The following is a 71120-nucleotide window of genomic DNA, read 5'->3' on the forward strand; positions in this document are numbered from 1 at the left end:
TATTTTCCTGCCCAAATATAAGAAAAATAATGTAGGGAAACGCTACCCAGGGTAAAAGAGAAAAATTACACGTCTTATATTGCATTTGTGAAAGTTCAGTAGGCGTCTTCCTTCAAAACCAAAAGCAAAAGACAAAAGCGCCATCTCAGAAAGCCCCACTTTTCTGACGACATTAAGTCTTTGCAATTTTAACCCATCCTCAAACAGAGAACCAGGCAGTGGAGGTAACAGCTGCCCGAGAGGCTTCCGTACAAAATGGCGCGGCCCATAGGTACACGCCATGGGGAGGAGGGGTTTACATCCTCCTGGCCGGCTACCGGGCCGGAAGTGGCTACGGCATTTATGCATCCGGGTGGGTGCGGCCAGACCGCCCCGGGGGTTCCAGCCTGCCAGCGTGGGGTGCCGCAGGTGTTCGGGCGAGGCTGGAGGCCGCAGGTAAGTGAAACTCGGGTTGGCAAAGTCTTCCTCTGGGGGTGTGTGCCGGGCAGAGGGCTTGCCAGTGGGGCTCGAGAGGGTCGGGATGCTGGAGGTACCACTCTGCGCGTGGGCGACTGTTGGGCTCCAGCGGTCCCAAGGCGTTGTTGGTCCTGCCCCTCTCCCCGCCCTGAGGCGCGGCCTCCTGGTCCTTAACTCGGTGTGGGCGGTTGAGCCCTCAAGGTTCGGGGAGGACTCACCCCGCCATTGGTCCCCAAGCCTTCCCGGGCCGCCCCTTTCCATCCGCCCGTCTTCTCGTCAGGAGCATCCACCAACCCTTCGAGGCTTCCTGACCCAGTCAGTTAAAAAGCAGCCCTTACCGCCCTTCCTCCCGGCTCAGGGGGACCCGCCCCACCTGGGTACCTGCAGGCGCACACAGTGGCCCCGGCCATTTGCAGGGAACCACCGCTGGCTTTGGCTTTTCACATCCACGGGGCAGATCAAACTAGAACTTTAAACCTTATTTATTCAAATTTGACATCTGTTCATTAAAATTCAGACAGCCCAAGCTTTTATAAGCTTTTGATATACGATTGGACGCAAGTTCCCTTATATAACATCTCCTTGGAAACACAAAACTGGTTTTATTTTTATTAACTTTTTTGGGTGTGGTGGGGGTGGTGACAGGGTTTTACTGTGTAGTCCTGGCTAGCCTGGAGCTCATATCTGTTTTCCTCTACCTTCCAAGTGCTGGGATTAAAAACTTGTTCCACCACAGCCGTCAAGATTTATTTTTGTTTGTATCTGTGTGTGTATGTGTATCTCTGTGAGGGTGTGCTGTCAAAAAGAGTGTTGATCTTCTGGAGCTGAAGTTTCAGATGGTTTGAGCTGCCTGATGGGAGTGATAGCCAAATTTGGGTCCCCTGGAAAAGCAGCTAGTGCTACTTACTTATTTATTTAATTAATTGAAAATAGATTTTTTTCCCCCTCACATAATATATCCTGCTTACAGTTTCTACTCTCTCTATCCCTCCCAATTCCTCCCCACCTCCCTTCCCATCCTGATACACTCCCTTTCTGTTGCTCATTGGAAAACAAACAGGCTTCTGAGGGATGATAATAATAAAATGTAACAAAATAAAATATAATAAGATAAAACCAGCAAATCAAAGTTGGACAAGACAAACAGAAGAAAGAGACCAAGAGAAAACCCAAGAGTCAGCGACCTATTTGTTTGAATACTCAGGAATCCCATAAAAACACTAAACTGGAAGCCGTAATATATTTGCAAAGGACCTGGTGTACACCCACCGCAGGCCCTGTGCTTGCTGCCTCAGTCTCTTGTGAGTTCATATGAGCTTTGATCAAGTTGATTTAGAGGACCTTGTTTCCCTGGTGTCCTTTTTCCCCTCTGGCTCTTACACTCTTTCCACCTCCTCTTCCTCGGGGTTCCCTGAGCCCTGTGGGGGGATTTGATGGAAATATCCCATTTAGAGCTGAGTGTTCCAAGGTCTCATTCTCTAAGTAATGTCTGGCTGTGGGTCTCTGTATTTGTTCCCATCTACTTCAGGAGGAAGTTTCTTTGATGATGGCTGAGCAGGGCACTGATCTATGAGTATAGCAGAATGCCATTAGGAGTCATTTTATTGCTTTTTTTTTTTTTTTTTTTTTTTTTTTAAAGAACAGTAGGATTTGGTTTTACTCAGGTCCTTGAACTATCTAGTATATGGCTTTTGGTCATCCCAAGCAATGTTAGGTATAGGTTTCATTTCATGGAGTGGACCTTACACCAAATCAGATAATGGTTGGTTACTCCCACAAGCAAGCTTTGTGCCACTGTCTTAGGGTCTCTATTGCTGTAAAGAGACAGCATGACCATGGCAACTCTTATAAAGAAAACATTTCATTGGGTGGCTTACAGTTCTGAGGTTCAGTCCATTATCGTCATAGTGGGAACCATAGCAGTGTGTAGGCAGATGTGTTGGCTACATCTTGATATGCAGGCCATGGGAAGTTGACTGTGACACTTGGTGGTATCCTGAGCATAGGAAACCTCAAAGCCCACCCCCACAATGACACACCTCCTCCAACCAGGCCATACCTATCCCAACAAAGCCTCGCCTCCTAATAGTGCCACTCTCTATGAAATTATGGGGGCCAGTTACATTCAAACTACCACAGTCGCCATTGCATTAGCATATCTTGCAGGCAGAGCACCATGGTAGATCCAAGGGTTTGAGGCTGACTTGGTGTTTACTTTCTCTTTTGGTAGCATGCAGTGTACCTTCCTGTACCAAAGACACTAGAATTAGGGGTGAAGGCTCTATGTAGGCACCAGCTCAACATCTCCATGTTCAATGAGTTGTGTAGGTGTTGTCTTCAGCAATGGGGCCTTGCTGTCAGTTTGTGAAGAGCAACCTGTAGTCTTGTCAACAGCCTCAGTTGTTTGGGGTTTCCCATGGATCCCCTTTGGCCAACAACTCAATGAGATGTAACCCAATTCTAGTACTGGAAGCTTCATTGGGTGATGAGATGTCCAGTTGGGACTCTGTCTCCCCCATTATTTGGCCATTTCATTTAGATTGCCTTCATATATATATATATATATATATATATATATATATATATACACACACACGTGTGTGTGTGTGTGTGTGTGTGTGTGTGTGTGTGTGTGTGTGTGTGTGTTTTAGGAAGCTTCTACTATATTAGGTTTCCATACTACCCCTCAAATGGCCCTTAATTTTAGCTGTCTCTCCCCATATTCCCTCCCTCTTCCCACTTGACCCTTCTGTCCAGCCCTCACCCATCCATCTACAACTATTCTATTTCCTTTTCCTAATGAGATCTATCTGTCCCATCTAGTCCCTTACTTTATAGCTAATCTTAGTGGTTCTGTGGATTGTAGCTTGGTTATCATTGACTTAACAGCTAATATCCACATAAAAGTGGATGCAGACATATGCAGCAGCAAGTGCTAACTGATGAACCATCTCTCCATTCCATACAGTTATTAACTATACACTATGGATTTTATTTTCATATGTGTATAGTACATATTATGTGTATTACAATGTTAGAAGAGATAGCAACTGAAAGGCGTTATTATCTAGATTAGAAAGTGTGGTAGAAAAGAAGTTTAATATAAAGAAGAAATTATTAAATTTGGTCAAGTTTGTTTTCAAAACACTTTAAAAATATTTATTTGCAGTTCATATATGTGTAAATATTTAAACAAAACATTCTTTTTGAACACCTTTCCCTCATTTGTATCTTTACTTTAAAAAGAATTGTTTATTGGTTTGTTTTTTGAGACAAGGTCCCACTGTGTAGTCCTGGATGGCCTGGAACTCACAGAGATGCCTCTGCCTCCCCGGGATTAAAGGCCAGAACCATCGTGTGTGTGTGTGTGTGTGTGTGTGTGTGTGTGTGTGTGTGTGTGTGTGTGTGTTGTGCACATGCCTGCAAGTACCAGAAGAGAATATTAGATTCCCCTGGAGTTGGATTTACAGGCAGTTGCGAAGACCTGATAATGGCTGCTGGAAATCAAACCCAGGTCCTCTGAAAGAGCAACAGGTACGCTTAACAACCGAGCATCTCTCCATCCCTAAGGCTGCGGTCACGAAGACCACAAACTGGATGGCTTAAAATAATGGAAACTGGCCGGGTGGTGGTGGCGCATGCCTTTAATCCCAGCACTGAGGAGGCAGAGCCAGGCGGATCTCTCTGAATTCGAGGCCAGCCTGGTCTATAGAACGAGGTCCAGGACAGGCATCCAAACTACACAGAGAAATCCTGTCTTGAAAAACGAAAACAAAACAAAACAACAACAAAAGAAAATTGGTTCTACAGTTCGGGAGTCTAGAGGCTCATAATTAAAGATTAAAGTCTCTGGGGGACTATTCTGTCTCCTTGGTGGGGAGTTGGGGATGGGAGGATTCTTCCTTGCCTTTTAGCTTCTAGGAATAAAGATCCTTGGCTTTCTTTGGTTTGCTTGACTTTAGTATCCACCTCCATCTTCTCCTGACTTCTTCCCCGTGTGCCTGTCACATTTGGGTCTCCCTTTGTCTTTTTTTTTTTTTTTTTTTTTTTCCTTTTCTTTTCTGTAGGATACCAGTCACACTGGATTAAGGCTGAGTCTACATCAGTATGACCTCATTTTATCTTTTTCTCTTTTTAAGACAGGGTTTCTCTAGCTTTTGCTGTCCTGGAACTCACTGTGTAGATTAGGCTGTCTTTGAACTCAAGAGATGCACCTGCCTCTGCCTCCCAAGCACTGGGATTAAAGGTGTGCGCCACCACCTGCCTCGACTTTATCTTGATAATATATGGAAGGCCCTAATTCCTAAGAAGGGCACAGGCCCGGGTTCTGAGAGTAGAACTTCACCTTACCTTTTTGGAAGACCCAGCTCAACTCATAACCTGTAGCTAGGCTGTTTTATGTGTCTCTCAGTTAATAGGCTTTGGGATGATTTCCACTTTGGGCTTGTTACAGATAGTAATGCTCGGCACTCTCTGTGGATGTGTTTTTATTTCCCTTCCATGTGGTTGTAATAGAACTGTGAGGCCTGTGGTGTCTTTATGCTTAGCTGTTGAAGACCTGCCGGGCTGATCTCCAAAGCAGCTGCACCATTTGGCATTCCCACTGACAGTGTGTGAGAGTTTCTCATTTCTCCACAGTATTGCCAGTTCTTCTTAGCTGCCTTTTTGAGAGCCACAGTAGTGGTTTTGAAGCATTATGTCATTGTGGTTTTGATTTGCATTTTCCCTAATAGCTAATGATGTTAAGGAGCTTTTCATGTGCTGTTTGGCCATTGCTCAATTGTCTTTCAGATCTCTATGCATAGTCTTAATCATGTTTTTTAATTAGTTCATTTGTCTTTTATTATTGAGTTGTAAGAGTTTATATTTTAAACACATGCCTTTAACAGATACGTGACTTGCAAGTATTTTCTCCAGTTCTTCAGGCTCTGTTTGGGATGTCTTGGTAGCCAATTTATTGTTTAAAAAGTTTTTTAAAAATTAGGTTCACATTGAATTGATGTTTGAGTATTTTTAGAAAAACAGTTACTGCAGTTTGGATGTGGCTTCTCCCAAAGGTCCTGTGGTAAAGGATTGGGCCCCAGTGTGGCACTGTTGGGAGATGGTGTGAGCTGTGGAAGATGGGGTCTTATGGGAGTCCTTAGATCATTTGAGATATGGGAAGATAATCTGGGGGCCCCAGCCCCTTTATGTAGTTGGTATTTTTACTCTTTGCACTTTTGGGGGACTACTACCCAGTTCACAAATAAATATATGGAGGATTATTCTTTCTTGTGAATGCCCGGCCTTAGCTTGGCTTATTTCTAGCCAGCTTTTCTTAACTTAAATTATTCCATCTATCTTTTGCCTCTGGGTGTTTCTCTTTCTCTATTCTATATACCTTTTTTACTCTTACTCTGTGGCTTGCTGTGTAGCTGGGTAGATGGCCCCTGATGTCCTTCTCTCCTTCTTTTTCTTGCTCCTCACCAATCTTCTTCCCAGATTTCTCCTCCTATTTATTCTCTCTGCCTGCCACCTATCCTTTCTCCTGCCCACCTATTGGCCGTTCAGCTCTTTATTAGACCAGTTGGATATTTAGACAGGCACAGTAACAAACACAGCTTTACAGAGTTAAACAAATGCAATATAAAAGAATACAACACATCTTTGCATCATTAAACAAATATTCCACAGCATAAACAAATGTAACACATCTTAAAATAATATTCCACAGTACCTTTACCATCTATCATCCATCTGTCTGTCTGTCTGTCTATCTATCTATCTGTCTGTCTGTCTATATATTTATTGAGACAGGATCTTTCTTTCTAGACCAAACTGGTCTGGAATTTGGTAGGTAACTCAAGCTAGCTTCAAACTTGCTGTGCTCTCTCAGTCTTAATATTTGTGGGGTAACAGGTCTGTACTATCATGCCCAGCCTTTGTGAACTATTTTTATTGGCTTTCAAGTTTTGTTTTGGTTCTAGGCCCTGTCTTCCCCAGAAGCTCTATATGTTTGCTGTGTTAGAAACACATGGACTCTGTATATCACTTCCATGGTGACACTACCTTAACAGAGTTCCCCAGTTCTGAATCAGTCTTAATTTAGATCCTTGGCTCTGGATTTTCCTTTTAATGAGAATGATATGAGCTTGGTCCCTACATCTTCATAAGTACAAATTTGAGTATCTGTCCTCTCCTTAGGGATTTTTAATAACCTCAGCCCGGCATGAACTACTGTATGGACACTTTTAGGTCTCTGTTTATAGTCAAGGGCACCCCTCATCGGGTTCCATTGTGTCCATGGCCTGTGGCTTAGACTTCCCTTCTCAAGCCTGGTTCTGGACCTGGTATGAGTTCTGGTCACTGACTGAGTATGACTCTCATTCTAGTGGGTTTTGCATGTTTCTAATACCTGATGATCCCTCCTCTCTTTCCGTTTAACTGTGAATTAAATTTTCTTAAATTGTTTACAGTGCTGGGGCCACATGACTATTGGGTAACCACCTACTGAGTACCCATCTTAAAATTTTTGGTTTTTCATTACTTTTTTCTACCAGTAGTGGGGATTGAACCTAGAGCTTTGCAGATTTGAGGCAAGTGTTATATTACTGATCTGTAGCTCAGCCCTTTTGTATTTTAAATGTTTGTTTGCTTGCTTGCTTGCTTGCTTGCTTTTTCAATCAAAACTTTTTTAGGTTTACTTATGTTCTGTGTATGTGTTGCCTGCATGTATGTATGTGCACCACATAGCATACTTGGTGCCTATAGATGTAAGAGAGAGTGTCAGATTTCATAGAACTGTTGTTACGGGGTTTTGAGCCACCATGTGGGTACTGGGAATCGGACCTTGGTTCTCTTGTAAGATGGCTAGAAGAGCTTTTTTTTGAAAATAAAAAGTTATAAAAGGCTGGAGTGACGTTCAGTCAACAAAGTGCTTGTAAGGAAGACCCGAGTTTGTCCCCCAGCACCCCTGTAAGAGCTGAGGGAGGTGGTGCACGTCTGCAGGCCCAAGGCTGGGAAAATGGAGACAACATCCCCAGGACGTGCTCCCGACTAGACGAGTAGAACGGGTGAGCTTCAGAGAGACTATTGTCTCAAAAAAAGTTGAAGAATGATTGAGGAAAACACCCATGTTGGCCTGTGTCCCAGCTCATGAATATATGCACACAACTCTGCATACCCTTCAAAGATGATAAAAACAATACGCATTTAGTGGGAATTCCTGAGCCATAAGGCAAAGGATTGCTTTGTCTTTGGTCATTTAAGCTGTAGGACAGAGCCCACAGATGGGTAGCTCAGCACCTTTAGTGTTTTAATTGGGCTGGCATGGTCTTGTAAGAAACTGTAAATTGATTGTTAATATTTAATAGTGGTTGAGATGTTTCATGTAAAACTGATCCCAAGTGCTCTTGAGTAAGCACAGTATTTGACCATAGGCCTTCTTTCTATACAAGACTTGTCAGCATGGACTGAGTGGCCGCAGCTGCTTTCCCACCACCGGCCAAGGGACATTTACCAATTATTATTACACTTTACTATTGCTGCTGTTGCTTTATTTGGTTCGCTGGTTGATTTTTTTTTTTTTTTTTGAGACAGGGTCTCACTTTGTAGCCCTGGCTGTCCTACAACTCACTCTGTAGACCAGGCTGGCTTTGAACTCACAGAGCTCCACCTGCCTCTGCCTCCCAAGTGTTGGGATTTAAAGTATGTGCCACCACACCCAGGGTTGCTATTGCTTTTAATAGTATGTAGATACTACTTACTCATTTCTCTCTCAAAAATCCAGAAAAGGAAAGGTGCCTGTGTACCTTTCTCTGTCCAGCTTTCTGCAGGTCAGAGAGACTGGGAACGAGGTACAGAGTTGGTAAGAAAAAACACACAGACTTCTTCTCTGAGGGATAAAATCTCCTTTATTTTATTCTTTCTGTCCTTGTTCTACTCTGTCCTTTTCCATTCTCTCTTCTACCCTGATGTTTCCTTCTTGTGCTTTCCCGATGACGTCCTTCTCCACTACTTCCCGATATCTTCCTTTTACGTCCTTCCTTCTAAGTCTTTCTTTCCTGGTATTGTCCTTCTCTTCTACTTTATTCTTTCCCTTACAGCTTATATACCCCAGCAAATCTTTCAAGCAATATAAAAATTGCAGTGCAGTTACATTCTATTTTTCAAGTGAATGATTACAGTTGTGGTTTGAAAGAAAATGGTCCCCAGAGGGAGTGGCACTACTAGGAGGTGTGGCCTTGTGGCAGCGGGCTTTGAGGTCTCTTTTTCTCAAGCTTCCCTCAGAGTGAAAGCCAGTTGACTTCCTGTTGCCTGAAAGATGTAGCACTCTCAGCTCCAGCATCATGTCTGCCTGCACACTGCCATGCTCCCTGTCATGATGATAATGGGCTGAACCTCTGAAACTGTAAGCCAGCTCCCAGTTAAATGTTTTCTTTATAAGAGTTGTCATGGTCATGGTGTCTCTTCACAGCAATAAAAACCCTAACTAAGACAACAATGAATACAAGTAAAAAACAACATGTTTTTTATATCCCTTACATGAGTAAACATTTTACCTCACAGGTGAAAAACAAGACTTCTCATAGATCAGGAGCCTTTCAGCCATAACCATTTACATAGATAGTAGTTTTTATAATTGCCAGAAAAACAGGTTACTTGTTTCACTTTTCATGTTTTAGAGTCCAGTCCAATTATCTTAACTAACCATCCAGTTCTTTGTTTTCTAGTCACATGACGTTAATTGTTTAAAGCTTGGTTTGGCTATGATGCGCACTGAAACCTGTGAGCACATGTCCCAATATCAGAAAGAACTTGATCTAACTCATTCACCTAAACCATAGTCTGTATGGCTTCTCAATAGAAACTCATAAGTCCTAGCTATGCAACACTTCTTGGTCCCATTTTCTATCCTCTTTAGCTCCTGCTTTATCAGGGGCTGGGGCAACACTTTAAATGGTACTGCTTAAGAGGAAATCATCTTCATAATAATCCACAAGTTAAAAATGCCCAGTAGAAGGGGATATTTCCATGAGATAATCACAGTACATTAAAGGCAGTGGGGATCCCCCCACATCCATTCACACTGTGCCAGACACCAGAGAAAAATGGCAGTGGCAAACATGTAAAGGGACAGCAATAGCAAGAGACATTCTGAAGCCAAAGCTCCAGAGAGAGACAGGGACAGAGAGGGACAGAGAGAAGGAGGGCTTTTGGAAGTCAGTTCTCCTTTTGTTGTGTAGGTCTGAGGAATTGAACTCAGGTCATCAGTCTTGCCAGCAAGTGCCTTTACCTGCTGAGCAGTCTTGCTATCCTTTATTCTTGATTCTATTTTGTATCATTAAGAGAGTCTTAGGGGCTGGGTGGCAGTGGTACACACCTTTAATCCCAGCACTCAGGAGACAGAGCCAGGCGGATCTGTGAGTTTGAGGCCAGCAACAGGTGCCAAAACTACACAGAGAAATGCTGGCTCGGAAACCACCACCACCACCACCACCACCAACAACAACAACAAAGAGAGTCCTAGGCAGTTGTCAGAGCACAGGTGAAATTGTGGAAGCAAGAATGGAAATAGAAATGGAATAACAAAGTATAAAGATGAGGTCATCCCTAGTTATGTAAGTTCAAGGTCAGCCTGGGCTACATGAGACCCTGTCTTAAAAAAATAAAAGCATAAAAATGGAAAAATCAAAATACTGTTTTGTGTCAAAATTTGTATCCGTTTTTTTAGTTTGTGGGTACAGAGATTTGGACTTTAGGGAAAATTTGTTTATATTTAAGTTTATATTTTATGTGTAAATGTATTTTTGACACTTATCTTGCAGGTTGTGGGATTAGTGAAATGCTACTTTAAGCAGTAAAAGGTTGAAGATGTCTAGACAAAATTCAGTGGCTTTGACAGTGACCACCCTTCTGGGTGTGGCTGTGGGGGGATTTGTCCTGTGGAAAGGCATCCAGAGCAGATGGAGTAAGACAAGCAGAGAGACACAGCAGCAGCAGCAGCAACAACAACCACAGCAGCAGCAGCAGCAGCAGCCACAGCAGCACCAGCAACCACAGCAGCAGCAGCACCAGCACCAAGTGCCTGGTAGGAGGGAGTGGCCCCCTCCAGAAGATGCCCTGAGAGCACCCAGGGCCTCGTGGGAGGAGAGGATACTCCAGGCAGAGGTGGTGACCGTGTCTCAGGAGGCAGAGTGGAATCATATCCAGCCCTTCCTTAGGAGAGAGCTGGAAGATTTCCCAGTACTTGGAATCGACTGTGAATGGGTAAGTTAAAAGGCAGTGACTGACAAAAAAATCTCATTAGTTTTCCCAGTTCGGGACGTGGGTGGTCAAGAATAGAATAAACTGAAAGGAGGCTTCCTCTATTCTTGATTTGCTTCTAAGTATACTTTAGCAGATGATGCTGATGTCCTCGGGATAGGGGTGACCTTACAATTGTTACTCTGGAGTTAGGTGGGCTTTTTAAAAAAAAGTCAGTTTCACTTTTACTGATTATTCTCCAAACTGGACAAGATAATTAGCTTCTCCAAGTCTGTTTACTTATTTGTAATAGCAATGTATGGGCACCTACTTCCAGTGACTTGTAAGTAATCAAGTAGATAATTCCTATAAAGGTTTCAGTACAGTTTTAATATGCAGCAAGTGCTCATCAAATACCAGCTACTAAGTAGGTGTGGTGGTGTGCACCTGTAACCTTAGCACCCTGGGAGGCCGAGGCAAGGGGATCACAGCAAGTTTGAGGCTATCCTGGGCTATATTGTGAATTTGAGGCCTTCCTGGGTTACAAAATAAGACCCTGTCTTCAAACAAACAAACAAAACCTAGCACCACAACTACCTACCTATTTAAGTTTTTGTCTTCTGTTTGTTTTTTGAGACAGGTTCTAGGCTAACCTTGAACTTGATATGTAACTGAGAATAACCTTGAGCTTTTGTTTCTCCTACCTTTACCTAAGTACTAGTATCAAAGGTGTACACCACCCCGCTGCTTTGCTAACACTTTTTTTAAAAAAAAGATTTTGTGTGTGTGTGTGTGTGTGTGTGCCCGCCCATGTGTGTGCCACCATATCCTCTGTATGCTGTACTGTGGGTTGGACCCAGGACTTGACATGCTAGGCAAGTGATCTACCAACTGAGCTGCAGTCCTAGGTCCTCGGACTTTTTTTTTGAGGCTTGCTTTTCTAATGTTTGTGTTTTTGTGGTTTGTGCATGCATATTTGTATGTGTGGGGATGCATGTGTGCCATGGGATACATGTGAAGGTCAGAGGACAACTCTGGAGATATGGAAGGCTTGATTCTGGCCTAAAGGATTTAGAACCTTTAATCTTAGCACTCAGGAGGCAGAGGCAGGGACCCGTCTGGATTTCTGTGAGTTCAAGGCCACAGTGGGCTACATGAGATCAATCTAGTCTAAAGGAGAAACTGAGCCAGGCAGTGGTAGCACACCTTTAATTCCAGCACTTGGGATCACATACTTTTAATCCCAGTACTAGGAAGATTTAGACAGGAAGTGTTACGGCTGGGCAGAGAAAGGAGTATAAAGTGGGAGGAGACAGGAATTCTTTCTCTTTCAGGCTGAGGAATTGGTGGTGGCTGTGGCTTGCACTACTCTGATCTTTCAGCTTTCATCCTGATGTCTGGCTCCGGGTTTTTATTATAAGACCATTTAGATTTCATGCAACAGATGACTTAATACTAACCTGTATTTCTTAATTATCCTAAATAGTTTATATTAATAGTTTTCAAGGACTAGAACTTTACATTTTCTAATTAGCTACATAGGTACAATACTTTACAGTATGTTCTAACAAAAATAACCTTAAATTTGTATCAATACAAAGATACCTTAAACAAGAATAGAAACATATATAGAGTATATTATAGCAAAAATAACCTTAAATTTTTATCAATATACAAAAATCCATACCAATATAAAATATTTGAGATTAATAGGTTTTTTTTAGTTTAAAAGTAAATTCAATAATCTACCCTTTTATGCTATCATTCCTATATCCCCTCTATTTTCTTTTCAGGAAGAGGTTTCTGAAACTAACCTCTTTTGCTTAGTTTTTTTCCCTGACCATGACCAGTAAGAACTTGCAACCAACCCCCGTAAATGATGACAAACATCCATGTAATTGGAGGTGGAGTTTCTCTGTCCCAACCTCCCCATCCCAAATAATCACACAAAAGATTATATTAATTATAAATTTTTGGCTGATGGCTCAGGCTTATTACTAACTAGCTCTTACATTTAAGTTAACCCATTTCTATTAAACTTTGTATCACAACGTGGTCTGTGGCTTACTGGTGCTCGGGCATCTTGCTCCTTCAGCGGCTGCTGGTGTCTGCCCCGACTCCACCCTTCTTCAGTTCCATTTTCAGTTTGATAGTACCACCTAACCTTATTCTGCCTCACCATTGCCCAAACAGCTTTATTTATCAACCAAGGAGAGCAACACATATTCACAGCGTATAGAGAGACTATCCTATAGTACATCCATAACCCACCAAATGACCAAAAACCACCCACCCCAACTCTTGAGAATGTGGTATTATGTTCTTTTTGTTGTTGTTTTGGTTTTTTGAGACAGGGTTTCTTTGTGTAGCCTTGGCTATCCTAGAACTAGACCAGGCTGGTGTCGAACTCACAGAGCTCTACCTGCTTCTGCCTCCCAAGTTGGCATCATGTTCTTAAAATTACTTCCTGCTATCTGGGGACTATGGCATCTTCAGGGACCCTGAGAAAATGAGATAATAGTCAAGTCCTGGGAGAGCAAGCTGTATTATTGTTTGTTTAGTCTCTGTGTGATGGGAAAGTGCAGAGCTTATCTGAAGTCCTGCCTAGAGTAGACTGTGAGGCTGAACCATCTCAGCTAGCTGCTTTGAAGATGTTCTGGATGCAGATTTTTGAGGAAACTGCAACAGAGGCATTCTGAGAGGCTGGATCACCTGGGCTACTTGTTTTCATTGGTGTCTGGTTCTTTTTTTCCCCCTGGAAACATACAATCTTTTAAAGGTTACATACATATCTGCATTAACACAAGTATGGGATGTGCAGTATGCACAAATCAGCTGAAGATGATTCTCTGTTCTGTGTTTGAGCAGGGAAAAGGCATCTGTCAACTTTAAAAGTCCATTTGGACAGAGTAACTAAACTGTAATATAAATCTCCATCCATGTTCCATGAAAGGATAGCATGTAATAATAAGTCATGGGGATTCTGTATCCTACAAGATTTATCATGTTTCATCCAGTCTCAGAGCTGCTCCCATGTAGAGGGATTAGCTTATATATGTCACCTGTCTTGTAATTTTTCTTGTTTTTTTTTTTTTCCTTCATGTCTGTAGCCAGGATTTTCAAGAGGTTTCCCAGGGTCAAATCTGATCTTTATTTATTTTGAAGGAATCCATAGCTTTTTGTTTCCTGTGGGAACAAAGGCATAACCTCTACCCTAACACAACACATTTTCTGACTTCCAATCTAAAGTTAAGACATCCTTGGTTGGAAAAAGCACAGGGACAAATATACAAATGAAAGGAAACATATGAACTATGAACCAATAGCTGAGAAGCCCCTAAGTGGATCAGGCCCTCCGGATAAATAAGACAGTTGATTAGCTTGATCTGCTTGGGAGGCATCCAGACAGTGGGACCGGGTCCTGTCCTCAGTGAATGAACTGGCAGTTTGGAACCTGGGGCTTATACAGGGACACTTGGCTCAGCCTGGGAGGAGGGGACTGAACCTGCCTGGACTGAATCTACCAGGTTGAACTCAATACTCAGGGGAGTCTTTGCCCTGGAGGAGATGGGAATGGGGGGTAGGTTGGAGGGGGGGCGAGGTGGGGTGGTGGTGGTGGGAGGGGGAAGAACAAGGGAATCCGTGGCTGATATGTAAAATTAAATTTAATAAATAATTTTAAAAAATGAAAAAAAAAAAGACATCCTTAAAATATATAGGCTGGTTTAATTCAGCAGTTTTTTTCCACAATCCAGTATCTCTCAGCAGCTGTTGGGTTTTGCTCATTAGCATTTAAAAAAATTCAAAGTCAACAAAGCACCATACATGATCCAGATGCCCTATGTATTTCCTATCCTTATGTAGCTTATTCTTTTTATATTACTTTATTATTTTCAAACTATTTATTTATTTTCTATAAATGTCTTGACCCATTTTCTTTTCTTTCTTCAGCACCTAAACACATTTTCAAATTTTCAAGCATATTGTACCTACTCAGAGGTTTTCTCAGTCTGGACCTGACTTTTCTTTTGTGCCTCTGCAGTATTTCTCTGATCACATGACCCAAACCTTAAATGGTTAGGCAGTAGGTAAGCTACCCACTGTGTGGCTCACTTAGCATTGCTGGGAGCTGGCTCCACCCACTTTGTGTTGATGAGAGCTGAGCCTCTTGCCTGTGCCCTTCCCCTGTATCTAGCCTCTCCAACTCTGGGGAGATTCTGGGCCTGTGCTGTGGCAGACTTTTCAAACTAGTCTCCTGCTGATAGGCTTCTGTTCAAATGCTCTGCTACGTAGTAGGGCCTCTTAAAGGAGCCTTGACTCTGTACACCATGAGCCGTGGGTCAAATCCAGGACTTTTCTCAGCTTTCTCAGACCCTGTGTTTGAATATATGGGCTGAGCCTCCACGTTGAATGCCAAATGCAGCTGGACTGTCTTTGGACTGCCAGCCCCCAAATAATGACACGGAGACTTATTAGTTATGAAAACTTGACCTTTAGCTTAGACTTCTTCCCAACTATTTCTTATATTAACTTAAATTATATAACTTAAATTAACCTGTTTCTGTTAATCTATGTTCTGCCACATGATTCTTTACCTCTCTTCCATTTTATGTCCAACTCCCTCTGTGTCTCGCTGGCATCTCCTCTGAGCCTAGATTCTCACTGATAATGAGATACCCATTGTTCTGAAAATATCTTTTTTTAAGTCTTGTAAAAATTTTTCCTCTGAGTGTAGGATTTTAGCTTTGCCATTTTTAAGACTGTATTTCATTGTCTTCTGTTTTCTATTGTTGCTATTGAAGGTAATCGTCACTATTTTATTGATTCTTTGTAGGTGATCTGATTTCTTCTATAACTCTGAAGATGTGCTGAGTCTAGATTCAGCTTGGGATTAGAAAGCAGTCAGATATGAGAACAATTTCTTTTTTTTTTTTTTTTTTTTTTTTTGGTTTTTTGAGACAGGGTTTCTCTGTGTAGCTTTGCGCCTTTCCTGGGACTCACTTGGTAGCCCAGGCTGGCCTCGAACTCACAGAGATCCGCCTGGCTCTGCCTCCCGAGTGCTGGGATTAAAGGCGTGCGCCACCACCGCCCGGCGAGAACAATTTCTTATCATTTAAAAATTTTCTTTTAATATATTTATAATATTTATTTCCTTCTTTATGTTGTGTGTGTGTGCTTGTGTGCACACATGTGCATGTGTGGGGTAGGAAGGGAGACACATAGATTTTCATTATGGAGCCCCAGTTGGTTTGGAACTTGCTGTGTACATCAGGTTGTCCTCACACTCCTAGAGATCCACCTGTCTGTACCTCCCAAGTGCTGGGATCAGAGGTGCGTTTCACCACACATGGCACCAATTTTCTTCTGAGGATGTGTAAATAGCTCCCATTGATAAAGCAGTGGCTAAGAAGAAAGTCTAAGGTTTTGGTGAGTTAAATCATGGCTGTGCTGAACAGTAAGGTAGACTTCAAGGGCAAAGACGTTTTGTTTTTAGTATCAATTCTTTGTGGGGTTGACTATTTTCTCTTGGTAATCTTGATTGCCTCAAGTATGAAATATTTCTTCTCCCAGTACTTGTGACTGTAGCCAGAAGTTTCTCCAGTCCTGCCTGGACCTGAAGTCCGGACGAATCTCTCCCACTCAAGTCCTGCAGGCACTTGGTCCCAAGGAAACACACATAGGCTTATATTATTTATAAACTGTATGGCCTGTGGGTCAGACTTCTTGTTAGCTAGCTCTTATAACTTAACTCAGCCCATATCTATTAATCTGTATGTGGCCATGTGGCCATGGTGTTAGTGATCTGCTGGCATCTTGTTCCCCCTTGGTCTATGGGCTGGTGTCTCTGCACTCTGCCTTTCTCCTCTCACTGTCTCCCTTGAATTTTCCCACCTGGCTCCATCCCGCCTTGCCATAGGCCAATGCAGCTTTATTTATTAGTCAGCTGGAGCAATACATATTCACGGCATACAGAAAGATATCCCACAATACAAAGGTATTAATAAATACCTTTGCTTTTACCATATCACATGTATAAGAGCTTGTCCTATATGTCTCTTCTTCCTCAAAGGTTCTAAGTTTTTTAGGCCAGGACCACGCCAGCCACAAATGTAGGCAGTGTGTGAGCCTCACACATAGTCATATTGTCCCCACTGCTGACATGATTGGCAGGTCATTCTGTGTTGTGAGCAGTGTTGTGGGATGTGTCCTGTTGGATGTCTTGTGCTGTTGGATGCCCAGCAGCATCTGCCTCCCGCCTGCTAGGTGCCTTCATTCTCCCTTCTTCCACTGTGATGACCCAAGAGTTCTCCAGACTTAAACTTCCCATCAGGGACAAAATCATCTCCCTTCAGAACTACTGTTGTAGACACTGGGGACTGTGAGTGATAATGTCGGCTTTGCCAGTATCCTGTCGTATTTGGTAAGCTGTTCCACCTATAGGCTGAAAGTTTCTTTTCCTGAAAAGTGAGAAGAAATTTATTGGGTAGTTCATCTGTTTTGTGGATTGCTTTTGGAATCCTTTTTAAACTCTTGAAAGTAGGAACAAATTTTGTAAGTATGTTTTTCTAGGGATACCATTAATTCAGCATTTTCTCAGACTTAACTCTGCGCTGTTTCTTTCTTTGGTAAACTCCGTTTGTGACTTTGTCCCACGAGGATCTGTTATACTGGCAGAGCTGTACTCTGCACTATTTGTTTTGTGTTTTTGAAAAAGGTTCCCAGTATACAGCTTTGGCTGTCTTGGTTCAATATGCAGATCAGGCTGGCCTCAAACTCATAGATTGCTCCATGCTGGGATTAAAAGCAAATGCTGCCGTGCTGGCCTCTACTTCCTTTTGAAACTAGCCTCTTGAGGCAGTGCTGACAAGGCAGGTGAGGACAGTTCCGAGCATGTGCAGTAGAGCATTCAGGTACAATGCCGTTAGCACTCTGCTCTTAGCCTCTGTTCCTCAGCCTTTAAACCCAGCATGCTTCCTCTGACTGCTGTCTCAGAGCTCCCGAGACTATCAGCTGGTGACTATTTGTGGACTGATCAGGTTTCAGGGACTGGAGTTGGCCCTGTGAAGCTTCTTCAGACTGCTGCTTTAGAAGGCCTCATATCTGTTCAAACAGGCTCTCCTTGCATTTAGCCTCAAATCCATTCTGCTGCTCCCTTTGGGAAGCTAAGGACATATCTCTTAGATTGGGTTTTTAGCCAGAGATTCCTTTTGTCCTGCTGCTGTGCAAAGATGTGAACTGTGCTCTGTCGTGTTCTTTTGCAGGTGAATTTGGAAGGCAAAGCCAGTCCTTTGTCACTCCTACAAATGGCTTCCCCGAGTGGCTTCTGTGCATTGATTCGCTTGCCCAGGCTGATCTATGGAGGCAAAACACTACCAAGAACACTTTTGGACATACTGGCAGATGGCACCATCTTGAAAGTAGGAGTGGGATGCTCAGAAGATGCCAACAAGCTTCTACAGGATTATGGACTCATTGTAAGGGGGTGTCTAGACCTCCGCTACCTAGCCGTGAAGCAGGGGTATGGTTTGTATGCATGCCAGGATGCCTGTAGCTGTGGGGCAAGCATTGTACATGAGCTGCAGTTGCTGGGGATCAAGAATGAAGCAGTTAGAAGTCGTTAGAAACCTAAAGGCTTTGAAAATGTGTACTGAACTTGTGGGGAGACACACTAAGGTCTGAGAAAAGCTTGGTTGGCTAAACTTTCTTTTTTGATAAACCTCTAATCCCTTGTAAAGGAGAGGTTTTGAACTGATGGTCCCTGGCTAAATTGGAGCTGTAGGGTTTGTTTACTTTTTCCCATGTGAAATGTGTTTTCAATCCAGAAGACTAAGTATAAGAGTCCGTATTTGTGGCTTCTCTTCAGAGACTAGATGACCTGACCTCAGGGTTCTGAGGGGGCGACAGTGGGCCAGGTCTGGGCTTTCCCTTTGTGATTCATGTACTCAGTTTAACCTCCCAGGTCTTCAGCACTCCTGTGGTAAACCCGACTTCTGGGCAGCATTTGTGTTTACAAATGAGCCTTAGGCACAAATAATGGTCAGCCTTGTCCTTGACTTGGAGAGAGAGGCCTCCTTTCTTAGCCCTTTCTTCTGTGGAAACTATTTCACTCCATCTTTCAGGGGTCACACTTAATTCCTCAGGTCCATGCACGGTCCTCATTTATCCATATTTATTTACTTACTTAAAATGTATTTATTTAGTTTATGTGTATGAGTGTTTTGCCTGCCTGTATGTTTACATCTGTGAAGGCCTGAAGAGAGCATCAGATCCCCTTGAACTGGAGTTACAGGGGGGTGTGAGCTGATGTGTGGGTGCTGGGAACTGGACCTGGGTCCTCTGCAAGAGCATCAAATGCTCTTAACTGTTGAGCCGTCTCTCCAGAAACCACAGTCCTCATTTACACTCTGTGTATTTGGAGACACTTAAATGAATGTATGTAAATTGAAAGTGCATTGAGTTCTCTGAGGCTGAGGCAGGAGAGTATGAGTTTGAGGCCAGCCTGGGCTAGATCATGAGCACCTGTCTCAAAACATCCTAAAAGAGAATTAGGCCAAAGATGAATTATCATGAAATGATAATATACAAGAAATAAGAATGAAATTGTGTGTGTGTGTGTGTGTGTGTGTGTGTGTGTGTGTGTGTGTGTGTGTGCGCGCGCGCATGGGTGCAGGAGGTCACTTTGGAGTGTCTTCTTCAATTGTTCTTCGTTAGATTTTGTTGTTGAGACAGGGTCTCACCACTCAAGACCGGGCTGGCCTTGAACTCACAGAGACCTACATGCCTAGCTTTGCCTCCTGAGTGCTGAGATTAAAGGCATGTACCACCATTGCCAGGCCTTCATTTTATTTTTTGAGACAGAGTCTCTCATTGATCTGGAGCTCACAGACGTGACTAGTCTGGCTGGCCAACAAGCCTGTCTCTGCCTCTTGGCACGGGGATATCAGGTACATTCTGCCACAGCCGGCCTTTTTACACGGGTCTGGGAGGTCAAACTCAGTCCATACCCTTGCGTGGTAAGCCCTTTACTGATTGAGTCTCATCTTCAGAACAAGGATGAAACTTTCTTCAGACTTTTCGTTTTATGTTTTTATGCTGAGACTTGAGCTTCAGGACTTGAATAAATTAGGCAAGTGCGCTATCATTAGTTGTATTTCTAGCCCACGACCCTTCATTTTCAATGAAATTTTCTTATAATTAATGAAATTTCTGGCATCCCCCAGCCCCAGTTTTATTTTATATTTTACTTCACTGTCCTGCTGGAGATTGACCCTAGGCCTTGTTCCTGCTGTGCGTGTACTTCCTACTGAACTACACTCCAGGCCCTGCTGCTGTGGTTCTAATAGAATTAAGAAAGTTAGTACCTCCTTCCCATTCTCAATTCCGTGAATTTAACCAAGAGCTGTTTATTTTATTCAAGTGTGCCTGGCCTTTCTGTGTTTTTGGTCTCGGGCGGTGAGACATGACTGGTTGACTGCTTGTTTGGGAAGGGAAGGCTTCCTCTTCTTCCTCATCGCAGGAGCCTTTGCCTGCCAGCTTGCTGCTCCGTGACTTGCAGATGTCACTCCGGACTAGTGTCATATGTTGTCTGTTTTCACTTTCCTTGTTGTTATTATTTTGGTATCAGGGATTGAATCCAGGGCCTTGTGCATGCTAGGCAGATACTCCATCACTTAGTTGTTATTGTTGTTTTTAGTGGTGCTGGAGCTTGATCCAGGGCTCCATGTGTGCTGGGCAAGTGCTGTATGACTAACCTGGATCTGTATCCCTTGCCTAGAACTCCACTAGAACTCTTTTTTTTTTTTTTTTTTTTTTTTTTGGGGGGCAGGGTCTCTCCATGTTCTCTTGCTAGCATAGAACTTATTATATAGAGCAGCCTGGCCTCAAACTCTCAGAGATACTCTCTGGTCCACTGATGTTTTCTTAATTCCACATGTATTTCTTGGTTAGTCTCTGATTTTCCAAGATCAACAATGAAATCCTTTTTGTTACCCAACAGTTTTTTAAATGACTTATTTATATTTATTTTATGTACACGAGTGTTCGTTTGTGCAGTGCCTGAGGAGGCCAGAGGTGTCAAATTCCCTGGGACTGGAGTTACAGATGGTTGCGAGCTGCCACGTGGGGGCTGGGAACCAACTCTGGGTCCTTTGCAAGACCAGCAGGTGCACTTAACCTCTGAGCCATCTCTCCAGCGCCCTGCAGCAGTTTTAATCGTGAGGTTTTGAAGAGCAGAAACAGTGACTGGTTTTTATAATACTCTTACCTCCTGACATAGCTTTGTCATTCTTACTCATATATTAAAAGTAAGGCGTGAGTACCATTGAAGGACATTTAGTCTGTTTACAGTTCTTCTTGCTCATATAGTGCTGCAGTGAATATCCACTTAAGTATCTTTGTCCATTGGGTAAACTCCCAGGAAAGGAAATGCTAGATCAGAGAATTTTTATATTTGAGTTTTTGATAGTTATTTATTATTAAACTGTTTTTCATAATGATTGTAAAGATGTTCAGTTCACAAATTTTATGAACCTAATTGATTTTCATGCTCCATTGATATTAGATGTACTTGTTTAAAAACACAAAACAAAACCATTGTAAGTCTGATAGGAAATCACCATTTCTTTGATTTCTTGTGCTTATTTGTCCTCTGTTTATTCGTCATTTAAACTTTTTTCCTATTCATGCCATTTGCCCAGTCTGATACATGCATTTGTTTATTTCTTGTAGAAACAGTATACTCTGTAACGGGCTCAGCCTGAAGTCCCTTGCTGAGACTGTTTTGAACTTTCCTCTGGACAAGTCCCTTCTACTTCGCTGCAGCAACTGGGATGCGGAGACTCTTACTGAAGACCAGGTACTTGTTACAGAGTAGTTGACTCGAATCTCCAGTGTGAGCACTGGGTAGAGAGACCTTCAAGTGGGCTTGACTGCCAGGTTCTTCTCAAGACAGTAATGTTCATGCTGCTTAAAGAAAACATTGAGAGGCCTATTGCATTTTAGTTTGGAATGTGCTGAACACTTGAGAAAATACAAATGCATAAACATTTTTAAAAGTGCCATAAATCTCAGCATAAGAAACAGTAAGCAGTTCTCTAGCTTTCTCACACCATTCCTTCTTTTTCTCTTCCTTCCCAGAGACGTCTACTTTAATTTCTTTCTGATAATTACCATTATACTTCTAGATTACATGCATGTATCATTCTTTCTTATTTGAGCATAGTATGTTTTGACTTTGTCTTAATTAAGGTTTCTATTGCTGTGAAGAGACACCATGACCATGACAACTCTTATAAAGGAAATATTTAATTGGGGTGGCTCACTTACAGTTTCAGAGGTTCAGTCCATTATTATCATGATGGGGAACATGGCGGCATGCAGGCTGATGTGCTGGAGTAGTAGCTGAGAATCCTACTTCTTGCAGGCAACAGGAAGTTGAGACACTGGGTGGTACACTGACCATAGGAAATCTCAAAGCCTGACCCCACAGTGACATTCACACTTCCTCCAACAAGGTCATATTTTCCCAACAAAGCCACACCTCCTAATAGTGCCACTCCCTATGAGATTATGAGGGTAAATTACATTCAAACTATCACAGACTTTTATTTTTCTTGGCTTTTCAAAACAGTGTTTCTCTGTGTAGTCTTGGCTGTCCTGGAACTCACTGTAGACTAGGCTGGCCTTGAACTCAGAGATCCACCTGCCCCTGCCTCCTGAGTGCAGATTAAAGACATGCACCACCACTGCCCAGCCATGTTTTGACTTCTCATACAGAAGTTATGACTTAGGGCTCTTCCAGTTCCTGGGTCCCAAGCAAAAATTTGTTTCCTAGCTCACTTCCCAATATAAATAGATAGTCCATTTTCATCAGGAACAACACTTTGTTCTCCCACAATATAATATTTGTATTTTTGTTTGCTTAGTATCCTGTACACTATTTACTTAACCCCAGCCTGTTTAGCAGAACTGTGGCTCTCTTGGCTGTCTCAGATCGAGTAACTAAACAGATTTCCTGTGGTTCTGTCCCTACAGTCCTCTGCTGCCCCCCTGTGGCTCAGCCCTCTGCTGCCCCCCTGTGGCTCAGGTCTCTGCTGCCCCCCCTGTGGCTCAGCCCTCTGCTGCCCCCCTGTGGCTCGGCCCTCTGCTGCCCCCCTGTGGCTCAGGTCTCTGCTGCCCCCCTGTGGCTCGGCCCTCTGCTGCCCCCCTGTGGCTCAGCCCTCTGCTGCCCCCCTGTGGCCCTCTGCTGTCCCCTTTGTCCCTTTGCTGTCCTCCTACAGTCTACTGCTGCCCTGTTGAGGTCAGGAATGTTGGCTCTCCAGACATGCTGCCCACCACATGCTGAGCATTGCTTCTATCCGCCTGTGGCTTGTGGCTCCGCCACCTCTCTCTTATAGATCCTGTGGTGTCTAAATCCCATGTCTTTTCCTTTTCTTACCCTGCATGTCTGGAAGGATAAGTGATTTCTCTCTTTTAGCCAGTGGTGTGGCTATTAGCAGTTTAGGGCAGAAGCCATTTTCTTTCAGAACTTTGAAGGCCCTGCTTTTTGTGTTCCCGCTTCTGACATTAGAGAGTGTGACTGTTCTTTCTGGAAGTTCTCTGTCCTTCCTTGTTTGAAATGTTGATGGCAAGCATGAGTAGAGGCCATGTCTGACTCACGGTGGTAGAATTTAGTGAACCCTTTCTGTCTGGATGCGCCTGTTTTCCATTTCAGGAAAGAATCCTCAGATCATTTTCTTTGAAAATTTCCTACTCTCCTTTCTTTCTTTCTTTCTTTCTTTCTTTCTTTCTTTCTTTCTTTCTTTCTTTCTTTCTTTTTTTTTTTTTTTAGATTTATTTATTTATTATGTATACAGTGTTCTGTCTGCATGTCTGCCTGCAGGCCAGAAGAGGGCACCAGATCTCATTACAGATGGTTGTGAGCCACCATGTGGGTGCTGGGAATTGAACTCAGGACCTTTGGAAGAGCAGTCATGCTCTTAACCTCTGAGCCATCTCTCTAGTCCTCCTTTCTTGTTTTTAGAACTTACTCTTTTTGGGTTATTGGATCCCCAAATCTATCCTCTAATTTTCTTTTTCTTGAGGCAGAGTCTCGTGTTGTCCTGTCTCTTCCATCTTGGGGTAGCTGTACTGGATTCATGCTCCTGCATCTGGCTTTTTACACAGGTTCTGAGGTTGGAGCTTAGGCAGTCAGGCTGGCACAGCTAATACTTTTACCTACAGCCCTTCTCTTGAGCCCTGAGTACACACAGTTAAAATAGCTTTTTGTTTCTAGTTAGTGGATGCAATGTCTTTGTATTGGGGCAAATGTATTGTGTCTTTCTTTGGAACCAGCTCCTGAATAATGACACTGAGAGTTCTTATTAATTATGACAGCTTGGCCTTAGCTTAGGCTTGTTCCCAACTAGCTCTTAAAACTTGAATTAACCCATTTATATTAATCTACATTTTGTCATGTAGCTTGTTACCTCTCCTCAGTACCATATGTCTGATGATTCTTTCCCAGAGTTCCTGTATCTCCCAGGAAGTCCCACCTGCCCTCTCCTGCCTAACTATTGGCCCTTCAGTTCATTATTAGACCAATCAGAAGATGCGTTAGGCAGGTGAGGTAAGACAAAGACATATCCTCACACAGTGCACAAAAAGACCATCCCAACATATCTTTACATAGAGTTGTAAGGATTTCCGGTTTCCTTCCATTTCCTGCATCACCTCTTTTTCCTCAGAATTCCTTCTCATAAATGCTTGTTTTGGTTTCTGGCTTTCATGTGTTTTCCAGATGTTTAGAACCTTGGTTGTCCATTCATATTTTAGAAGGAGACATAAGGATTAAGGGTGTAGATTTCATGATGTGCTCTGGGCCTAGACTCAGTTTCCAGTATCACACAAAAAACATACAAAAAGGAGACATAAAAGCTGATAAGAAAAGCTGGGTGTGGTGGCATACTCCTTTGATCCCAAGAGAGGTGGGCTGGTCCCTGAGTTCAAGACCAGCCTGGTCTGCAGAATGAGTTCTGGGACATCAAGGACTACACAGAGAAATCCTGTCTTCAAAAACAAAAACAAAACACAAAAAGTCTGATAAGATCCATCAGCTGGTGAGTAAATAAATGTAATATAAGTGCACAATGACATATTATTCAACAGATAAAAAGGATAAATGCTATAACTCATGATCCTCTTGCTTTGGTCTCCCAAGTGCTGGCATTTCAGACATGTACCAGCTTCCCAGCTTTAACATGGATAAATATTGATAGATCATATCACATAAAGCTGGGCATGGTGGCTCACAGCTGTAACTGTTGGAAATTTTTCTTTCCTGTCTGGTTCTTGTCTCCAGACCAAGATTGAGCTACACAGACAATTAGGAGTGAGCAAAAGATAGAGGATTTATTTAATGAAAGCAAAAGAAACTCTTGGTAGCCACGGGGTGGAGTGTACAGAAGGGAGTCACTGTTCTGAACTGAGAGCAAAGAAGGTAATTGCAGTTGGCTTGTTAATTGGGAGGAAAAGTGGGGACCAGTTAGGGAGAACTCGCTGAGGATGAGGACCTGACTTGCTGTGTGTCAGGGAACAAGTGGTTTTGGAGATCCGTCAGGGAAGTCTTGGCTCTTGGAGTTTGCACCCATGTTATGGTAACTGAGAGACTTTCTCAGCTGGGGGCTCCTTGTCTGTGTCTGACTCATTTAGGGGTTTGTCTGTCTCTTGTCTCTATATCAGGATGCTGAGGCAGGAGGCTCACTGCAGTTTGTGGCCAAGCTGGTCTTCAAAGAGACCCTGACTCAGGAAATAGAGAGAATGAATATGAATGAATATGAGACTATGAATTATGCTAAGTGAGAAAAGCCAGCCACAGAGATGATAGAGTGTGTGATTCCATTTCCATGAAACATCCAAAATAGGTTGCTTCAGTGGGGAAAAGAGAACTGCTAGAGGATATAAGCTTTCTTTGTGGATTGGTCAATGTCCTGAAATTGATTCTCTTTTGTAATTGCTTAGCTCTGCCAGGATGCTAAGATAATTTAACTAAATACCTGAGTGTATTGAATGGCACATGGCTTAGAGCTCAGTAAAGATAACATGTAAAAAATAGTTTATTGGCAGTGGTATCAGCATGTGTGATTCTTACTATAATTTTTTTCTGACAGAGGATTGAACCCAGGGTCTTGTGTGTACTAGGCAAGCAGTCTACTGAGCTTAGCACCATTTATGATACTTGATTAAATACTGAATCAGGAATCCTAATTTGTAAGACTAATATTATTAGGACCATTGGAGACAGTAGAGCTATGAATCTACTAATACTCTTGTGTTGTGCCAGCATTAAAGTTCTTAAGTGTTAGGATTATGCAGAATTCCCTGGTCTGAGGAAACACATGCTCACATATTTAGAGGTGAAGTATCTTTTTTATTACATTTGTGTTTATTGTGTGTGTTCCCAGATGGCACAGTGTGCTTGTGGAGGTCAGAGGACAACTTGAGGGAGTCAGTTCTCTCCTACCATGTGGGTCCTGGGGATTGAACTTGGGTAGTTAGGCTTGGCTGCAAGCACCTTTACCCATTGATACCCTCTCACTGGCCCAAGGTGAAGTGTCTTCATAAGTGTAATTTAACTTTAATATTCATCTAGCAAAAAAATGTGTGATATTTGTATTATAAAGAATTAAAGCCAGGTGTGGTGATATATAACTTTAATCCCAGCACTCAGGAAACAGATATGAATTGATCTTTGTGAGTTTGAGGCCATACTGGTCTACACAGCAAGTTCTAGGACAGCCAGGCCTACATAGTGAGACCTAGTCTCAAAATAAATAAAAATGAGCGTAAAGCAGTTACTGACAGTTATGAATGGCTGCTCTCTTGGCCTTTCTGTGGCTTGAAAACTTTCAAAATAAAAAGTTAATGGGGAAAGTTCATTGTTGCCACAGTTGAAGCTAAATTTATGATCCTCATTGCTATGGAAATTGAGACTTTTCAAAAGTTATTGTTAGTTAATAATTCTTCTTTATTTTTGAGAGTTAATAATTCTTAATTGGGGCCATCAAGATGGCTCAGTGGATAATAATACTTGCCACTAAACCTGAAAACCTTAATTCAGTCCCTAGGATCCACTTGTTAGAAGGAGAGAATTGACTCCAGCAAGTTGTCCTTTGATTTCTACACACACACACACACACACACACACACACACACACACACACACACACACACAGGCACATGCAGCTGTACATACACATAAATAAACAAATGTAACAAAATATTTAACAGTGCTGTGTTTTCTAACTATAAGCATAATGGTTAAGATTTCAGAGACTAGGGGGCCGGAGAGATGGCCCAGCAGCTGAGAGTACTGCTGCTCTTCCAGAGAACCCAGATTCGATTCGATTCTAACTCTGTGCTAGGAGATCCAGTACCCTCCTCTTGCCTCCGTGGGCACCAGTCACACATACATACATTTGGGCAAATACTCATAAGTAAAATAAAAATAAGTAAACAAAGCTGGGTAGTGGTGGCACATGCCTTTAATCCCAGCACTCGGGAGGCAGGAGCAGGTTGATCTCTGTGAGTTCGAGGCCAGCCTGGTCTAGAGAACAAGTTCCAGGACAGCCAGCACTACACAGAGAAACCCTATCTCGAAAATAAATGAATAAATAAATAAATGAAATACATATCAACTTGCCTGCACAAGAGGGCTGAGAAATTACTTCTTCCTGCCTCAGAATAGTAAAAATTTAAACCACAGGAGCTGGAGAGATAGCTCAGTGGTTAAGAACACTAGCTGCTCTTCCAGACAGGATCTTACTGTGTAGTCCTAGTTGACCTGGAATTGTATGTAGACCAGGCTAGTCTCAAACTGACAGAGATCTGCTTGTCTTTGCTGGTTTTAAAGGTATGTGCCACCAAACTTGGCTGTTTTTTTTTTTTGTTTGTTTGTTTGTTTTGTTTTATTTTGTTTTCCTTTTCAGTGGTGGTAAGTGAAATGGTTTTATTAAGATTAATTTCTATATAATAAAGTTTACCTATTTAAAATGCAAGGCATGGTAACACATATACCTCTGAAATTACCCTTGGGAACTAGAGTCAGGAATGTCTCTAGCTCAAGGCCATTCCAACTTATATAGCCAGATTCTGTCTCAAAAAGGACAAAGCTGGGCATATCACTAATCCTAGACAGTTTTAGGAGCCCCAGGAATTTGTCCGTCTCTGTTTTTCCAATTCTGGGATTACAGGCGAATGTCACCATACCAGCTTTTTTGCATGATTTCTGGGGATCAGACTTGTGTCTTCATGCTGACAAGGAAGTCCTTTACTGACTGAACTATCCATTCAGCTGCCATAGCAGACTTTTATTTCTGTTTGGTTTTGTATTAGAGATAGAGCCTCACACTGTAGCTCAATTGGGTCTTAACCTTGAGGCAGTCCTCCCGAATCAGTTTCCAAAGTGCTGGATTAAAAGCAAAATGCTGAGAGAGAGTAGGGGTTGTTTGAATCCAGGGTTTTATGCTGCTAAGCAAATGCTAGCCTGAGTGGTGTTCCAAGGCACTTGTAATTGACTTTGTACTCTCTGTGGCTTGTCTTCCGCATCCCACTGACCTCTGACTTTTCTCTTCAGGTGACTTATGCTGCCAGGGATGCGCAGATTTCAGTGGCTCTCTTTCTCCATCTTCTTGGATACCCTTTCTCTAGAAATTCCTGTGAGGAGGGAAACAGTGACCAAATCAGCTGTCGGAAAGTCTTGGAGAAATGCAGGGATATGGTAGACATCCCATTCCGAAGCAAGGGACTCAGCCGGCTGTGTGAAGAGATTAATGGGGATGTACTGGAACCTCACCAGAGGTCAAGATACAGGAAGACTAAGCCCAATGGAATGGTGCCAGGCAACAACACAGGGAGAGACCCCAGGAAGAATAAAAGAAAGCCCCTGGGGGTGGGCTATTCTGCCAGGTAACCCATATGATCCCTGCTGATGAAGAGCAGAGACTCTCCAGGGCTAATGAACCTTTCCCTGCTTTTGATGACAGTTGGACTATACTTCTCTTTATTTGTGTATTTTTCTTTTCCCCTTCTGTAACTTTTCTATTTGTCAGTTGGAATAGAAATGAAGAGAACTTTCCTTAGCTCTGTCACTGACCATGGTACCACCTTAAGCCTGTAACTACCTATAGAAGAGATCAAGGGCCATAGAGATGGCTTGCCAGGTAGAGGCATTTGCTGCCAAACCTAATGACCTGCCTTCAGTCTTCAGGACCCACATGGTAGGAGGAGAGAAGTGACTCCTAAAGTTGTCCTCTGACCTCTACAAGCACAATGTGTATGCCTCTCCCCCAAACACATACGTGATAATGACATATTTAAAGGGGATATAATTTTATCCCTTGATTGAGAATGCTATGAGCATGAATAACAGGAAGACCTCATACTTACCAGGAGAAGTGCTTCAGATTTCTTGTTCATTTAGAGTGTTTCCAGCCCCACGCTGACTCCACTGTGTACTACTGAGTCTCCTGTGTGACTGACACCTCCTGAGGAGGATAAGTAGTGAGTGCTTTTGAGCGGAAGTGTGATCCCTGGAGCATGGCACCTTAGGAATAAGAAGAGTCAGTTGAAGGAAGCATTGCATGTGAGCCAGAAATCAACCCACATGGCCCCCATTACTTCATCTTGAACTTTCACAATTTTATTTACTGTTTAATTCATTTGGCACTTCATTGGTGCTCTGTTCCTGTTTTCTTTTTGTTTGTTTGTTTTTGTTTTTTCGAGACAGGGTTTCTCTGTGTAGCTTTGCGCTTTTCCTGGAACTCGCTTTGGAGACCAGGCTGGCCTCAAACTCACAGAGATCCGCCTGCCTCTACCTCCCGAGTGCTGGGATTAAAGGCGTGCGCCACCACCGCCCGGCTCTGTTCCTCTTTTCATTCACAGCAGAGCTCTGTGAACAACTCCCAGATCACTCACCAGTGTCTCAGTCCAGAAGTGTAAAAACTAGAGACATTAAGAGTTCATTAGTAGCTGGGTGGTGGTGGTGCATGCCTTTAACCCCAGCACTTGGGAGGCAGAGGCAGGCGGATCTTTGTGAGTTCGAGGCCAGCCTGGTCTACAGAGTGAGATCCAGGAAAGGTGCAAAGCTACACAGAGAAACCCTGTCTCGAAAAAACCAAAAAAAAAAAGAAAAAAAAAAAAGAGTTCATTTGTAGCTCAGCTTCCTAGTGAGGACTGACTGGTTTCCTGCCTGTTTTTCCATATGTAGTGTGTTTGATTCTGGCGTTGAAAATAGTTTGAATCACTCAGAAGAGAGTGGGGGCGGGGGCGGTCTTGGGTAGCTTGACCAACAGCTTTCAGTATGAGATTTCTTTTCCCTGCAGGAAATCACCTCTCTATGATAACTGCTTTCTCCAAGCTCCTGATGGACAGCCCCTGTGCACCTGTGACCGGAGGAAAGCCCAGTGGTACCTGGACAAAGGCATTGGAGGTGTGAGACTCATCTGCCATATTCACCTATAATTAGGGTCTTGATGTGAGTGGGGTGTAGAAAAGAGTGAATGGAGGAAAGCAAAGAGACCTTGAGATGTGTGGGACTAGGTAGTCGTAACCCAGAGTTCTCTGTGAGCACACTACAATAATAACTAAAGAGTGCTTCCTGGGAGCGGAGGTGGGAGCAGCCCAGCACTCATGTCTCTTCTTTTTCCCAAGAGCTGGTGAGTCAAGACCCTTTTGTGGTCAGGCTACAGTTTGAACCTGCAGGAAGACCTGAATCCCCAGGAGATTATTACTTGATGGTCAAGGAGAACCTGTGTGTTGTATGTGGCAAGACAGATACCTACATCCGGTGAGTATAGTGTTAGACTAAGTAACCTTTCTCCTGTGGAAATTGCCTGTGTAGTCCCATGTTGAGCCCTAAGATGCCTTGGTTAAGTTTTCCCACATGGCAGTGTCTTAGGGTTTCTATTGCTGTGAAGAGACACTATGACCAAGGCAACTCTTATAAAGGAAACATTAAATTGGAGTGACTTACATTTTCAGAAGTTAGTACATTATTATCATGGTTGCTCTATGGTGCTGGAGAAGTAGCCGAATGTCCTAAATCTTGACTTGCAGGCAACAGGAAATGAACTGTCTCACTGGGTATAGCTTGAGTGTAGAATACCTCAAAGCCCGCCCCTATAGTGACCCACTTCCTCCAACAAGGTCACACCTATTCCAACAAGTCCACACCTCCCATTAGCGCCACTTCCTTTGGGTACCTTTTTTTTTTTTTTTTTTCAAGCCACCACCCAGAGAGACCTAGCTCTACAAACGTTCCAGCTTTCCTAACAGCTTCAGCATTCTGCCTGGCCATCTCTAATGGCCTCTGTCCCCCTTGAGGGGGACCGTGAAGCTATACCCCTGTATCCCTCCCTCAAGCCCTCGAGCTTTCTGAGTCTTAGTATTGTGTTCAGAGTTTCCCAAGGCTGTTCTTTCACATTAGGGTTCCCACAGTGAACATGAGGCTGACCACTGGGCTTGAGTACCTGTGCTTGGACTTTCTCCATGGCCCCTTGGCTATCCCAGAACTCCCTCTGTAGACCAGGCTGGCCTTGAACTCAGAGATCCACCTGCCTCTGCCTCCTGAGACAGAAGATTTCTGTGTATCCTTGAATGTGGCTATCCTCCTGACTTAGCCTTCCAAGTGCTGGAATTACAGGCATGTGCCACCATGCTACTCTTTAATAATTCCCTTTCCTCATTTCTCATTTCTCTGTGAAGTGGGACAACTGTTGCCACTGAGAGGTTTTCCTGAGAACTTAGTTCTACTTAGAGAATGGTGACAGCCTTGGTGAGCCGGGAGGTGGTGTCAGAGTGAGGGAGTCCTCGGATAAAGGTTGACTCAGCCTACCGGGCTTTTTGAGAGTTCCTGTGAGGGATGACAAGCCCTTACAATACCATTTCATTTCTCTGAGACTCTCCTTTCTAGGCACATGGTGGTTGTTACTAGCCTCTGCCATTGGAGCCTGACAGCAGGGAGGCTGTAGTTATTTTACGGAGAGAGGACCCTAGAAGCACAGGTAGATGAGGCAGGCAGACGGGCCGGAGAGTGACTCGGGTAGTGTTGCCTTCATGTGACCTCCATTGAGTGCTGCTGCCCAGGCCTTCCCAGTCATGTTCAGGTCCAGGTCAGACTCGGAGTAGCTCACCTGCAGGCTCCAGATGTGCTCTGTATCATAAGCTAATTAATGAGCACTGCTTTTGGGGTGGGCTCGTTCCAGGAAAAATATCATTCCACACGAGTACCGCAAGCATTTCCCCATCGAGATGAAGGACCACAACTCCCATGATGTGCTGTTGCTCTGCACCTCCTGCCATGCCATCTCCAACTACTATGACAACCATCTGAAGCAGCAGCTGGCCAAGGAGTTCCAGGCTCCCATTGGCTCAGAGGAGGGCTTACGCCTGCTGGAAGACCTAGAGCGTAGGCAAGTGCGTTCTGGAGCCAGAGCCCTGCTCAATGCAGAAAGCCTGCCTGCCCATCGGAGAGAAGAGCTGCTGCATGCACTCAGGGAGTTTTATAACACGGATATTGTTACAGAGGAGATGCTTCGAGAGGCCGCCAGCCTGGAGACCAGGTACAGCTTACTGTTCTAATCAGAGAAAGGATAGGGCATGGCCCAGTGACAGCAGCCTTCACTGCGTCATGACAATGCTTGTCACAATCCCAGTGCTTAGTAATCTAGTGTCTGTTTGTATAAGGTACCATGGGGTCGACTCAAACAGTCTGAGAATGTTGTTTCCATGAGAGATGGTGAGATGGCTCAGCTGGTTAAGGTGCTTGCTGCCATGTAGATGAATTTCTAAACAGTCTTAGTAAATAAGAAACACAGAGCCAAATGCAGAGTTAAAGCCCAAGAGATCAGAGCAAGAGCCAGGACTCCCTTTAGCTTACCACTCACTGCTGCCGTCCTTCCCGAGAGAGATCTTCTTCCTGTGTGACTTGTGTTTTTATTGCCTTTCTGTTCTGCCTTCTCATTGACTCTAAACACAACCATATGACTTCCTCATCCCTGCCTGTCTATACAGACCTCCAGGTCTCTATGGTTAGTACTGGGATTAAAGACGTGTGTCACCATGCTTGGCTGTGTCCTTGAACACACAGAGACTCTGCCTGCCATGTGATCAGATTAAGGGCGTGGGCTACCACTGTCAGACTTCTGTTTAATGGCTATGACCTCTGATCTCCAGGCAACTTTATTTACTAACATACAAATAAAATCACATTTCAGCACAATAAAATATCACCATACTGGCAAGCCTGACAGCTTTGCTCAGATCCCTAGGACCTGCGTGGTAGATTGAAAGAATGCAAAATAATTCTCAAAAGTTGTTCTCTGACCTTCACACATGTCCTATGGCACACTTGCGCGCGCGTGCACGTACACACACACACACACACACACATACACGCACACACACATACACACACCCCTAAATAAGATATGATTTTTTTTTTTTTAATGAGAGATTTGCCAATTGTGTTGGGTGTAGTTAGGTCTCATGCATTCTTTTTTTTTTGTTTTGTTTTGTTTTGTTTTTTCGAGACAGGGTTTCTCTGTGTAGCTTTGCGCCTTTCCTGAAACTCACTTGGTAGCCCAGGCTGGCCTTGAACTCACAGAGATCCGCCTGGCTCTGCCTCCCGAGTGCTGGGATTAAAGGCATGCGCCACCACCGCCCGGCTCATGCATTCTTTTATAGAGGTAAATCCTAAAATCAGCACATAAAATGAAAATAATAGCCAATTAATACCCTGAAATCTCTGAATTGCCACGAAGTAGAGTATGTGTGGTTTTGTGTCTCTCACTTCATACCTAGATTTGTGAGATTTTTGACCAGTGCATTCATTCATACTTCTTGTCTTACTGCACGTGGTGTCTGGACCCACTGGGTAGAATTTTGAGCATACTGCTGTCCTATTTAGTCTTTTTTCTTCTTTTCTTTCTCATTTCCCCTCCTTCCCTATGAGTACATAGTTAAATTAATACGACATACCTCAATGTTTCTAAACAAGAAGTTTATGATTTTGGTTTTACTCAATTACTGAGCAAGCCTCAATGAAACATTTCACTACTAGGATAAGAATTTATACTATATCAAGCTGATAATAGAAAAATAAATTAAAAAGAAAAGAAGTTTATGATCCTGAGGCATGAACGTGTACATGGCTCCAACAGTAAGCATTATGGGTTACTATGCAGCTATCAGTTTTCTATAGGATTAGAGTCCCATAAAACTCTGATAATGAGGCTGATTGCCTACAGTGTTTTGTTATCAATAATAAAAACGTAAAAACTTTATTTATGGCAGCAAATATTTATTTATTTATTCAAAAGGTGTTTATTTCACTCATACTACTGATCTACCACAGCTCAGAGATCCTGCAAATATATCCTGAACAAATACTTAAAGATACACTGAAGTATGCAGCTCATACTTCATAAACTCATAAACTACATAAATTGGCTTGTTATTTCTAATAGCAATTTAATGACTTTTTACTTATGTCTTACTTTTTTAATTGTTCAAAGGTTTGGGGTTTTTTTCCCCTCAGAACAGTTCTCTCTGACATCTCTGGCAGTCCTGATGTCCTAGAACTCACAGAGATTCTCCTGCCTTTGCCTCCCAAGTCCTGGGATTAAAGGTGTGCACTGCCATGTCTGGCTGACCATAGACCTTTTTAATAAGCAGGTCCCTGAGTTAGATGATAGATTGAGACTGAGAACAAGTTGTTTGGAGACAGATTGAAAGTGTATGGGGCTGGGCATGCTGGCACTCTGGAGTCAGAGGCAGGAAGATCTGTGTGAGTTCAAGGCCAGCCTGGTTTACATATCAAGCTCCAGGACAGGCAGGTCTGCATAGAGACACCCTGTCTCAAAACACAAACGAGATAGAAAAAAGAAGTGCAAAGCTGATGAGGCAAATAATAAAACCCCTGCAAATATTGGGCGAGCCCAAAGTTGCTCATCTGGCGGGGGCTTGGATGGAGGCCTGGGAATATAGATATTGAGGGGAAAGAAGCTTGGGAGCAAGGTGCCCTTTTGAGAAAGGTGGCCTTTACCCCTTGGAGGAGGTGGAGGGAAGCTCTGTTCACATAGTGTTAGCAGTTTTTATGCTTTCCTGTCTAGCTGCGGGCTAGGCAGGGGTTCATTTTCTGCAGTACACCATTTGCACAGCTGAGCAGCCATAGGAACATCTCACTGTGACTGAAACACTCCCTGCCAATGTGGCCTGACTTTTTTTTGGGGTGTGTGTGTGTGTGTGAGGAAGAAGGCACTAAAGATGTGGACCACCTCAAATTTCACACCCAGGGTTGGCAGTGTTCTGAGAAGCCAGACTATGTGGGCTGATTTAACAGCCTTGTTTTAATACTGGGTATGGTTTAGCATAAATAATTAATAGCTTACAGAGAAGTAAGCTACTTTCTGAGTAGCTTTGGTCCAGCAAATACAAGATCAACATTCCTCACCCATCACCAGCCAGGCAGTAGTTTCCCTCTAGGGCTGATGGTATGTGGTCTTCCTGTCAGTGAAACTCAAAACTCCAAAAGCCTTCAGTGTGAGCCTTATATATGCTAAATATTAAGATGTGAGGGAAAAGATAGTTTGAAAACATTAAAGCAGTGTGTCTTTGGGGGTCTGTCTCTTATCTGCCCGTGAGACTGCCCTGTGCTTTTTTAGCTCAGACCTTCTGCACCTTCATGTTTTGGCAGGATATACAATGAGAGCTATATTCCCCACGGGCTGAAGGTGGTACAGCGGCACAGCGAGGGTGGCCTGCGCTCCCTCATGCAGCTGGAGAGCCGCTGGCGCCAGCACTTCCTGGACTCCATGCAGCCTAAGCATCTGCCCCAACAGTGGTCAGTGGACCACAACCATCAGAAGCTGCTCCGGAAGTACGGCGACGACCTTCCCATCCAGCTGTCGTGACTGCTGCTCCCTGCAGGTCAGGACAGGCAGGAAGCTGGAGCCAAGGTCCAAATACCTCCTACTGTTTAATGTCATTGGTGGAAGGAAGCCCAGGTGACCGGCTCAGAATGCTAAGCTATCCCAACCCAGGGACTTCTGATGGAGCGAGGCTGTTTTAAGGGGAGCCTATGGTTTGGAATTTTAGTTGAGGAGTCTCTTCTTTCTCCTTTCTCTCCTGTCTTTGTGTGCAAGGAGAGCTTGGTCTTGATTCTCTCGCTCTCTGCTTTTCCTGTTAAGAGGGAAAGTGAAGACTTCTCTCGAGTGACTTGGCAGGCTCTGGGAAAATGTCTGATTCTCTCCCTTCTCCACTGCGTTGCTTTCTCTGGGGCAGGGAGAGAACTTTCTTCTGGAGTTGAAGTGACCAGAGTCAGATTCATATTCCCAGTTCAACCTCATGACTTAATCTTTCTTGCTCCATATTCATTTGTTTGGGTCCATCCCAACTGGTACTTGGATTTATCTTACATGCTTGAAAATGTCCCCACCTGTGCATACAGGCCCAAAGCCCCGCTTGCTGCCCCGTGCGTCTTCCCTGTCCGGGGGAAGTCCTTTTCTGGGAAGGAGTTTTCAGCTGGGTGGGGCTGGCAAGTAGACACCGGTTCCTAGGAGAGCTCTGAGCATTGTTCAGCCTCTCCACTGGCTGTCTGCTTGTTGGTACCTCCTGTCCTGCTTCTGAGGATTCTCACTTCTCAGAGTCAGTGCCCAGTCCCTTAGTGTTCATGTTCTACTGCATTTGCAATACTGACCTCTCTGTAGCACTTAATCCCCTCCCAGAGCCATCTGGCCAGGTCACAGAGTGAGGACTTCTCCTCCCCTGGAGCCTGGGACACCGAGATTAACTGATACATTCGAAGTTTAAAAGGGTAATGTTTCATCTTTCAAAATGTTAGACTACTACTTTGAGTATGAAATCAATTTATTAGCAATTAGTATTTTTTCTAAACTATTAGGAAAACTTTCTTATTTTATAAGATCTTAACAAGCTTGAAAAAAATTTTATGGCCAGAATCCAACAAGAGTTCTATTTTGGAATTGTACCCAAGCTGGTTATAACTGATCTGACATTGATAAATAAAATGACCTCAAAGCACAAGGCTTGCTGATTGTGAATGGGAAAACTCTTCTTCTGACGTCATAAGTCAGCAAGTGTTCTTGGGGGAGTTGCACTTACTGGGCAGGGTCCCTGCCTCATTGCATCGTGTGACACTTCCACATGGATGTACCACACACACTGTACCACAAGCCCTTGGCCTGGCTTTGCAGTCCACAAATGCGTGTGTGTCCTGCACTCTGGCCCCTCTGCCCTACAGTCCCACTTCTCCTCTCACAGACATTTCTGGGATCAAGACTAGACATCTTAAAAACGACTAGTACCAGCTCCTTTGGGATCTGTGTTTAATACAGTGGATTATCACAGTGCCGACCTCCTGGCAGGGGGAACTCAGAACGTTTTTGAAAAGCCCAGAGATGAAACAGGAAGACAGCTTGCTTCTTGGTCATGGTACTTGCCAGGCTTCCCACAAGATGGCACTAGTGCATAGATTTGTTTTTATAGCCATTCTTGAGAAATAAGCAACTTTTACACGTGGTCACTAAATGTAACTTGTGACCTGTGTTTCCAAATATTTGAAGTGAATTTTGAGTCACTTCCATAGCTTTATAAGAGCAGGCTCTCCAGTGGGCTCCCCTGCGAGGCCCAGTGCAAGGGCACCAGCGGCACATGGAGGAGAGAGCCAGTCTGCAGCACCCAGGTCCTTTCCCTTCCCGGAAGAGTTGCCTTCTAGGTTGGAATCTATATTCTGAGGCCACCGTGAAATTTGGAGCCTTTTCCTAAGAGTGAAAGTTGTCATCTTTTTTAATTTTTTTTTTTTTTAAGACAAGGTTTCTCTGTTTAGTCCTGGCTGTCCTGGAACTCCCTCTGAAGACCAGGCTAGCCTCAAACTCAGAGATCTGCCTGCTTCTGCCTCCTGAGTGCTGGAGCCATCACTGCCCAGTGAAAGTTGCCATCTTAAATGAGAAATTTCAGGTTAAATCTATTTTTCTGGTATAAAGTACATGAAGCCGTGTGCGGGTGGCTCTTTTCTGTAGTCTCTATATGCAGGAGGAAGAAGCAGAAGGAGGTTGAACTCAAAGCTAGCTTGGATTACCCAGTGAGTACATACTCATTAGAGAAGAGCCTAAAGAAAGAATAACAATCAGGGCTGGAGAGATGGCTGAGAGGTAAGAGCACTGGCTGCTCTTCCAGAGGTCCTGAGTTCAATTCCCAGCACCCACATGGTGGCTCACAACCATCTGTAATGAGATCTGGTGCCCTCTTCTGGCATGCAGGCAGAACACTGTATACATAGTAAATAAATTAAAAAAAAAAAAAAAAAAGAATTAGCAATCATCCATCCTCCTGTCTAGAGCAGAGCTAAGCTTTGGTGATATCCTTAAGAATTTTCATCCAGATGTAGTGGTGCACACCTTTAATCCCAGCACTTGGGAGGCAGAGGCAGGTGGATCTTTGTGAGTTCAAGGCCAGCCTGGTCTACAGAGTGAGTTCTAGGATAGCCAGGGCTACACAGAGAAACCCTGTCTTGAAAAACAACCCTCCCCAAAACAACAACAACGAAGTATATAATATTTAAACAGAATGTGTGTGTGTGTGTGTGTGTGTGTGTGCATCCTAATTTTTTTCCTCATTCACTGACATGGCATCACAAGTAATTTACTCTATCTTTGAAAATAAAGTTCTACCCAAGTGTGCTGACTCACACCTGTAACGCCAGCCCTTAAAGTGGAAGTAGGAAGATCAGAAGCTTAGGGTTATCTTCAGCTACATAGTGAATTTAAGGCCAGTCTGAGCTACATGTGCCCTTGTCTCAGAACAGAACACAACAACAGAAAACCAATGAAAATCAATGTTAACGTATTTCTGGTAGCTCTCCTTCCTTTGGTTATACAGCCCCATACTCTTTTGTTTCGAATCCTTCATTACCAGTTATGTGAAGAGGAGCTTTCTTGTGTATTTCTTACTCTGTCCTTGATAATTTCTTTAGGACAGAACTCTAGAAACTGAATTGAGGGTGTCACTGTGGCAGTGAGTACTAATTAATATCAGCGTAGAAGTAGAGTACATGTTAAGGGAATTCATTTTTTGACCCCTAAGCTCCAAGTGTCCTGAACATTGAGCTTCTGTTAGATGGAACGGTCCCTTCGTGCCCTGGCTGTCGTGTTGGTGGCTTTGGGCTGCTTCTCTGCTTCATTTGCTTTTTTTGTATTTTTGTTTTGTTTTGTTTTGTTTGTTTTTGGAAACAGGGTTTCTCTGTGTAGCCTTGGCTGTCCTGGGACTCGATTTGTAGACCAGGCTGGCCTTGAACTCACAGAGATCCGCCTGCCTCTGCCTCTGAGTGCTGGGATTAAAGGTGTGCGCCCCGACTCCTGGCTATTTCTCTGCTTCCTTTTGTCTTTATTGCCATGCCTCCATCTCCACCTCTGTGGTCAGTGGTTTTGGGAAGTGGTTTATTTAAATTCTTTGAAATGTAAATTTTTTCAATTAAAAACATCTTTTTATTAAAATAAGGTTATGGACATATTCTTTTTGAAAATAGATTCATGCTTAATAACTTGTCGTTCTATAGTGAATGAAGCATGCATTCGGGGATTTGCTGCCCTATGTTACTTATTCTTACCCAGGTCACGGAGAGATCAGATGACAAATGTGTTTTGTTGAACTAAAGCCATCTTAATCCCCCATTCTTAGCTCTTAGAAACCCAGCAGGAAGAGAGCGTTTGCCTTTAGCTTCTTATTTGGCCTCTTTAATGGTTGAATTCTTGATTTCCGTTGCCTCGGGGTTTTTTATTCCTTCGTTTATTCTTTATTTCTCATCATTAGGTCTCATTTTCAGGTCTCATTAAAATGTATTTTACATTTTTGTGTATGAGGTGTTTGTATGTGTATGGGTTCGTGGGTGCCAGGGTGGGTGGGTAGAGATCGAAGGACAACTTCAGGAATAAGTTCTCTCCTTCCACCCTGTGAGTTCCAGGGGTCAAGTGTGGGTCAGCAGGCTTGTTGGTAAGTGCCTTTCTTTACCCACTGAGCCTTCTCATGGCTTGTTAAGGGGACGCCCCCCCACCCCCAAGAATGGGAGTGGGGCAAGTGGAGCTGGAGAGACATTTTTTTTCCCTAAAGATTTGTTAGTTTATGATTATTATATTACTAACTGTGATACATTACTCTCTGTGATGTATTTGAAATGAATCCTCCCCCACCCCTGGTCTTTTGATTTTTCAAAAAAAGGTAATGGTCATTTTTAGACCTTTTAAAAAACTCAGAATCAGTTTTTCTAGGGAGAAATGGGCAAAGGAGGATAGAAAGGGGTGGTTCTTGTTATGACTAACAGCATGAATGGTATAAAGACATATAAGCTTTTATTTTGGAATCTGGCTTACTCTACTGACAAGTTCCCCTAGGCTGGACTTAGTACCCATTCCAGTCCTGGAGCACAGTGATGGTGCATGCAGGCATACATCAGTGTGACCCACAGAGTCTAAAGCTCCCTTCCCAGCCTCCTGTGAGGAGATGCAGTAGTGACTTCCTCGGAGGCCAGGATGTCATTGAGATGATGGGAAATGCACTGGTCATATTTCCTTGTTTACTTTATCTGTGGCCATCTCTGATTGGTGGCCACTCAGCACTATGGGTAACTGGACCAAATGGATCATTGTTTTGGAGATAATTAAAATCTGACTTCCAGCTGGGCAGTGGTGGCACTTGCCTTTAATCCCAGCACTTGGGGACCAGAGCCAGGTGGATCTTTGTGAGTTTGAGGCCAGCCTGGTCTACAGAATGAGTTCCAGGACAGCCAGGACTGTTTCACAGAGAAACTCTGTCTCAAAAAAACCAAAAACCAAAAACCAAAAAAACAAAAAACAAACAAACAAACAAACAACAAAAAACTGACTTCCTTAGTATAGGACCAGTCTGTGCTACCTGGGTTGTGGCTTTGCTCAGGTGTATGTTGCCATCAAGGCCACTCTGTGTGTTTGATGGGTGCTAGACTAACCTGGAGCATTTGCTCTCCTTCCCACCTCCTTGTTATTAGTCCTGGAATTTCTCTCCCTTACTGAGAAGGTAGCTTGCTGCCTTTCTCTTAACATCATCCTTGCTTTGGGCCCATGGTGAGGCAGAATATCATGGCAGAGAGGGCGTGGTGAGAAGACATGCTTTCCTCATGGTAGCTGGGAACTAGAGATGGATGGGAAGAGGCCGGAGCAGGTGTGACCTCAGTGTGACACCAGTCAGAATGCAAAGAAAATGGTGTAGTATGGTGAGGACGACAGTGTTTATTGTCAGTCAGTCAGTCACCTGCGAAGAGTCTCACTGAGAGAATGTCTAGATCAGGTGGGCCTGTGGGGATGGTTCTGACTGTGTTAATCGATGTGGGAAGGACAAAGTCCACTACGGGCAGCACCATTCCCCAGGTCTGCAATCCCAGACTATTTAAGAATGAAGAAAGGTAAGGTCAGCACACATAGCATCTTGTACACATTCCCTCTGCTTGGACTCTGGATATAAGCAGTTGCTTTTAGTTCCTTTTTGACATCCCCACAATAATGGTCTGTGTCCTGGGATTATAAGCCAAATAAACCCTATCTCCCCTTTAAAAATCTGCTGAATTTGGAGTCAGCATTATTACAAGCACAATGGTGATTCGGGATATTTTTAGTCGGAGTGACTTCTTATATTTTGCTTCTCAGAGATCTCCCTTCTCAGGCTACAACATGATGAGGCACAGTTGGCGTTCTGACTCCTCATGTCACCAGGGTGTCCATTAAGTGCTGGATAAGAATCAGGAATTTGAGCTGGAGATACAGCTCAGAAGAAGAGTGCTTGCTAGTGTGCAATAAGACCATGGGTTCATTTCCCATCATAGGAAAAAGAAAACCCAGCAGACTTCACTATTGGAAATACCAGTATTTTAAAAACAAGCACAAACAAAGGGATGCCAAAAACAAACAAGATTATTTACAAGTAATAGGTGGCTCACGTCTGTATTTTTGGAACTTGGGACGCTGAGGCAGGAGAATCACTATGAGTTTGAGGTCAGCTTGGGCTCCAGGGTAACACCTTGTCTCAGAAAAACAAAAGGGGGCTGGAGAGATGGCTCAGTGGTTAAGAGCACTGCCTGCTCTTCCAGAGGACCTGGTTCCATTTCCATCATCTACATGGTGGCTCACACTGGAACTCCAGTTCCAGGGTTTCTAGTGGCCTATCCTGGCTTCTGTGGGCACCAGGCACACAAGTGGTACATAGACATACATGTAGATAAAACACCGATACACATAAAAATTTCGAAAGTTTAAAACAAAAAATAAAGCAGAAATCACAACAAAACCACAATAATTAAAAAAAAATTGAACTTAGTAGTAAGACAAAGGGGCTGAGATAGGAGATTTAACCACATGTGGTACTGCAGGTGGTGGGCCTGAGTAGGTCCACTCATAGACTTAACTGGGTATTTTGCTTTTTCCTATACCCAGTTTATCATACAATAGAGGTTCAGAGAGGAGCATGCTGATGACCTTATTCATCAGCTCTAGGCCTTTGTACTAAACACTTAACTTTCTAGACTGATGAAGTATATATTAATGTATCAAATGAGAGTCCTCTAAGTCCAAGCATTCTGTAGTACATCCCACCATTTTGGGGGGGAAGGGCCAGGATTTCACTACTTAGCGCTGGCTGGCCTGGAATTCCCTTTGTAGACTAGGCTGGCCTTAGACTCAGAGATCTGCCTGCTTCTCCCTCCTGAGTGTTGGGATTAAGGGTGTGCACCACTATGCCTGGCTAGAATTGGGCACTTTGAAAGGAACACATTCAACCAATAGGTAAAAATGGTCTCTGGTTTTGTTGTTGTTTGTTTTTTCATGAGTGTTGAGAACCCACGGGGCATCCACAATGTTAACATCTTGTCCATCCATGAGCCCTAGTTTGTGAGTAGCTCACAGGGAGCCTGGGAAGAGTCTCCGGCTACGGGCTTTGTGTAACCCTGGTTCGACAGTGACTGTGTCCTCCTCACCTTTGCTCGTACTTGGGCATCAGCTAGACAGACATGTATAAAGGTAATGTTTGCATTATTAGCTGTGCAAAGATTCCTCTACGAATGTCATTCCTTCTGATCTGGCAGAAAGTACATTTCCCAATCCATCCCCATTCCTCATTGCAGTCCCAAAGAGTATGTTGGCTTTTCTTTGTGTAACACAGATTTGTACCAAGGTGCACCATATGAAACTCTTTTCACAGTCTCCTAGAAAGACACAAGCCTTGAGTTTCTACCAAAATGGAGTCCTTATGTTGCTCCAGGAAAAAGTGACCAGCTGGCCAAAAAGAAGACTCAAGTGCATTTTTCTGCCCTCTTCTATAGAGGGTCTCTTACCGCATCTAAAATGCTGACATATCCTGTTATATCCCATAGAGCCACTGAAAGCCCTGGTCTGGCGCTGTGTCTCTCAGATCAAGATAGCAGCAATTGGCCCTGGAGGTCTGTAAACCTGAGTTGTAGAACATAGGGCTTCCTCCAAGCTCTTGGATAGAACGAGCAGGACCAAAGCTGGCTCAGAAAAGGAACAACCTCAGACGATGACTGGGGGTTAGTATTTCTTTTTAAAACGTTATACAAGTGCAGAGCGTGACCTTGGCCAAGATTTTGCCTCATCCTCTCGGCATTTCAGCATGGAGTTGCGTTTCAGCTGAGGAATGCTTAACCAAAAGCACATGCTATGGTGGCCAGTTCCAAGGAGCAAGTTTGCAAAAGCGCTAAGAGCATTGTTCTCTCAAATAGCAAACGTTCCCCGAACCACCCAGCACACCTCAGACTGGTGATGTTTCGGCTCATCTGTACACAGAGCTGGGGTCTGTTAATACCATATTGAAGTGCAGTGTAGTTCCCCCATAGCAGAAACATACATCTGAAGAATACAGCTGGATGGATTTTGTCAGGTGTGTGTGCCCACATAACTGTCAAGGGCTAGAATTTAAATCTGGCATGGCCTATGTCTATAATCCCAGCATTTGGAAGGCTAAGGCAGGAGGATCCGTGCACATCAAGGCCACCCCAGGCTATAAAGCAAGTTCCAAGCCAGCCAGGACTAGCAAGATCCTCTCTTAAAAGAATCTGAACTAGTACTAAGGACTGGTAACATAGCCCAGGGAAGGAGGGCTTGCCTAGCGTGCTGGGGCCCTGGGTTCGGGCCCTAGTCTGGTTTTGAAAAGGGGGCGGGAAGGCGGAGTTTCAGCTCTCTTTATGTTATATGCTTCTACAGACTGGAAGGTTGTACGTTTACTAACCCGAGCAGACTCAAGCAGGAAACCCAGGTCAGAAGTGCTAAAGATTAGGTATTCAGAATCTAAGCATTTCTCCACATTTAGGGATTACAGCAAAGCCTCATGAAGTTTGATTTTAGTAAGTCAACTTAAAAATAGGTGCTATGTGCACCTAGATTTTTTTCTTCTTTTAAATGTGTATGGGTGTTTAGCCTGTGTGTGTATTTGTGTGCCCTGTGTATGCCTCTTGCCTGCCTGCAGAGGATAGACTTTGACTAGGAGTTACAAAGGGTTATGAGCCACCAGATGGGTGTTGGGAATGGAACCCAGGTTCTCTGGAAGAACAGTCAATGCTCTTAACCACTGGTCCATCTCCTCAGCCCCTCTTTGTTCTGTATGTTTGAAATTTCCCACTCCAGATTCAGAATTCCTTAGTCTCTCCTGAAGCACGTCCACTTGCATTTCTGCTAAGCAGTGCTTAGCTGCCTCTAAAAACAAGGTACAGGTGAGTCTCTAGACAGAACCCCTCTCCCTGCCTTTAAAACCGGACATTCTGATTTGAAATTTACAAATACAAGCTGGGATAACTACTTCCCTTCCCAAGTCATCCTTCTCTTTGAACATAGGGTTGACCTAAAATTTATTTTGAAAAGCCAATGTCTCTGGCAAGGAGACTTTGATTTGTACAACAAGGTTTAAGCACATAAATCTCGCATAGCCTTATGGAGTAGTATTCCCAGGGAGCTAGGGAAGTGTGTGTGTGTGTGTGTGTGTGTGTGTGTGTGTGTGTGTGTGTGTGTGTGTGCACTCTCCCACCTCCCCCAGGAGGGAAAGGAGCAAGTATGGCTTTGTATGGCCACTTCTGCCTCCTAGCCATCTTTTGTACTTCCTCTGTGGCAGGTGGCTAGGGGGTCAGCTCTCCCAAGTTGACACTTCCAAAGACTCACACAGCCCGGGGAAGGGAGTGGCATTGCTGGCATCTTCCCACTCAAGACCATTTGGCTTCCTGAGCCCTTTTATTCTTGTCTTTGTACGTCTCTCCTCTGTGTAACCGCTGGGATCCCTCCATCCTCCAGAACATCCTCGCTGCTGGGCTGCTCCTCTGAGCGTACCCTCACATAACGCCCCTCCCATCTGAGCAGCGTCTGCCTTCTGACAAGCTTGAAGAAAGTCTTTGAGGCTCTGAGGCCGTGTTCAGAATGCTAACAGTGGGGTGACCTGGTGGCTTAGGGGGTGCCGTGGCATGAAAGAAGGGGTCATTGGAGGTGGGGTGGGCTCTTCCCACTCAGCCTGTGATGTGTGTTGGACTGGTTCCCTCAGCCTTTGGCGGCAGCCTTTTCTGGGCAGGGAGATGGAATGAGGCAAAGTGCCTGGTCTGTTTTAAATAGATTCTGCTTGCTGCAGCCAATAAGCACAGCAGCTTGGAAGGCGAGGGACCCTTCCCAGGAGATTTATGTTGGGCCAGTGCTCTTGCCTCCAGCCCGCCTCTCTGACCTGACTCCGCGGATGGGAGCCAGCCTCTCTGGATGGTTTCTCCCCAGGCTTGTCTGGCTCTCGTGTTTGTTACACTTTTATTGGCTTTTGTGCTCTGTCTTTCCCTGGAGCTGTTTTTCCATCCCTTGTGGTCTGTGTCTGCTCCGCCACATACTCATCTCCATCTGCTGCCGCCTGTCCGATTGTCACGGCTTTTTGTCCTCTTGCCCCCCCCCCCGCCACTTCCCATAGCCCCCTGGGGGACAGCCTAAGGCCCTCTGGGGCTCGTATGCAGTTGGTGGGGGCAGAAGAGTGCACCCACTGCAGCGAGAGGCCCTGGGACCGGTGGGTGAAGGCTTTTGTCAGTGAGTGCCCCATCACATGGCCAGGATACTGCAGATGGAGTTCATCAGAAGCTAGGCCATGTTCTGAAGGCCACTTACAAGACGTGGAGGTAACTTAAGGTGTTCCCTAGATTCCTAATAAGAAATTCATGGAGGGAAGCTGACGGTTTTTACTTAGAGTGGGGTGATTGACAGTGGGGACAGAGTAGGTGGAATTACCCACCTTGAGCATTCTCAGCTGTGGGTCAGTGACAGCTGCAGACTGGGAAATGGACCACAGTGATGGCAGCTGGTTCTTGGCCATGTGCCAATGCAATATGCGGAATTAAACCAGAGTAGGGCAGAGGAAGGTAAGGGACGGAAAAGTGATGGCCAGTGCCCATCCAAGATTATAGTCAGAAAAGGAGAAAGGAGGAGGAGGCTGGGCGAGGGTTCAAGGTCATTAGAAAAACTGATGGGGAGCTGGTACAGGGGGAGAAAAAAAAGGGCATTGGACTTGGCCTGAGATGCAGCAGACTGGCCCTGTCAGGTGGAGGCAAGCAGTATGGGGTGAGGTCAGGAAAAATAGGCCCCTCTGTGGCTCTTCCTCCCCATTCATCCCTAGCTCTATTATCTCTTTTTCTTTTATATGTCTGTCTTCATGTGGCATCATCAGAACACACAAAAGGGCGATCTGCCTTTGAGAGGGAATAGTGGGTCGGATGTACTCCTCCCTTGCTGACTCTGGCTGGTCCAGCGGCTTGTTGGAGCCGTGGAGAAGCAGCCCCTTGCCGGAGCACCTCGGTAGAGCCCCTGTGCAGCTCAGAAGCCCAGCAGAGTGCCTGCAGCCAAGGAGCCAGCAGCAGTGTGAATCCATCGGACTTCTCCAGGCCACCCCGGCTGGGGAGTGGGCGTGGTCCAGCAGTGATGGGGCTGGGCGAAGGCCTACGGTGGAGGAAAGGGAAAGAAGAGGCTCTTACTTTAAAAAATGGTTTTAGGTAGAGGGATAAGGTTAAAAAACAAAACAGAAGGCACAAAGGGCTGTGCAGTGAGAGACTTGCTCCCGTTCCTGTTCCCAGGTTCCCTCCTCAGAACCATCCCGAACATTCCAGTTTCTTGAGTGAAGTTTTTCCAGTGTCTCCTTTGTAGGTCTGGTATAATCTGAAAGATTTCAATCTTTTTTTCTTACTTTTGCCTTTTTTTCATGAGTATGTGTATGTGTGGTATATATGCATGTTCGCCTATGTGTAAGCACACAAATGTGCAGGGTCACATGCATGTCTGTGCACACGCATGTGGAGGTCCAAGGGTGATAGTGGGAACCTTCCTCAGTTGCTCTTTGAGGCAGGATCGCTCACACCGAGACCTCATCTCCTAACTTGGCTAACCAGCTTGCCCCAGCTATCCCATCTCCTCCTTCCAGGGCTAGAATTACGGGCTGCCACGCCCCATCTGGCAGTTAGGTGGGGTTGGAACTCTGAAATCTGCTCCTCTTGATGACATGGCAGGCACTCTAACCACTGAGCCATCGTCCCAGCCCAGCGTCCAGATTCTTGATCAAGTAGAATGTTATAAATCATTCAGACATGTGTGCACATTGAAGAGGCTGGGGAATCAAAGGACAAAGAAAATTGCATTCCAGTTAGTGCTAATAATTCTTTCCAGGACAGGAAATGATTTAATATTAAATAAATGAGATCTTAAAATGCTAGTCCTAGAAAGGCCATTCCAAGTGCACTTGAAACAAAGTACCACTCTTTTTCTTTTAAAGATTTTTCAAATGTATTCTACGTATGAACACACACATTGGATGGTTGTGGGTGCTGGGATTTGAACCTGGGTCCTTTGCAAGAGCAACAGTACTCCTAACTGCTAAGCCATCTTTCCAGCCTCCCTTTCCCCCTTTTTGGGGCCAGCTTTAGAGCCACAGCAGTCCTCCCGTCTCAGCCTCTCAAGTGTTGAGAGTACCAGTGTGCACCAACACCTGCAAAACAAGTCCTATTTTAAATGCAAGAGGCCCAGGTGTGTTCTCCAGGGTCATCGGGTTGGGTGACGGCAGGTGTTCCACCTCCCAATTGCTACAGCTCCCTCCATTTTAAGATAGTGGCCTTCGGAAAGATATATGAGTCAGAGATGGAAAAACAAATAATTAGACACAGATTTAAATTTTTTTCTCCGGTGGACAATTATGTGTCACTGAACATTAGTAATTACAGGAAAGAAATCAGTAGTTTAAGGGAAACCGTAAAGTCCACTTCTAATTGAAAAACAGACCCCATACATTCCTACATACACACATATCTGGATACCCAGGCCCTTGGAAGGGACTGGGACAACAGCCACCATCTGAAGAGATTGTTGTCTGTCTCCTGCTGGACTCCAGGCTGAGATCTGGGGCCAAGCAGAGGCCCAGCATTCCCAACCTCCCCTAAGGACTACAGCCCTCAACCTACGGGGGTGGGAAGCAGAGGCAGGTATTTTCGTGTGGAGGAAGGAGAAGTGTCAATCTGGACTAAGAGGACAGCCTGGGAACGGACACAGGCGGAGATGCCAAGGGACAGGAGAGGGCTTGAGGAGAAGTACCTGACAGTACCACCTCTGAGCTCCGTGCCCTGAGCCCTGACAGAAGGTCCAGCTGTTTCCCTCCACCCACCCACCACGTGAGGAAATGCCTGCGATGTGTATGCTGGTAAAATGGCAAGATGCCTCTTAAAAGTCTTTTTGCCGTGGCATCAGCTCCAGACGGTGAGAACAATTTCAGTGTCCAAGCCAGATTGATGAGCCTTTTGATGGCCTTGGAAGTGGCTTCAGTGAGGGAGGACATGTACAGCTGTAAACACTGGCTGTGAAACCCTCAATTTCTCTGAACGGTGAATTTCCAGGCAGTGTGGGTCTGGTGTTACCCGCCTCCTGCATTAGCATTATCTTCCTGTTCAGTTATTTTGACCAGCAAGGGAACAGAAACGATACTTCAGAATACCTTGGTGATCTTCTTGGCGGCACTGAGAGCTCCAGAATACATACCAACCCCAGAGTCCACTTCCCAGCTTCACACAGAAAAGGGAGGCATTGATTATAGGTGCCACTGGACTAGAAGAATGCAGGACCAAGAGTGTGGACCTTTATATATATATTATATATATACAGTACTTATTTATTATGTATACGGTGTTCTCCTTGCATGCATCCCTGCACGCCAGAAGAGGGCGCCAGACCTCATTACAGATGGTTGTGAGCCACCATGTGGTTGCTGGGAATTAAACTCAGGACCTCTGGAAAAGAGTGTGGACCTCTTTATCTTACATTCTCTTGGGTCTCAGGCCTGATCTCTTTGACCCTGGGACCAAGTTTGCAAGCCCTTGGGCTAAGGCCTGTTCTCATGTTCCAGGTGATGAGAACCTTGGTAAAGAAATAAGCATTCCTAAGAACCTGAATCCAGGGCCACGAAGCAGGACATCTGGCAGACTTGGGGGGGAAATGACAGTCCTTCATCCTCACCCAGGGATCCAGAAGCCCTAACTCGTGATGTGCTTGGCCTCTCCTCATGCCTGGGTGCTGGGTATGTGGTAGTCACTCAGTGCTGAGTTTTCCTCCCGTGCTTCTGACTGTTCATCTCCACCCTACCGATTCATGCGTTCTTCCTGAGGTCTAGACAGCCCAACCGAGAGCTCAAGTTCAATTGAACAGCCCTCTCAGACCTCCCCTCCGGGGCTCATGTCAGTTCACGGTCCCCTTGAGCCAAAGGACTTCTCTCCTAGGCAGGACATTGATGTTCTTCTGCAATCCTTTCCCTTACCCCCACAGCCATCACCAGATCCTTGGAGTCTACCCTTTCTCCCCTGCTCTGGGCAGTCACTCCCCTCATCCAGACTGGTCACATTGCTGGGAAGGTGACAGTGGTGTCACTGTGACCCTCCATCAACAGTCTTTGGCCTACTCACTAAACTTCACGCCTGGGAACTTCATGCTGTTTTAAAAGCTTGGCTTTCCTGAACATGTACAGATTTCTTGTTAGGGTCCCGAAGATTGTCCCACGGCCGCCGCATTGCCACTACTGTCCTTTCAGCCATGTGCCCCATTCCTGTGCTCCCAGACACGGTGAGTCTGTCACCTAAGGCTCAACTCCCAGTGACTTCCGAATGGCAACGGTGCCCCTTTGTCCCTTTATAGATCCTTGTCATCTGTGATTATGTGTTTGTTTTTTCTGCTGTTAATTCTAGGGCCCCTCAAAGGCTAGAACCAAACTTTATTCACAGCACCCAGCAGGGTCTGGCGTGGTAAGTACTCAAGAAAGAAAGGAAGAGTCTAGAAACACCACCCCAGCAGGCAAATGGACACCCATGCACAATCTCAGGAGGCTATTGACATTTTAATGAGACAGAAAGTGGTGGCATGTGAATGGCCACAGACTGCCCCTGATCATTTTATTCGCTCATCTGTTTACCAAGCCCAGATATTTAGAACATGTTGAGATGTTGTTCAGCACTGTGCCAGAAACCCACAGTATACTGAGGAAAGCTCCTGGCCTGGCATCACGGCGGGCCATGTGCTCTCTGAGAACCTTGACCACTCAGCCCTGTAGAGGCTGTGGAGGAGAGAGAGGCAAAGGAGGTCGAGTTAGGGAGGTTGGGGGCCTTGAGAAGGACTTTGTCTCTAGGACCAGTTCTCCTGACTACTGGCTTTACTAGTGTACTTCTTTTAAAGATGCGTTCTTTGCTGTTAGTAAAGAACACTTGGCACTTTCCAAATTAGTGCAAGGCCTCGGCAGGAGTGTTAGTCTCAGTACAATGGCTGACTCAGTTCACAATCAATTCATTGTTCTGTCGGTCGCCCACCAGAATGGAGGTCATTCCTTCCCTAACTGATTAGGCCCTGGCTTAGTCAGGGTTACTATTGCTGTGAAGAAACACCATGACCTCAGCAATGTGAGGAGGAAAGGGTTGATTCGGCTTACACCTCCCTATCACTGCTCATCATCAAAGGAAGTCAGGACAGGAACTCAAACAGGGCGGGAACCTGGAGGCAGGAGCTGATGCAGAGGCCATGGAGGGGTGCTTCTTACTGGCTTACTTCCTATGGCTTGCTGAGCCTGCTTTCTTAGAGAACCCAGGCCCAGCAGTCCAAGAGCCCCAATGGGCTGGGTCCTCCCCCGTCAATCACTAATTAACGAAGTACCTTACAGGCTTGCCTATGTTGGATCTTATGGAGACATTCTCTCAATTGGGTTCCCTTCCCTCAGTTGACGAGACTGTGTCAAGTTGACATAAAATTGTGCTGGCTGGTTTTACATAACTTTTTTTTTGGTTCATCCCCAAGACCTCAGATTAATAAATATCACAAGTGTAAAACATATTACAAACTTAAAAGGCCCACAGTCTAGCACTTTAAAAATTTAGTCTCTGTAAAAATCCAGAGCCTCTTTTAAAATCCAAAATCTGTTTCAAAAATTCAATGTTTCTCAACACTGGGCTCCTATAAGAGAAAAAAAAAAAGCTAAATATTTTCTCACTTCAAGAGGGAAGAACCAGGGCACAGTCACAATCTGAACAAGGCGAAAACCTCACTCCAACAGTGTAAATAATTCAATGTCCAATGTCTGGGATTCACTCATGGTCTTCTGGGCTCCTCCACGGGGTTTGGGTCACCTCTCCAGCTCTGCCCTCTGCAGCACACACAGCTTGTCTTCAAGGCCTGGCCATCTCCACTCCACTGCTGCTGCTGTTCTTGGTGGTCATCCATGGTACTGGCATCTCCAAAATGTTGGGGTCTTCTGCTGCAGCTACCAGTAGCCTCTCCGGGGTTCTCTTGATGGTGCAAAGCCTCAGCTTTTCTGCATGACCCCCTTCAATCCTGGGGCTTCCACTGCTCCTGAGGCTGCACCTTCACCAATGGCCTCTCCTGGGCTCTCCTAGTGCCAAGCCTCAGCTGCTCTCCATGACCCCTTCATGCCTTCAAACCCAGCACTACCTGGGCGATTCTTACACTACCAAACTTGGCTGCCAGCAGGAAGTACAATCTTGTAGCCCCTGGAGCACAGTCTGTGTGCTGACCCTGAGGAAACACTTTCCAGAAGACTTCACCTCAGTGATGGTGGTCTCTTCTCAGTCATAGCGGACTCTTCAGCCCCAGCTGACCAGCATCCATTGTCCTAGGAAAACAAAAGTGTTTTCCTTTAGTGTTTGTTAATCACAGCTGACTCTTCAGCCCCAGCTGACCAGACTCCACAGAGTCTTCACACAATGGCCCAGGAGAGTCTTTGCTTCTGATTCTTCACAAGTCAGGCCTCCATCATCACACTGCTCTTGACAGTCTCATCTTCGAAGCTCCTGTAGACAAATAACTGAGCTCTCTTTACACTCAATGGATTTTCTAGTCCGAAGTTCCAAAGTTCTTACACAACCTCCCCAAAACAACATGATCAGGTCTGCCATAGCAATACTCCACTATCCTGGTATCAATTTTCAGGACCCTAAAACTTTTCTTATCCCCTTATCCTGAGACAGCAGGGTTTAACGTCTAACTCATGATTGGAGGACAGAGCCACTTGCTCCAAGAGAAGCAGTTAGGGACTCATTATCTGTCCCTGCCCCTACAACAAGTGGCCTTTTTTCTCTGGACTCTGGTCCTGTACTCATCTCTCAAATGTTTGACTTAGGGAGGTCCATGCATCAGAGGTCCATGCTTGTTTTGGCCCCATTTTTTTCTTTCCATCGACAAATGTTTGAAGAGCATTTTTTCCCCAGAGCTGAGGACCGAACCCAGGGCTTTGCGCTTGCTAGGCAAGTGCTCTACCACTGAGCTAAATCTCCCAACCCTGAAGAGCATGTTTTGTATGCCATTCCCATAAGCACTGGGCAAGCAGTGATGAACACATGTAAGAATCTATGAGGCAAGGTGGCTCAGTGAGTAGACACTTGCCACCAAACCTGACCAGCTGAGTTCCGTTCTCAGACCTCACACGGGAAGAGAACCAACTCCTACACGTTGTACGACTCCTACAAGTCCTACAACCGACCTCCACATGTGCACCATGGCATGTGCTGTGCCCACCCCCTGCCAAATTAATAAGTGTGGGAAATAAAAGAATAAACAAAAAGAATCTATGAGGGGCCAAGGGGAAGACTCAGCTGGTAAAAGTACTTGCTGAACAAGTCCAGTAGCCTGGAATCCATGTCAAAAAGGGGGACATGTAATCCTAGCACTTGTACTGAGAGATGGGAAGCAGAGACGGGGGATTGACCAGGAACTCAAAGCCAGCTAGCCTGAAGTATGCAGCTCAGCAGTAAAACCTAGAGACCCTGCTTCAAACAAGGTGGGAGACTGTCCTCTGATCTCCACACGTGCACCGTGGCACACTGAAGTGTGTGCAGGCAAGCATGTGTGTGCACTCATGCACATGCAATACACATGCACACTTATACACACAGAGGAGGGAGGGATGGAGGGAGGGAGGGAGAGAGAGAGAGAGAGAGAGAGAGAGAGAGAGAGAGAGAGAGAACAAGCCTGATGGACCCTGTTCTCGTGAAGTTTACACACTCCAATGGTGGAAACTAATAAAAGCCATTGCTTCAAGACAAACAGGAAGCAGATGGTTGATAGGACCAGAAGAGCCTTTTCGGAGAGCCGGGTTCCCCCATCTGCAATGGTCTCCAGAAGTTCAGCATTCACCTTTCCCTTAGCGACAATTGGTGTGTTGAGCATGGCTAGCCGGCCAGCGAGCAAGTGTTCCAGTGGGTGGCTGCTGACCTTTGCAGGCATGGGTCTCCTCACTGTAGAGGGGGAAATGAGAGAGCCTTCTCAAGGGGTAGGACTCCAAGATTCTGTGTCAGCACTGTGTGTTCGTTACGTGTTCACATATGGTCTGTTTGTGCTTCCAGCCTTCTTTCCGGCTCAGAGCAGACAGGTACAGTGGGAAGAGAGGGTTTAAAGCGGGTTCTCTCACCTGTCTTCTGGGCCTCTGATTCTGCGGCCGTGGGGAGGAGGCTTCTGGGTCTCAAAGGTGACGGGCACAGAGAGGGTAGGGTCCTGCTCGCCCGTCCACTGTCTCCAGGCAGCTTAGCAGAAGCTCTAAAGAAGCAGCTATTCATCTGGGGGCAGGGCACTGCGCCCTGGTGGTAACGTGAGGTGTGGCTGGAGAAGCTGCCCTGGGGTCTGTTCTTGGTAGTGGTGCCAAGCCCCTTTTGTATATGCTTTGGGAAGGCTGCAGGGAGGGCCCTTCCAGACCCCACTCCCCCCCCCCAGGCGGCCACAGCATGCCCATGGGGATGGACCTGTAGAGCCCTGGGGTGACCCTCTCCGTTTTCATGTGTTATTTCATCCCATCTTTCCCAACAATACAGCAGACAGTCAGTGGCCCTCACTCTACAGCTGAGAAAACAGCCTGACAATTGACCCTTCAAGCCACCTCCTAATAGGTAACAGTCAACACTGAATTTACCTGGCCTGCTCCCTGTCAAGGGCTTATGCTGATCTGGACCCCCCTCCATTGCCCACTCTTCTCAGTTCCCACCCAGCTGCCCTGGGAGGGGAGGAGAGCTCTGGGACCTCTGTGAACCCGGAGCTGGTGACATTTTGTTCAGCTCACTTCCGAGCAGTGGCTTTGGCATCTGTAGAAGAGGTGAACTGTGTCTGAGAGGAATTGCCAAATGGCCGACGATGCCTGAGGTACTAGAAGCTGGAAATGGATCTGCAGAAGTGACAGAGGATCCTGTCTCTCCATGTGCCTCCCTTTACCCAGGAGGAAACAGGCTTGGGGGTGGAAGTGAGGTCCCTGCACACACACAGCTCTCCACTGGTCTCTGGATACGGGCACCTGCAGGCCTCCTGAGGGCTGAGTGTCCTCATCTGCTAGTGTGATGATTAGCTCAGCTCAGAGTGTGGGAGCTCTGCAGAGCATAGATGGAGGGCTGGCCCAGTGCACCACCGGGAAGCCTCAGATCACCTCTGGGCATCATGAGTACTCTTGGTGTTTTCAGAAATCCAGGACTGTGAGGAGTGTGCAGGTCTCTCAGGGCGACTTTAACTCTAGGCTTCTGCTAGGACCTACTCCTAACATCAGCAGGGAAATCCCAGGGAGAGCTAAGCTAGGCTCTGTTCTGGGCCGTTCGGGATTTGAACCTGGAAGATTAGAAGCTGTATCTGAGGTGGCAGCTCCTAGTCCCCTGCCTGTCCAGAGTGTCCACGGCTGAAGGGGACGTGAGTCAACCTTTAGGTCAACTTTCTGTCAGGTGGGATCACCACTTCCATGCTCAGGGAAGTGCCCACCTGAGGCTGTGCTAGCAAGACCACACTGCAGTGCTCCTGTGTGGTGGAGCTGCTGGTGGAGAGGCTTCTCCTAGGGATGGAAGAGGTAACGGTTTTGGCCCCTGAGTTCTGAGGTCCTGAGGAGTAAGTGGTAAAACCGGCAGAAACCCCCGCCCAATTCCAGCTCCTCTTCCGTTTTGTTTCTGAGACAGGGTTTGTCTATGTAGCCTTGACTCTCCAGAAACTCACTCTGTAGACCAGGCTGGCCTTGAACTCACAGAGATCCGCCTGCCTCTGCCTTCTGAGCGTTGGGATTAAAAGCGTGCGCCACCACCGCTGGCAACTCCTCCTCATAAAATGTCCCCTCTGGTGCCATCAGAACCTCACTAACCTGATGCGGGTCTGACCTGGCCCAGCTCCAGCTCCTGCACACAGGGGTGAGTTGGGAGCCTTTCATCATGAGCGGCCTGCCCTCTTTCCCCAAACTCTCAAAATTAAAAGCAACTAGAGATTCCGATGCACCCTGGCCCTCACACGGTATGACTCAACACCCCCTGAAGGAATCCCAGGAGAACAAGGCTGGCCCGCCGCCTCTCTTGTTGGTTACTACCACACTGGTCCTGCCTCAGACCCGCTGCTCTTTCCTGTGGCTCCTCTGTCACTTGGTCTTTACTGAGGGTCACATTGCCCACTGGGCCATTTTGAGACCTCCCCTCAAGACAAGGTCCCACAGCTTCAAACTCACTATGCAGCTAGGGTTAAAATCGAACTCTTGATTCTTCTACATCGACCTGGGTCACAGGCGGGTTCCGTGCCTGGCCCTGTTTTTGGACATTTCTCTAAGGCCGAGTATCACTATTGCTATAAGGATCCTGGGTTTTCCTAAAGAGAACCCTGGGATTTCCTTCACTTCAGGAGACACGTAGCAAGCTTCTATTAGGGTTCAGTGCCAAGTGCTGGAAATACAGAGAAACATCATCTCATTTCGCTAGTGGCTGCCGGTGGTGCTGATGCTGATGTGGGAGGCAGGACATGCTGTGATCTCACTATTTGCCTCATCCCCCAGATGACTTCATTTGCAAGCCTGTCCGTCTTGGATTTTCCAAAGAACCAACATCGTCCAAAAAGTACCACCCTGCCCATTCTGGCATTCAAGACCTCCCAGAATCCAGACCTGCCCAGTCTGGCCAGTCTTAACCCACACCAGGTCTTTGCCAGTATCCAGGACTCTCTCCCTTTCCACATGAAGTATTATCCTATTTATTTATTTATTTATTTATTTATTTATTTATTTATTTATTTATTTATTTATTTATTTATTTGGTTTTTCGAGTCAGGGTTTCTCTGTGTAGCTTTGCGCCTTTCCCGGAACTCGCTTTTGGAGACCAGGCTGGCCTCGAACTCACAGAGATCCGCCTGCCTCTGCCTCCCGAAGTACTATCCTCGGGGCCTTGGCTGTTCTTGCCCTCTCCTCACTCCTCTCTGCCTTAGGAGTTCCTTTCTACCCCCCGGATTTACCCACCTTCTCTGAGAAGCCGTCCTAAAGACCGCTTCACAAGCCTATACTTTCGGGAATCATTTCTATAGTTCCTTACTAAAGACCGCTTTGCAATAAATCGTTTCTTCTGCGGTGCCTACTTGGGTACCTCACAGCTATTCATTGAGTGTCTTCCCATGCCTGACAGGCCCTGGCCAGCCCTGTCTTCTGCCTGGAGCCTGAATTATTCACACCTGCTTCTCACCTCTCACCCACTCCAGGGCCTCCGCAGAATCAGAATCTCAATGATGTCTGTCCTGTCTCTCACTTTATTTTGCACTTTGTCAGAAGGCTTGCAGACGGGGCTCTGCCCATGAATCGAGCCCTTTGGCCTGGCCTCTGTGGCCTCCCTTCACTCTAACGGTATGGGGATGATGCCTCAGGATTCTTCAGGGAACAGTAAAGCCGGGGTGGAAGGGAGCTACGAGAAAGCTAGGCGCCTCGGGCTAGTGAAAGATGTCCAGTGATTGCATCCCTGCACTTGCATTGGCTGTGTGGCAGCGCAGCTTCACCTCGCTCTCCGCGAGTGTCGAGCGCATCAGCTTCCACCACCCTCCGCCTCGGGCCACCGAGGCGGCTGGGAATCTTGGGTTGCCGAGGATTCCGGTGCAGAGTGAGGACTCTGCCTCCTCGCCAGCCTTGGCCCCTTCGAAGGACCCGTTGAACACACCTTGAACCCCACGCCAGAGCGCAGTTCACAGCGCCGCCCGGAACTGCAGCTACGCGACGCGAGCCAAGGCCAGGGGTCGCGCATCTTCGCCGGTGACTCAGGGCCGTTCGGCGGTGGGGTGGGTGGAGGTGGAGAGACAGACCAGGGCCGCGCGGGGGCAGCGGACCGTAGTGGGGGTAGCTGAGCGTTGAGATCCGAGACCGGCTCTGGCCCGTCGCCATTCCGCCCGGGCGTCTGTCTAGCCGAGGCCCCGGGTGCGGGAGGAAGGCCCGCGCTACTTCCCAGCGGGCGCGCTCTTCAGCCGGTGCGCAGTGGCCCGGGCCGCCCGCGGCGTCTGGAGCGCGGAGCCCGCTAGGCGCGCGAATGAATGGGCGCCCGGGGCCGCGCGCGCTCGGGGCTGAAGGGCATTAGGACCGTGAGGATCGCTCCGCGCTCCTGTCTCTTCCTATCACCCCCACCATCACCACCACCACCTCTCTCCTTTTTCTGCTCTGCAGGACTGAGCAGCCCGGCGCGAGCGATAACAAACAGTTGGGGCAGTGAGCGCCCCCCGCCCCGGCTCTGAGAGCACGCCGGCCCCGGGCCCCACGCGGGGCGCCCGTCCGCCCACCATGAGGAAGATCCGAGCCAATGCCATCGCCATCCTGACCGTAGCCTGGATCCTGGGCACTTTCTACTACTTATGGCAGGACAACCGAGCCCATGCAGCATCCTCCGGCGGCCGCGGCGCGCAGAGGGCCGGCGGGAGACCGGAGCAGCTCCGGGAGGACCGCACCATCCCGCTCATTGTGAGTACGCTCTGCGTACCCGGTGAGCGGCGGGCGGCTCGCGTTCTGCCCCCGCGCTGTTAGCCCAGGACGCGGGGCCCGGCCGGGGGCTGCGTGCCCCGGGAACCGTTCAGGCTTTGTATATGTTCAAGAATTCCTGCCCGTTGTTATGGCAACCTGTGCCGGCCCGGCGGGGCCAGGGTGCTTGGATGCAGGGAGGGTGACAGCGTGTGGGGGCAGGGAGAAAGTGCTGCAAGTTTGGTGGGCCCGGCGTGCGCGCGCGATTGGGAACGTGGCGGCTCTCGCGGCCCCGCGCCGCCGGGGGCTGGGGACCGAGGGGGCTGCGGGCGCCTTGCCATCCCCAGAAGGCGGCGGGCCCTGGAGTGCAGCGAGCGGGTGGTGGGAGCAGAGCGCGTAGGTGGCGGTGCGCACCCGGTCTCCAGCCTCTGGGGTAAAGGACGCCGGGTGGCGGCGTGGGTAGGGAAGGGTCGCTGAGCGCTGCCCTTGGCTTAGCGCCTCCTCATCCCAGATCAACTTGGATCCGTTTCTTCGGCATTGACCCCACTCTTCCCCAGAGGTGTTTTCTGGCTTCCCGGGGACCGGGAGAAGGCTTGTCCCGTAGGTGCTTGCCCCGACACTAGGGTCTGCAGAAGAAGCGGACAGTGTCTGCGCCTGGGCTGGGCAGTTCCCTCTCATGAGATCACCCTCCTGACGTCTGAGCGAGCCGGGGAAACAAAAGCGGTGTAGCACTCCAGGAGCCCCGGCAGAGCAGGGGCGGGAAGGGAGGGGGGAGGACTTAGCTGCACCGTAGACCCCCATGGGGGCTTGAGGAGCCTGCAGGGGGCGTTCCTGTCTTCGCTTCCACCTGGTCGACTGGTGATGGCTTTGTGTGCCCAGGCCCAGCACCTGTTGAGGAAAGAGACTGGGACTCGTCGCGAGACCGCTGGGAAGGGAGTGTTCTTCCTATGGGGGCAGGTGACCTCTTGGGACACACTGCTGGGCAGGGGCAGCTTGGTGCGATCAGGACCAGAAGGAAGAGCAAAGAACTGTGAGGGAGTAGGAGGGTAGGGGGAGGGTGCGATTCTGACCCGGGAAGATCTGAACCTGGGGGAAGAGGAGACAGGAACTCCTCCGGAAGGCGCAAGGTCAGGAGTACTGATACCTGTACCCAGTAGAATACAAGGCATTTTAAGTGAAATCCAAGAATATGAAGATGGTTCCGTAGATACCCTTCCACAGTCCCATCCTGCCACAGATGCTCTCACATCACCGGACCGAAAAAGTAAGCCAGGTGGTGGTGGACTGAGCCTTTAATCCCATCACTTGGGAGGCAGAGGCAAGCGAATCTGTGAGTTCGAGGGCAGCCTGGTCTACAAGTGTGAGTTCCAGGACAGCCAGGGCTGCACAGAGAAACCCTGCCTTGGACAGCCAAACAAAAACAAAACAACACAACAACAACAAAAAGGAAGCAAAAACTTACCGATGGGATCACTTTCTGGGTCTAGTGGGAAGAGATCTTAGGTCCTAAGGTTTGTGTTTTAACCTAGATTCCAGGTTGTGGTGCATTTCTGCAAACAATACTTAGGAGGTCCCCTTGTCCGGTACCTAGGACATGGCTTCCAAAGCACCTACCACTGTTTGGACAGAATGGAAAACACACACACACACACACACACACACACACACACACACACACACACACACACAAACCTGTACACGCTAGGGCCCTGAGATCCATGTGGACTGGCTGCTTGGAACGGGAACAACAAAAACATTGCCTGCCTTGAGACTCCAGTGAGTTCCCACACTGTGAGTCTGAGCTGCCCTATTCTTAGTCCTGGGTGACTTCAGCCCTGGTCTCAGCCTAAGGCCAGCAAGATAGGGGTGAGGCAGGCTGGTCAGATTCCCCACCCCTTTCTCTGATGACCTGTCAGGTGGTGGCTGTCATCTAGAAGAGGAGGAGGCTAAGGGCTGGGCAGGCAGGAGAAGAGAGTGGAGACCACACAGAAACCTTTTGTAGCCCCTGATGCAGAAGCCTGAACCCCGACTTTGGCTGGGACACCCCCGTCTCCTGAGCCTCTCGGCTGAGAGTCCCAGGATGGGATGTGCGTCCGTCCGTTGGGGACACCGTTGGGATCCAGCACACATGTTGAGGGATGAGATTTAGAAGTTATGGGGGGCAGGGCACTAGTGAACACTTCCCTGCCCCTCAGTCCTCCAGACGACTTGTTGCTGGTAAGGGGCCGAGACTGGGAGCTCCGGGTAAAGTGTGCAGGGGAGTTAGGGGGCTACCTGGGGGCGGGCGAGTGAAGGTACAGAACAAAAAGTCAAGAGTGGAACTCCCGGGGAGCTGAGTGGCAGGACTTGCTACTTGGGAACACAGCCAGAGCACTCTCTATTCTTAGGCTTTAGCCTGGGATGTCTCTTCTGCCAGCACCGGGCTGACTGCATGCAGGCTGCACCCGAGGTTGTCTTGCATTGTATCCCTGTGTTGAGTAATTCACTTCCATGTGGTTCTCAGCCGAACACAAGCTGCGCACGCAGGGACCATGCTGGATGCTTTTTGCATCCCCACATTGATACACACAGCAAGACTTAATAAGCACCTCTTTGATAAAGGAGTGCAACAGGATTTTTGCTCGCCAGGAGCAGTGAACGGCTTCAGCTTCAGACCTCCGCATTACTTATGCACAGCTCCAACCTGACCCAGGTAGAAAGGCAAGGCAACAAACACATGCTTGAGAGTCTTCGGCCTTTGCTCAACTTAAAAGGGGGCAGGTGCCGCTGAAGATTTGATTGCTCTCTAGAAGTTTTGGTAACTACACGCTGTCGGCCATTTCCAAACATCTCTTTGTTGAGTTGGGCCATAATTTCAGATTCTTCGAGAATGAGGTGGCCAGCCCTGTTGTCAGAGGCTGCGCAAATTCAGACAGACATCATCACCACTCCCCCGGGAGCCGGAGAGCTGAAACTGGAAAGGGAGGGTCCGTGTGAGAGTCTGGGCCTGGAGGCAGCTCTGCCTTCACCCTGGCCTGTTCAAAGCCAGCCAAGTTGCTTCTGGACCTTGGAGAGCTTGTTGGGCCTTGTGGGATGTCGGCATGGCAACCCCATGGCCAAGTTTCTCAGAGAGGCCCTGAGTCTCGATATTCTGTCTTGCGCTCAGCCTGTGTGTCACAGATGGGAAGATTTGGTTGTGGAAGCTGAGATCCAAGGGAGAAGGGGACTCCATCCCTCTGGTAGCTTTACCGCGTGGCAAGGCTGGTTACAGCTGGGCTGGGCTGGGCAAGGCGGCGGCATATTTGGAAACATCCCCTTGAATCTGCGCTGATCTACACTGGCAGAGGCTGCCCTTAGATCTTTCAGGGAACTCCATTCACTAATACGGATTTGTATTTTATTTATAATGTGTGTACATTTGGAGCTGTGGGAATATGATTTGCCTAAATGATAGAAAATGATTTTGTATTTCATTTGCCTAGGTGCCCTATGTGAGAAAGAGGTTAGGGAGAGGAAACCGCTAATACCCACAATTCCCTTTTCTAGCATGTTCAGATGTAAAGTGTCCATGGGTTCCACTCCTGGGCTGTGGAATGTGGGGATAGCTCAGAGGCAGCCAAGGCTGGAGAGAGCTCTCACAGGGATGCCAGAGGCCCGAGGGCGTAGGGTGCATCTTAGGATGCTGCTCATTCCCCCAGCAATCCCATTATTTCTGTGCAGTAACAGCAGCCCCCACCAGCCGGTGATTCCCCACTAGGTGCTGGGAGGCCCGAGGGAGTTGGCTTCCTTCTGTGGTGGTTAAATTTGTCAGTTCATCCAGCAGAGGAAGCTCTGAGGTAGAAAAAAAAAAATACCATTTAAGGTGGACCGGGTGGGGGGTGGGGGGGCATTGAGTGGTAAGACTGCCTCAACTGCCCAGGGAATTGTCATGCTGTAGTGGAAGAAACCACCTTGAGGTCAGAGGGGAGCCTGTAGCCAAGCTGTTCATTATAGTTAGAAGATTGGAGATGTATGCCCAGCCTGCTTCTTCAGGGAACCCAGAGCACCTTCGCATGAGCAGCAGTACAAGCCTTCCAGAAACGAGCAGGGACAACAAGCTTTCCTGTGAGGTCAATTCATGACCCCCCGGGGCACCAAATTCGATTCACTTAGACACCAGGCTTGCACTGGACAGTCTCATCCTGTGCTCCGCCTGTTCTGACAACTGATTCAGGCCACTTAGTCCAGCCTGTGTGATAGCTACCTGCTCTGTGTTACATTGGGTGATAGCTACATGCATTTGATACTTTTGACACTGAACAAGTACTTCCCAAGCTTTAGCTCTGAATTCCCACCCTCAACAGCCTCGTGAGCGAGGTGCCAACATGATGTGCAGTTAACACAGGAGTAAACTCAGGCTTATCGAGTGAGTGCTCTTGAGGTGTTTAAGACTCTAGATCCGCTGAGCTGGCTTTTCCCTGGCGAGATCCTGGTTGACTTCCCCCACCTCCCATCTCTTCAGATCTACATCCCTGCATTCACCACCACAAGTCAAAATATTGGGGGGGGGGCGGGGGCGAGGAGGAGGGGGAATTGTATCTGTCCTGAGCAGTACAGGCTTCGCCCCTTGTCATTTTATAAATGATACTCTAGAAGGACTACTCACATTTACATTGTAATCACCGTGTAAGAATCCAGATGTGGAACATGGCCCAGCAGTTAGGAGCATGTACTGCCCTTGCAGAGGAACCAGATTTGATTGCTTGTAACTCCAGCTCCAGATCCATAGACCTCTTCTGGCCTCCATGGGCACTGCACTCAAATTGCACAAACCCACACTCAGACACACACAGATACACATAATTAAAAATAAAATCCTAAAAGAGAAACCAGGTATAATATAAAGAATTCAGAAGGTTATGCAGACACTTGGCCATTTTATTTTATTTTTGAGACAGGTTCTTATTTTGTAGCCTTGGCTGGCCTGGAATTCACAGAAATCCTCCTGCCTCAGTCTCCCCAAGGGCTGGGATTGCAGGCACAGTGTTCTTTCCTACTATATATAAGAGATTTGAGCTTCACTGGGTTTTGGCTCTTTGATAGACTGGCAGAAAGACAGACCCAGGATGCAAACAGGGGCTATTGAAAAGGTGGGTGTGTGGGATGGTGTGTGGGATGGTGTGTGTGTGTGTGTGTGTGTGTGTGTGTGTGTGTGTGTACACACGCGTGCACATGCCCACAAGCACGCGGTTGTGAATGGATGCCCAGTGGCCACTGTGAGGTCCAGTTCTGCTGCTGAGTTGTTGGTCTCCTCACCACCCGGAGGTAGTTCTAGAACCAACTTCCTTTGGAGACTGGGGTCCAGGGACTAGACCGGGCCAGTGGGTGCAGTTGCAGGGAGAGAGAGATTTCTTTGCAGCGGAAGGTAAGACTTTCCAGCCCGAACCAGCCTACATAGTTCTAGGCCCACCGGGGTGTCTCTCCACAGGCCCAAGTCAGCAGATAAATGCTTCCAATAGCAGCAGGTAGGGGAGAAAAAAAAGACTCACTGTCATGAAATAGGGTCCAATTATTGCACAGCGGGAGACCTGGCACCCTGAGAAGCTGGGCTGGCCTGGCAGGCTGGGGCTTGGGAGGAGGGGGGGTGAATAAAGGAACCTCCAGCTGCTGTGCGCTCCTCCCCTCGGTGACTTCAGAGCGGCCCAGCAGGGAGGGAGGGAGGGGGAGGCCTGCGGGGTCCCCGGCTCGGCTGAATAGCCAGGGGGTGGGGCTTCAGCAAATGTCCAGCTCCAGACAACTAACTAGGGCCTCCTTTGGTGTTTTTGCCTGGCAGTTTCAGGCACCCCCACCACCACCACCACATGCTTCCTGACAAATTGGCGGTTCTTTCTACCAGGGTCTTGGCCTTTACTTTCCAGGGCAATGCGGACTGGCAACACCGCACACCACACCACACCACACCACACCACACCACACCACACCACACCACACCACACCCTCACCCCCGTAACTGCTGTTTTAGGGAAGAGACTGCAGGACACAGGCTCAGGATGGCCTGTGCCCTTACCTTCCAGGTTCCAGCCACACCCATGGGTAGTCTGGCCAGAGATTCAGGGCCACCCAAAGGACTTTGCTGAGCATCTTGAACCAGGAATGATCAGGAGATTGGGGGTACTTTGGGTAAGGGGACCAACAGAAGAACCTTGGGTATTTTTTTTTTTAATGCTTTACATAAGGCTTCTTTGGGCAACGTGTGGCTGGCATGGAAGTAGGCTGGTTTCAGGGAAAGCCTCCTCTTGCTGTAAAGGTGCAGCGTGACTCCCTGAAAGTCCAAAGCAACTTTGTCACCGCTCATGTGCTCAGAGTTGTGAGACCAGCCATCCTGGGCTCTCCCTGGCTCCTTGATGGCCCTATAGAGGAGCCGGCCCCAGGAGAAACTGAGGCTGGTGTTTGAGAAGGTGGCGCATGGGGTGCGGCGGGTGTAGAGAGGGTGTGAATGGATGTCCGGGGACCACTGTAAAGACCAGCCCTGCAGCCGAGAAGCTTGTATGCTCAAGGTGAGTGGTCCTACTCTCTAGGCCGGGTTCTCAGCCATCCTGCCCAGCTCAGACTGCAAAGGTAAGGGAGACCTTCCCCTGGGTTCAAGGCCTCCTCTTCGTAAATTCAGGAGAAAATAAGGCCAGAGGGCCAGGCGTACCAAAGCCAGTCTACTGAAGTGCTGGAAACTTTGACATCTCCATAAGGAACATACTCTCCCTCTGACTGGCGGGGAGCCATGTGGCGGCTTCTGCTGAAGGTGTCTGAGTGCATCTGGGATGGGCAAGGGTGTGCTTGTAGAAGTGTCCCCAGTGGGCTTAGACCTTTCAACAATTCACAACCGGAAGGAAGCTACAAAGACCTGTACCCAGAGCCTTGTTATCAGAAGACCGGCGGCGTTTGATTGCCCTTAGGCCAGAGCCTGGGAAGAAACATGGTTTAGAAAAATGAGTTTTCGTCGCTGAGCGGGTTGGTCATCTCTTGGCAACCGTTAGCTTTTCCGTGGTTACACATACAGCAGCTCAGCAGGCAAAGATAACGGAATCCCTGGGAGCTGCAGGACATACTGGAGAGTGACAGGTGACGGACAGCCAAGGGCCAACCAGAAATGGAAGTGACTGCTGTTGACCGCACTGGCTGGTCGAAACGCCGAGTGCATCACTTATTTACTGTCCTGACTGTTGTTTACGGTGCACGTACTGTGTGCCAGGACTGGTACAAGCATTGAAACAACAACAACAAAACAGGTGTAGTCTCTGCTCTGGAGGAGCTTGGGTCCTGGGGATGGTGCAGGCCATAAACACACGGACAAGGCGGCAGGAAATCCGTGAAAATGAAATTGGAATGCGATGGAAGAGGGTAGAAAATTGGGTGGATGGAGGCCAGGAAGGGTCTCTCTGGTAAGCTGGGATTTGAGCAGAGGCCTGAATAGAAAGAGACTGAGCCATGCAGACGTCTAGGAAGAGATGGTTGAATGTAAGCCCCATCCTTGGCGTCCTTGGCTAGGGCAGCCAGAGCAAGGAGTCAACAGTCAGAGGTGGAGGCCAGATCCTTAGGCTTCAAGGGCCGTGGTAAAGACAGGTTCAGAGATACATCCCTGAGTCGCCAAGAAGTGACAAATTATATTCAGTGTGCCGGCTTGGTAAGCCAGGGAACTGTGTCATTCACTTCAGAATCATTTTCCAGCAAGATGATCAAATCTATTTGTAAGTGTTGTTTCTTAATGTTCTATGGCTTGGAACACTTTGTCCTTAGAATGTGGGATTAGTGAAATACTTACATACAGTGTGTGGGTGTGGGGCATATGTTTCAAGCGCATTCTACACGCACGTGTTTGTGTCTGATGTGACCTGTGTCCTGTGGTCTCATGGTTTTTGTCGTGTGTGTGTGTGTGTGTGTGTGTGTGTGTGTGATATGTGTGATATGTGTGGTGTGGGACTCATGTGGGGGAAGGGAGGGTGCTGGTGCCTGTAAATGGCTCAGGAGAAAGGGGTCCTTGTTGAAGTACTGGAGTGGGGCAGGATGGGAGGCCTGTCTCTAGAGAGTGCTTTGTGTGGGCTGGAAGAGTGTCTGATCAAGCCCTGCTTTGTTTCTGCGTTTGGTTGGTGGTATTCTCCTCAGGTACAGCTGAGACTCTGAAATCGGTTTTCTGGCAATGAGGGACCTCGGGATTCTCTCGCCTTTCTTTTGCCAGAGCCTCTGAGGGCTGAGGCTGTCCCCAGATGGAGAGGTAGCACTTATTCAAGGGCACCCAAGGCCAGCAGGACAGAGGATCCCGCTCAGCTGTTTTCAGTGAGGTATGGATGCAGGGGCTGCTGCATCCCTTCGGGTTCAACTGGTTTCCCCAATGCTTATGTGATGGATGATGGGCTTTGTGTGTCCCTGGCTGGCTGCAAGGCCTTATTTTGGGGGCTCAGGTCACACAGGTCAGTTGCAGACCAGTGACAGTCCAACATTGCCTTTCAGACACTGCTTCCCAAGAGTTCAATTTTATCTCTCCTTTTCCACTGCAGTTCTGGCTCCCTGCTTTTTTTAATGAAGCTGGAGAGAGCTGCTGATGTCTCGGGGCCCTTCATTGCAAGTAATTCTGAAGCTCTGGCCTGCAGGTGCCACTGCTGGAGGGGACCTGTATTACTCTCCAACATTGCCAAGTCAGTCAGCTCTGGGGACAGGAACGGGGAGCTGGGGTTTGCGTGTTGACAGGTTTTTGTTGTTGTTCGCATCTGGGGCCTGCTTCTTTGCATGGAGCCGTCTTTATTTCCTTCCCGTGACATCTCTGTCTGGGACTGGGTTATGGGGGCAGGGCTTTGGGTCAGTATCCCAGGGGTGGAGGTAGAGCTCAGTCTGAGGTTCGTGGAGAGAGACCATGTGATGGAAGTGACGTCTGTTGTGGTTTTGGTGGCTTGGAGGAGTGAAGTGGTTAGGATGAAGGGCAACCTCCGAACTGTTCACCAACCCAAGACAGTAGATAAAGAAGCAGCCAAAAGACGGGGCCAGGACCTCACGGTCCTGGAGGGTATTGCAGAACAAGGAGCTGTAAGGAATTTCCGGGGAGAACGCAGATGGCATCTTGGTACCACCTCATGAGAATGTGAAAATTGCCAGGGCTTTCTCCCAGAACACTAGAAGTCTCGGGATGATGGCGCATTCCTGGGGGCACTCCAAGACTGCCAATTTCCCCTTTTTCGTTTAGCAGGATATAGCCTGTCTTGAATAACCCAGATTAAGCAGAGTCCCTGAACCACACCTGAACAGGGACCCGGGCTGGGGTTCAGAGTGAGGTTGGGGGTGGGACTGTTTGGGGATTGAGTAGGGAGCCGGAAGCCAACATGGGCACGTAGGTGGGCCAAGCAATGGTCTGGACAGAGGTGGGGCACCAGGATGGGGCCAACAGGCCAGACAAGAGTAGCAGGGGAGCCAACCCCAAGGTTCTGAGAATGTTGACAAGGTCGGGAGCAAGGCCGGCCCCTCTGTGGAGGTGGGCAGAGCTGCCTCCGCCAGACCCACACACCCATGTTCGCGTAGCCCTCGAAGATCCCCGGGCGCTGGTGTCTCTTGGGCACGTAGAATGTGACTACCGCAACCGAGAACCCGAATCTTTCGTTTTTTATTTAATTTTTATTGATTTAAACTTTAAAACAGACACTGATTTCAGTTGTTGGGAAACTTTGGGGACTGTTTAAAAGAATATCTATATGTGGAATCTACATTTTTATCTGTAACTTTTTATGAATTCTCAAGACAGGCTATTTCTAGTGAAATCTCGGTATCTAAATTGAAACACACTATAAAAATATATATTGGATTTCAAAAACAGCATCAAAAAAAGAAATTCAAATAACCTCACTAATTTTTTTTTCTCTATTGAAACGATACTGCTTGGAGCTTCGGGACTAAGATATATGTGTATATCTTAGGAATCTGGCGTCTCAGTGCCAAATTCCTGGGACTGAGCCCAAGGCTTTATGCATGCCAAGCACATGCTCTATCATGAGCCGAGTCCCCAGCCCCCGCCTACTATTAAAATTCATCTCACCTGCTCCTTTTTAAATTGGCTACTAGAGAAGTTTGACCTGCATCTGTGGCTTCTGTCCTGCTTCCACTGGAAAGTTCTGGGGCCTGCATAGGTTCATGACACTCTCAGGTGCTAGGAGGTTGTCCAAGGAAGGAGGTCCATCTAAGAGCGAGGCCCACGCCTTACTTACCTTGACTGTGGGTTTCCAGTTCACCACCGTCTGTGGGCACAGCGCTCCTCTCAGCACGGGCCTGAGTCCTCATGCCGTCATTAAGATCAGTGTTTCCATTCCGTGTCTTCTAAGTTCTCACTGTGGTGAACATGGGGTTTGGAGGAGGGTTGGGAGCGGTGGAGGGGGACGCCTTTCACACACCCCGTCTCCTGCTTTGGGTGTTGCGTCTTTGTCCTGTTAAAGCCATTATGACAGGTAGGCCTCGGCTGTCCTTCTGGCTCAGGCCCTGGGGAATGTGGTGGCTGGAGCACTGTGCTGAGGACTCTGAAGCCCCAATCCAAGCCTGATGGGAAAGGGATCGATTGGCTATGTCTGGAAGGGGCTGTTGAAGAGGCGGGCCTTGCAGGAACTAGTTCAGTGTTTATGTGAGGTGGTCTTTGCTGAGTGACTCGTCTCCACTTTACAGACTGGATGTGCTTTAATACACTGACCAATGCATCTATTTTATTTATCATTATTATTATGTATGTGGGGGGGGCGGGGGGTCCTATGTCCTATTTGGCCGCAGTAAACGTGATGGCCAAAGGACAACTTTTGGGAGTTCGTTCTCTCCTCCCACCATGGGTTCTGTGACTTGAACTTGGTCATCAGGACATGGCCAGAAGACCATGGTAGGCAGGAACCTGCAAGATGTAGGAAGAAAGAAGCGCTCCATTTTCCTCTCCCTCTCTCCCCAATTATTTCCTTGAGAGCAGGTTGCCGTGGACGTAAGAACATTTGGGACTTTCTTAGGGCTCTGACGAAGATGCAGCCTGGCAGAGTGGCTCTGAGCACTCCTGTACAAGCTGTTAGTGATCATAAGTGGATGTAATCTGTTAACTCGTATATTCATTATCTAGTGTTATCTTATGAATCTCGCCCAGACTCAAAGGCTTCAGACAATCATCGTTTATTAGTGTGCCTCTCCCTTGGCTTGTGGGTCAGTGCTGGAATGTTGGGAGGTGGCTGGGAGCTGTTGGTCTGAGAATAGATGAGGAAGGACAAGAACAGAGCACTTTTGACTGGCAGTGTACACCTGCTCCATCCCTTTCAACCCTCGCAGCAGCAGGCCTGTGAGCTGCGTGTCACTGTCCCCATTTCTCAGATAAGGAGCCTGAGTCAGAGATAACAGAGTCTAGATCCAGAGTCTCCTGCATCAGGCCTGTGGAGACACCTACATGTCATGATGGCTGCCCTGTGATGTCACAACCCACAGGGGAAAGGGAGCCCTGTCTGTTGAAGTCAGGATGGGCACGGGGAAGTAATTCATGGCACAAATGAAGGAACAGGGTGAAGAAGAGGTGATCTTAGCAGGCGCTTAGGCTGAGGGGGGGGGGGTAGAAGGACTGGGTAGGTCGGCAGGTCTTATGGACTGTAAGGATGTGAGAGGGCAAGAGTCCCTGATGCTGGCCCAACCTCTTCAAACGCCCAGCCTCTGATGGTGGCCAGAGAGTCTCTGTGTTCCTTAAAGCCCAGAAAGTTCTACACAAAAGGAGCAGGGCTCCACCACCCAGGCTGGGATACCGTGCAGTGGGAAAACCAAGGAACCAGCTCAGCATGGCAGTGAGATGAGCTTTTGACCAGGGTGGCCCGGGGTGGCACATGACAGCAGTCCCAGCTTGGGAGGTAGAAGCCTGAGGGTGAGAAGTTCAAGGTCATCCTCAGCTCTGTAGTGAGTTCAAGGCCAGCCTGGGCTCTGGGAGACACTGTCCCAATAAACAAACAAACAAAGACACCTCCCCACATGATGTTAAGTTTCCCTATCTCTTTATTTTCTGACCCTCTGGCCCTCCCTCTTAGGAGCCGGTCACTGAAGAATGGCCTGCTAATAAATAACTTTGCCAAGATCCCATAGTTGGTCTGGGCAGATCAAGACTCGAACCCAGAAACCAACCTCAAGGCCAAAGTCCCTTTGCTTCCAGCTGTGCAGGCTACGGGAGAGGGTCAGGCTTCCCCAGGACCCTGTGAAGTCCCCCATTCTCGCCTCCCCTTGGTCAGAGGCTGAGAATATAGCAGAGCCTCTCCCATTCACTGCAAGACTGCCAGTGATAGTTGTGACCACTGAAAGGGGCAGGCAGGGCTTTTCACTTTCCTGTGTCACACACACACACACACACACACACACACACACACACACACACACTCTTCATATACCATCTCACACACACACACACACACACACTTTCATATACTATCACACACACACACACACACACCCTTCATATACCATCTCTCTCACACACACACACACACACACTCTTCATATACCATCACACACACACACATACACCCTTCATATACCATCTCACACATACACACACCTTCATATACCATCACACACATACACACACACACACACACACACCTTCATATACCATCACACACACACACACACACACACACACTTGTAATAATAATTTATAGATAAAGAAAAGGAGTGTGAGCTGGGCAGTGATGGTACACGCCTTTAATCCCAGCACTCGAGAGGTGGAGGCAGGAGGATCTCTATTGATTCTAGGCCAGCCTGGTCTACAGAGTGAGTTCTAGGACAGAAAACACTTCACAGGGAAACCCTGTCTCAAAAAAAAACAAAGCAAAAAGCAACCAATCAAACAAAGCAAAACAAAAAAGAAAGGGAGAAAAGAGTGTGAACAGGAGGTCTGGCCAGAATCTCACCACGGTTTGCCATTTTTTCAGCCCAGAGTGCAGAATACTTGTGCCCTGCGCTCTGCAGAATGCCAGACATCTGGCTAGCCGGGACCTAACTCCTGTCAAAACCCAGGGAGAGCCGAGAAATAATTGAGCTTCTAGGACATACGTGTCACCCAGAGCTCCTGGCCTCCCGAAGTCCCCGCCTCCCACCAGGTCTTGTAGAAGGGATCTGTGGTTGTCCCT

At 46.9% G+C, this 71120-nt stretch overlaps 2 protein-coding genes across 2 annotated transcripts in view; both read left to right on the plus strand.

Moving 5' to 3' along the window:
• Positions 1 to 311: 311 nt before the first annotated feature.
• Exd2 (exonuclease 3'-5' domain containing 2) lies at positions 312 to 36759 on the plus strand. Its single transcript, XM_006973099.4, has 9 exons — positions 312 to 435; positions 10263 to 10704; positions 17943 to 18199; positions 21409 to 21535; positions 28292 to 28623; positions 30039 to 30145; positions 30367 to 30502; positions 31920 to 32276; positions 35411 to 36759. The coding sequence occupies exons 2-9, from the start codon at positions 10309 to 10311 to the stop codon at positions 35625 to 35627; spliced, it is 1929 nt and encodes a 642-aa protein (XP_006973161.1). The 5' UTR covers positions 312 to 435; positions 10263 to 10308; the 3' UTR covers positions 35628 to 36759.
• Positions 36760 to 57701: 20942 nt separating this feature from the next.
• The window catches only part of Galnt16 (polypeptide N-acetylgalactosaminyltransferase 16), an 89710-nt gene continuing 76291 nt past the window's right edge, over positions 57702 to 71120 (plus strand). Inside the window, exon 1 of the mRNA XM_015991934.3 lies at positions 57702 to 58008. Within this exon, the coding sequence (XP_015847420.1) occupies positions 57832 to 58008 (177 nt within the window). The 5' untranslated portion in view covers positions 57702 to 57831. The remainder of the gene's footprint in view (positions 58009 to 71120) is intronic.

The sequence above is a fragment of the Peromyscus maniculatus genome, chromosome 14 (assembly GCF_049852395.1).
Source record: "Peromyscus maniculatus bairdii isolate BWxNUB_F1_BW_parent chromosome 14, HU_Pman_BW_mat_3.1, whole genome shotgun sequence".
Classification (NCBI taxonomy): Eukaryota; Metazoa; Chordata; class Mammalia; order Rodentia; family Cricetidae; genus Peromyscus; species Peromyscus maniculatus.

Excerpts from the sequence above, each read along its gene's own strand:
- Exd2 (XM_006973099.4), top strand. The coding sequence starts at position 10,309 with ATGTCTAGACAAAATTCAGTGGCTTTGACAGTGACCACCCTTCTGGGT. Across the intron at positions 28,624-30,038 it reads GGGGTGGGCTATTCTGCCAG|GAAATCACCTCTCTATGATA; the intron begins GTAACCCATATG and ends TTTTCCCTGCAG. Across the intron at positions 30,146-30,366 it reads CCTGGACAAAGGCATTGGAG|AGCTGGTGAGTCAAGACCCT; the intron begins GTGTGAGACTCA and ends CTTTTTCCCAAG.